The sequence below is a fragment of the Oncorhynchus kisutch genome, linkage group LG16 (genome assembly GCF_002021735.2).
Source record: "Oncorhynchus kisutch isolate 150728-3 linkage group LG16, Okis_V2, whole genome shotgun sequence".
Classification (NCBI taxonomy): Eukaryota; Metazoa; Chordata; class Actinopteri; order Salmoniformes; family Salmonidae; genus Oncorhynchus; species Oncorhynchus kisutch.
The window spans coordinates 39,533,216-39,605,304 of NC_034189.2; the positions used below are offsets into that span (position 1 = coordinate 39,533,216).

A 72,089-nucleotide genomic window follows, 5' to 3' on the forward strand; every position below is an offset into this window, starting at 1 on the left:
CGATTAATCGGCCGACCTCTAATCTCAGTAGGGTTGAGATCAGGACTCTGAATGGGCCGCTCCAGAAGGCATATTTTCTTCTGTTGAAGCCATTCTGTTGTTGATTTACTTCTGTGTTTTTGGTCATTGTCCTGTTGCGTCATCCAACTTCTGTTGAGATTCAATTGGTGGACAGATAGCCTTACATTCTCCTGCAAAATGTCTTGATAAACTTGGGAATTCATTTTTCTGTTGATTATAGCAAACTGTCCGGGCCCTGAGGCAACAAAGCAGCTCCAAACCATGATGCTCCCTCCACCATACTTTACAGTTGGGATGAAGTTTTGATGTTGGTGTGCTGTGCCTTTTTTTTCTCCACCCATAGTGTTGTGTGTTCCTTCCAAACAACACAACTTATTTTGCCAGTAGCGCTGTGGAACATCCAGATGCTCTTTTGCGAACTTCAGACGTGCAGCAATGTTTGTTTGGACAGCAGTGGCTTCTTCCGTGGTGTCCTCCCATAAACACCATTCTTGTTTAGTGTTTTACATATCGTAGACTCCTCAACAGAGATGTTAGCATGTTCCAGAGATTTCTTTAAGTCTTTAACCTCATTGACCATTGCTCATTGCTCTTGCAGTCATCTTTGCAGGACGGCCACTCCTAGGAAGAGTAGCAACAGTGCTGAACTTTCTCCATTTATAGGCAATTTGTCTTTCTGATACTTTTGTAACCCTTTCCAGATTTTTGCAAGTCAACAATTCTTAATCTAGGGTCATCTGAGATCTCTTTTGTCCGAGGCATGGTTCACATCAGTCAATGCTTCTTGTGTATATCAAACTACATTTTTTATTTTTTTATTTTATTCTATTTATTTCACCTTTATTTAACCAGGTAGGCTGTGCTTTGGCAAAGTGGGTGGGGTTATATCCTTCCTGTTTGGCCCTGTCCGGGGGTGTCCTCGGATGGGGCCACAGTGTCTCCTGACCCCTCCTGTCTCAGCCTCCAGTATTTATGCTGCAGTAGTTTATGTGTCGGGGGGCTGGGGTCAGTTTGTTATATCTGGAGTACTTCTCCTGTCCTATTCGGTGTCCTGCGTGAATCTAAGTGTGCGTTCTCTAATTCTCTCCTTCTCTCTTTCTTTCTCTCTCTCGGAGGACCTGAGCCCTAGGACCATGCCCCAGGACTACCTGACATGATGACTCCTTGCTGTCCCCAGTCCACCTGGCCATGCTGCTGTTCCAGTTTCAACTGACCCGAGCCCTAGGACCATGCCCCAGGACTACCTGACATGATGACTCCTTGCTGTCCCCAGTCCACCTGGCCATGCTGCTGCTCCAGTTTCAACTTCCACCTGACTGTGCTGCTGCTCCAGTTTCAACTGTTCTGCCTTATTATTATTCGACCATGCTGGTCATTTATGAACATTTGAACATCTTGGCCATGTTCTGTTATAATCTCCACCCGGCACAGCCAGAAGAGGACTGGCCACCCCACATAGCCTGGTTCCTCTCTAGGTTTCTTCCTAGGTATTGGCCTTTCTAGGGAGTTTTTCCTAGCCACCGTGCTTCTACACCTGCATTGCTTGCTGTTTGGGGTTTTAGGCTGGGTTTCTGTACAGCACTTTGAGATATCAGCTGATGTACGAAGGGCTATATAAATACATTTGATTTGATTTGATTTAGGCAAGTTGAGAACAAGTTCTCATTTACAATTGCGACCTGGCCAATATAAAGCAAAGCAGTTCGACACATACAACGACACAGAGTTACACATGGAGTAAAACAAACATAGAGTCAATAATACAGTATAAACAAGTCTATATACGATGTGAGCAAATGAGGTGAGATAAGGGAGGTAAAGGCAAAAAAAGGCCATGGTGGCAAAGTAAATACAATATAGCAAGTAAAACACTGGAATGGTAGATTTGCAATGGAAGAATGTGCAAAGTAGAAATAAAAATAATGGGGTGCAAAGGAACAAAATAAATAAATAAATTAAATACAGTAGGGAAAGAGGTAGTTGTTTGGCTAAATTATAGGTAGGCAATGTACAGGTGCAGTAATCTGTGAGCTGCTCTGACAGTTGGTGCTTAAAGCTAGTGAGGGAGATAAGTGTTTCCAGTTTCAGAGATTTTTGTAGTTCGTTCCAGTCATTGGCAGCAGAGAACTGGAAGGAGAGGCGGCCAAAGAAAGAATTGGTTTTGGGGGTGACTAGAGAGATATACCTGCTGGAGCGTGTGCTACAGGTGGGAGATGCTATGGTGACCAGCGAGCTGAGATAAGGGGGGACTTTACCTAGCAGGGTCTTGTAGATGACATGGAGCCAGTGGGTTTGGCGACGAGTATGAAGCGAGGGCCAGCCAACGAGAGCGTACAGGTCGCAATGGTGGGTAGTATATGGGGCTTTGGTGACAAAACGGATTGCACTGTGATAGACTGCATCCAATTTGTTGAGTAGGGTATTGGAGGCTATTTTGTAAATGACATCGCCAAAGTCGAGGATTGGTAGGATGGTCAGTTTTACAAGGGTATGTTTGGCAGCATGAGTGAAGGATGCTTTGTTGCGAAATAGGAAGCCAATTCTAGATTTAACTTTGGATTGGAGATGTTTGATATGGGTCTGGAAGGAGAGTTTACAGTCTAACCAGACACCTAAGTATTTGTAGTTGTCCACGTATTCTAAGTCAGAGCCATCCAGAGTAGTGATGTTGGACAGGCGGGTAGGTGCAGGTAGCGATCGGTTGAAGAGCATGCATTTAGTTTTACTTGTATTTAAGAGCAATTGGAGGCCACGGAAGGAGAGTTGTATGGCATTGAAGCTTGCCTGGAGGGTTGTTAACACAGTGTCCAAAGAAGGGCCAGAAGTATACAGAATGGTGTCGTCTGCGTAGAGGTGGATCAGAGACTCACCAGCAGCAAGAGAGACCTCATTGATGTATACAGAGAAGAGAGTCGGTCCAAGAATTGAACCCTGTGGCACCCCCATAGAGACTGCCAGAGGTCCGGACAGCAGACCCTCCGATTTGACACACTGAACTCTATTAGAGAAGTAGTTGGTGAACCAGGCGAGGCAATCATTTGAGAAACCAAGGCTGTCGAGTCTGCCGATGAGGATGTGGTGATTGACAGAGTCGAAAGCCTTGGCCAGATCAATGAATACGGCTGCACAGTAATGTTTCTTATCGATGGCGGTTAAGATATCGTTTAGGACCTTGAGCGTGGCTGAGGTGCACCCATGACCAGCTCTGAAACCAGATTGCATAGCAGAGAAGGTATGGTGAGATTCGAAATGGTCGGTAATCTGTTTGTTGACTTGGCTTTCGAAGACCTTAGAAAGGCACGGTAGGATAGATATAGGTCTGTAGCAGTTTGGGTCAAGAGTGTCCCCCCCTTTGAAGAGGGGGATGACCGCAGCTGCTTTCCAATATTTATTAATCTTAATTTATTTATAGGGCAAGGCAGCTCTAACCAACATCTCCAATCTCGTTTCATTGATTGGATTCAAGGTTAGCTGAAGTCATTAGCCTAGGGGTTCACATACTTTTTCCAACCTACACTGTGAATGTTTAAATGATGTATTCAATATAGACAAGAAAAATACAATCATTTGTGTTGTTAGTTTAAGCAGACTGTGTTTGTCTGTTGTGACTTAGATGAAGATCAGATCTAATTTTATGACCAATTTATGCAGAAATCCAGATGATTCCAAAGGGTTCACATACTTTGTCTTACCACTGTAGGTGTCAACACAATGTGGACATCAGGTCCCAAACAGAGAAGAGTTACAAGGTGTGTTGAACGATAGTGTCCTGTCCTCCCAGGCTTCTGGCCTGGTGTAGGATCCGATTGGATCAAGTAGTGGTATATTGGTGAGGTTTTAATGGGTGTAGGTGTAGTTGGTAGGGCAATTTTTCTTCCCTTTTCCTCATCATTTTTCCCTTCCCTTTTTTGTGTCACAAAGTGTAATGAATTCACACTCTAGAACAGTAAGGGGAAACACATGGTTAGATAATGTACAGTGATAGGGAGGCCTCACACTCCAGTACAGTAGGTGGCGGTGTATGCACTTTTCAGTTGGTTGCAATCCTCCAATACAAATGTAAAGCAGAAGAAGGGCCCAAGCAATCAATGACAGAAGTCTGTTCAAGAACACCTGCTGTAAGGCAAAGAGGACCTGTACCCTGCTGACTAGACTGGAAGATGGCGGGGGTCAGTGATTAATATGTAAGACAGTTTGTCAATCCAGTTATTCCCTCTTTGTTCTCGGACACAATTGAACACAATGTTGTGTGTGGTTAGTTCCAGGAGCAAAGAGCTTCATCTTTTGGAATATTTGGCCATTTTATGGATGTTCACAACAAGTTTGTGTCAGACTCCCTCAGGCAAACGGATGTGGGGGCCAAAGTCAGAGACACTGACCCAAATCGGGCACTCCCCCTCGTCCTGATGAACGAACAGCAGATGGAGTATGAAGGACTACATCTTCACCTTGGCGAACAGATCCCTCTGTCTAGACCTCCAGTTCTGTTACCGGTAAGTACATTTATATTTTTTAAGGAAGGTGCCTAAGAAACTGGGTGATATTTGTAGTTATAATTTCCTTTTGTATTGTGGTAAGTGTTACAGTATTAGTAGTGGTGTAGGAAATTGTTGACACATCGTTGTGCATACTGGGGAGCTCTGATTCAGTGATTTAATCTGGGATAATGGACAGAGAACTGCATAGTTTTTCTTCTCCTTACCCACACCTGACTCCCCCTTTGGGTTATCCTGACTCAGTCTGAGGATGAGGGCCTTCAACTGTTGAATGACATGCTGAGCGAGAACAGATTTGCGGGGAAGAGGTCAGTTTGGACCAAGCCTATGCATGGTCCATCTTCTCAGGTATGCTATAAGCATTATCACCTGTAGCGCAGCTGATGCAGCATAGTGGCTATAAATAAATAGGCTGATGCATTGGGTTGCCTATCTGCGTTTACCATGGGCCTAATCATTAGCTAGATCTGAAATGTGATCTTTTAACTAGTGAACATTAATCAATACATGCTTTGTCCCCCCCAAAAATGCAGAAACACAGTGAATATAATGTAGGCCTACCTGTTAGGATAACTTGAGGTAAAACACCCCCTCCTGTTCTTCTCACAGAAACCACTTCATGTCACCATGCTCCTCGGAGCCAAATGCTGATGACGGGTAGCACTTTGCTGGGCAGATGGCATTGAAACCCCCTTGCTAGGCGAAAGGAGTTCCAATGATGGGCCTTAAGGTTATTATAGCTGGTAGTGGATGGTTGTCAAACTGAAAAACGGTCATTCAGACCAGCCTTCCTGATTTGAACTTTTGTAAACTACATTATGGATTTTGGAAAATGACCTATGTTTATGAAAATACAGTCATTGTTTTTAAATGCCAACCACAGCACCTTACATGCATTAAATGGATGCTTCAGATTCTATATCAATTGGTTAATTGCAGATCCTGTTTATTTTTTTGAACCCATTGTTTAACGCCACTGTCCTCTTGTGCTTTTGTTTGCCTGCCTGGTCATGGTCAATGTGCATTTACCCTCAACACATGATTGTATCTTGTGCGCAATGATCGGGTCGGTAGTGGCAGTGTTTTGAGATAATGTGACTGATCTGTGTGGTATTACAACATACATATCCACATGTATAGGCAGGTGTACATCGTTGGGTATTACTAATTTACACTGTGTATAAAATATTATGAACATCTGCTCTTTCCATGACACTTGACCAGGTGAAAGCTATGATCTTTTATTGATGTCACTTGTTAAATCCACTTCATATGGGGAACCAAGTGAAATCTGTTCTGGAACATCAACTGTAACATTTTCTCAAACATATTTCCCTAAATTGTTGACCACCTCTCTGTACGCTCAAAAAAGGAATAACGGCCTCCCGGGTGGCGCAGTGGTCTAGTGCACTGCATCGCAGTGCTAGCTGTGCCACCAGAGACTCAGGGTTCGAGCCCAGGATCTGTCGCAGCCGGCTGCGACCGGGAGGTCCATGGGGCGACGCACAATTGGCCCAGGTCGCCAGGTGTACAGTGTTTCCTCCGACACATTGGTGTGGCTGGCTTCCGGGTTGGATGCACGCTGTGTTAAGAAGCAGGGCGGCTTGGTTGGGTTGTGTATCGGAGGACGCATGGCTTTCGACCTTCGTCTCTCCCGAGCCCATACGGGAGTTGTAGCGATGAGACAAGATAGTAACTACTAACAATTGGATACCACAAAATTGGGGATTAAAAAGTGGGTAAAAAAATATATATATTAAATAAATAAATTACAAAAGGAACAACAGAGAGAGGAGGAGATGGAAACGCACTGTGGTGAGATATTCTGTATCTCACCACAGTGCTAAAGGTAATGTCACCCAATTTAATTATGAAAATATAAAAAATGCCTAGGGCTATACGTTCTCTCCCAGACTTGTGGATAGAAATTTTGGACGTTAGCAAGTTGGGTACTACCAAAGCATGTCCAGAGTGCATAAGAGGAGATTACCGTGACTCATGACATGGAATTTTACTGCCGACATGACTCATGACTGCCGGTGTGACAGTGAAAATGTCACCGCAACAGCCCAAAGAGTGTTCCCAAAATGCAAATCTTCCATTAGAAAATGCCATAGAACAGTGCGAAAGAGGTACCTCGAAAGAGGTAGCCATACCTCTACCTTCCGGCCTGTAAACTTTGATATTACATTTTGCAATACAAGATCCTCCACTATACAAAGATGGCCATTAATGAGTTAGGGGGCCTTCCCTTGCAGGGAGGTGCCCAAAAAACGCAGGGGTCATTGCCGCTCACAGGCGTTAAAGTTTTCAGTCAATGCGACTGATGCTGGACACAAATGGCGGAGACGCTCTACTAAATGGGAAGAGCGGCGAGTGTAACCATAAGCTTCAGGGCACGACAACACAGCTGCCGCTGACCTTAGACATAGAGGTGGGGTTTTGGTGCCAAGGTACCCAGGAGGAACCCAGGGCAAACTGAAGGCACGAACGGTGGACACGAATGGCGCATGTCGCCCACTCACTCGCTTTGCAGGCGTAGGGTAGACGGACAAAAACGGGCTAGAAAGAGAAATATTAAATCTCCCTGCTTTCCAGCAGCACAAAGGCAACCAGATGAAAGCCTCAAGCGCAATAGACTGTCCCATGTAACAGGCTAAAGGCTTGGAGACAGATTTTTGCGTAGGCAATGCGCACCCTCAAAACGACACAACCCTACTGTAACTGTCAAGGCCTTAGTAACAGGTGAGATACAGTATCAGTTAACCCAATGTACCATCGGATTTGTCTATTTCTTCTGCATCCGTAGATCGACCATCCATTAGTCTGCGTGATTAACGGGGGCTAGGCTAGATTGGTAGCTTGGGGCCAGGTCTTTTTGCAAAAGCTACTGTCGAGTCTGAATGGTTTGAGCTACAAACTATTGCAAGCTATATGTGAAAAGCTGAGAATTTCACAAAAATTCACGTTTTGCTCTATGACGCTCACAAGCTACACAAGAGTCATTAGATGGTAAGGGGTTCTTCTACATAGAAGATGATAGGAAGTCCCTTGACACAGTGTCTATAATACTGTAATAAGCTCACCGTTTCTATCACAAACTCAACTTTCTACACAGTCATTGATTAGTTGGATATTCATTTCCCAGTGAGCAAACAATTTCTGCACTTAATTTTGCTCTCTCTGACCTTATTTTGTTATTGATATTTGTCAATAAAAGCCATGAATGAAACTGTTTTATGTCAAATTGTTTTGTGTTCTACTTGTAGCCCTGGTTGTCCTGAAAGGTAAATGGTAAAACACTTAATTGTGAGGCTAAATGTAAGGGCTGGACATGCAGATAAATGAAAGTCTGTTAAATGAAAAGGCTACTTTTGCTCAGGTCTCGGGACTGAAAGGGTTAACTGGACCTTCGGAGATCTTACCTCTGTTTCCAAGGGATGATCTGTGTAGGTCACACCACTACTCAAGAACTACACTGTGTCACCAAGCCGGGCTTTTGCTTGAGACAGCTGCCAACGGAGTAGCTTAACTTCTTTGGGACTGGGGGGCAGTATTGAGTAGCTTGGATGAATAAGGTGCCCAGAGTAAAATGCCTGCTACTCAGGCACAGAAGCCAGAATATGCATATAATTAGTAGACTTGGATAGAAAACACTCTAAAGTTTCCAAAACTGTTAAAATAATGTCTGTGAGTATAACAGAACTCATACGGCAGGCAAGAATCTGCCATTCCAATATACTGTGTCTGTTGCACTTCCTAAGGCTTCCACTAGATGTCAACACTCTTTAGAACGTTGTTTCAGGCTTCTACTATGAAAGGGGAGCGAATAAGAGCTGTTTGAACCAGGGGTCTGGCAGAAAGCCTTTAGTTATTCACGCCGCAGCCGTGAGCACGAGCTCTTTTCCCTTTCATTTCTAAAGACAAAGGAATTGTCCGGTTGGAATATTATTGAAGATTTATGATAAAAATATCCTAAAGATTGATTATACAGTGGGGCAAAAAAGTATTTAGTCAGCCACCAATTGTGCAAGTTCTCCCACTTAAAAAGATGAGAGAGGCCTGTAATTTTCATCATAGGTACACTTCAACTATGACAAACAAACAGACAGACAAAATGAGAAAAGAAAATTATTGCAGATTCAGTCTTCCCAGCCTGGTGCAGGTCTACAATTTTGTTTCTGGTGTCCTTTGACAGCTCTTTGGTCTTGGTCATAGTGGAGTTTGGAGTGTGACTGTTTGAGGTTGTGGACAGGTGTCTTTTATACTGATAACAAGTTCAAACAGGTGCCATTAATACAGGTAACGAGTGGAGGACAGAGGAGCCTCTTAAAGAAGTTACAGGTCTGTGAGAGCTAGAAATCTTGCTTGTTTGTAGGTGACCAAATACTTATTTTCCACCATAATTTGCAAATAAATTCATAAAAAAATCCTATAATGTGATTTTCTGGAATTTTTTTCTCATTTTGTCTGTCATAGTTGAAGTGTACCTATGATGAAAATTACAGGCCTCTCTCATGATCTAGTGTTCAGCGAAATAACAACACAACGTCAAATTGCAACTGTTTTCCTCCTCATCTGAGGAGGAGTAGGAAAGATCAGACCAAAAGTAAGTGTCCATATTTTATTGAAATATAACTGAACACTGAATACAAAAAAAACAAGAGAAATAAATGAAAACCGAAATAGTTCTGTATTGTAAGACACAGACACAGAAAACAACTACCCACAACCCATAATGGGAAAACAGGCTGCCTAAGTATGGTTCTCAATCAGAGATAACGATCAACAAATGCCTCTGATTGGGAACCATACCAGGCCAAACACAGAAATACAAACCCTAGAATACACAACATAGAATTCCCACCCCAACTCACACCCTGACCAAACTAAAATAGAGACATAAAAAAGGAACTAAGGTCAGGACGTGACACAAATACAGGTAGCCTAGTCAAATAATTAACATCCAATCACTTTAACCGTTACTCTCTCGCGGGAAACTTTCACTCTTGCGCAGACATTTAGAAACGAAACATGACAATTTGAAAAATAAGCCACAAGTTTTTTGAGCGAGAATAAAGACGGCTTTCGAGTGGTAAGACAACAGATACCATTAATAAGAAGGAACTAAAAGCTTCTTATATGGTGAGCTACTGAGTGGCTAGGATAGGAAAGCCCCATACTATTGTGGAGGACGTAATTGTTCCTGTTGTCGCGGATATGGCTGGGACATTGCTGGGGGAAAAGGCCCCCAAAAATATACAGACACTTCCTTCATCAAACAACACTGTTTCACGACGCATCAGTGACAGGAGGCAGGAGATGTTTTGAAACAATTACTGTTTTGCATACAAGCCAGTGAATTCTATGCGTTACAGCTGGATGAGTCAACAGACATGGTGGGCCTTTCACAGCTCCTGGTATATGTCCGTTGCGTTTATGGGGGGTCAATTAAGGAAGACATCCTCTACTGCAAACCACTGGAAACCAGGACAACATGAGAGGATATTTTTAATGTACTGGACAGCTTTGTGACATCAAATGGACTTTGGTGGTCTTGATGTGTTTGTATCTGTACTGATGGCGCAAAAGCCATGACAGGGAGACATAGTGGAGTGGTAATGCAAGCAGTAGCAGTGGTAATGCAAGCAGTAGCAGTGGTAGTGCAAGCAGTTGCTCCCGTGTATTTTCTGCATTATGCAATGATAAGGACAGCGACCATTGTAACGCTTTAACAACATGTGCGCTGGTTCTCAAGAGGCAAAGTATTGACACGTTTTTTAAAATTGAGAGACGAGCTTAAAGTTTTCTTTACTGACCATCATTTTCACTTGTCTGACCGCTTGCATGATGACGAGTTTCTCACACGACTGGCCTATCTGGGTGATGTTTTTTCTCGCCTGAATGATCTGAATCTAGGATTACAGGGTCTCTGTAACTATATTCCATGTGCTGGACAAAATTTAAGCTATGATTAAGAAGTTGGAGCTCTTTTCAGTCTGCATAAACAAGGACAACACACAGGTCTTTCCATCATTATATTATTTTTTGTGTGCAAATGAACTCAAGCTTACGGACAATGTCAAATGTGAAATAGCGAAGCACCTGGGTGAGCTGGGTGCGCAATTACGTGGGTACTTTCCCGAAACGGACAATACAAACAACTGGATTCATTATCCCTTTCATGCCCTGCCTCCAGTCCACTTACCGATATCTGAACAAGAGAGCCTATTCTAAACTGCAACAAGCTGTTCTGTGAAAATTTAATTTAATCAGAAGCCACTGACAGATTTCTGGATAGGGCTGCACTCAGAGTTTCTTGCCTTGGCAAATTGAGCTGTTAAGACACTGATGCCCTTTGCAACCACGTACCTATGTGAGAGTGGATTCTCGGCCCTCACTAGCATGAAAACTAAATACAGGCACAGACTGTGTGGAAAATGATTTAAGACTGGGACTCTCTAATACAACCCAACATTGAAGAGTTATGTGCATCCTTTCAAGCACATCCTTTCATTAACCTGTGGTGAGTTATTCACAATTTTTGATATAGAAGTTTACACAAATAAGGTTTTATATGTAAGATGGCTAAAGAGCAACATTATTGATTATTGTTATTTTATTATTTGTGCCTTGTTCCTATAATAGCTCTTTGTCACATCCCACGAGAGGGTTGTGACAAAAACTCACACTCATTCTTAAGTTTAATAAATGTATCGTGTAGTTTTTTTCCCAGGCTTACAATGATTGGTAAAAACAAAAATTGAGAGTGTACTGAGCCTGGTGCTAGAGAGGGTACGCAGCTGGAGGTTTAATGTTTGAAGGGGTACGGGACAATAAAACATTTGGGAACCACTGCTTTAAGACATGAAGGTCAGTCAAAAATGTTAGTTTCTTCAAGTGCAGTTGCAGAAACCATCAAGCTCTATGATTAAACTGGCTCTCATGAGGAATGCCACAGGAAAGGAAGACCCAGAGTTACCTCTGCTGCAGAGGATAAGTTTATTAGAGTTACCAGCCTCGGATATTGGCAATTAACTGCACCTCAGATTGCAGCCCAAATAAATTCTTCACAGAGTTCAAGTAACAGACACATCTTAACATAAACTGTTGAGAGGAGACCTCGTGAATCAGGCTTACTACTAAAGGACACCAATAAGAAGAAGAGACTTGCTTGGGCCAAGAAACACAAGCAATGGGCATTAGACTGATGGAAATCTGTCCTTTGGTCTGATGAGTCCAAATTTGAGATTTTGTGAGACGCAGAGTAGGTGAACGGATGATCTCTTCGTGTGTGGTTTCCAATGTGAAACGTGGAGGATGGTGTGGGGTTGCTGTGCTGGGGACACTGTCAGTGATTTATTTAGAATTCAAGGCACACTTAACCAGCATGGCTACCACAGCATCCTGCAGTGATGCGCCATCCCATGTGGTTTGCACTTAGTGGGATCATTTGTTTTTCAACAGGACAATGACCCAAAACACACCTCCAGGCTGTGTAAGGGCTATTTGACCAAGAAGGAGAGTGATGGAGTCCTGCATCAGATGACCTGGCCTCCACAATCAACCGATCTCAACCCAATTGAGATGGTTTAGAGTGAGTTGGACCCCAGAGTGAATTAAAAGCAGCCAACAAGTTCTCAGCATATGTGGGAACTAGTTCAAGACTGTTGAAAAATCAGTCCAGGTGACAACCTAGTGAAGCTGGTTGAGAGAATGGCAAAGGATGGTTACTTTGAACAGTCGAAAACATAAAATATATTTTGATTTGTTTAACACTTTTTTGCATACTACATGATTCCATATGAGTTATTTCATAGTTTTGATGTCGTCACTATTAATCTACAATGTAGAAAACAGGAAAAAATGACTTTGGACTGTATATATAGTGGCTTCTTCCTTGCTGAACGGCCTTTCAGGTTATGTCGATATAGGTCTCGTTTTACTGTGGATATAGATACTTTTGTACCTGTTTCCTCCAGCATCTTCACAAGGTTCTTTGCTGTTATTCTGGGATTGATTTTCACTTTTCGCACCAAAGTACGTTAATCTCCAGGAGACATAACGCGTCTCCTTCCTGAGCGGTATGACGGCTGCGTGGTCCCATGGGGTTTATACTTGCGTACTATTGTTTGTACAGATGAACGTGGCACCTTCAGACGTTTGGAAATTGCTCCCATGGATGAACCAGACTTATGGATGTCTCCAATTTTTTCTGATGTCTAGGCTGATTTCTTTTGATTTTCCCATGATGTCAAGCAAAGAGGCACTGCGTTTGAAGGAAAAACTTAAAATACATTCACAGGTACACCTCCAATTGACTAAAATTATGTAAATTAGCCTATCAGAAGCTTCTAAAGCCATGACATCATTTTCTGGAATTTCCCAAGCTGTTTAAAAACACAGTCAACTTAGTGTATGTCAACTTCTGACCCACTGGAATTGTGATACAAGTTAAATAATAAGTTAAATAATCTGTCTGTAAAATAATGTTGGAAAAATGAATGGTGTCATACACAAAGTAGATGTCCTAACCGACTTGCCAAAACTATAGTTGGTTAACAAGAAATGTGTGGAGTGGTTGAAAAACGAGTTTTAATGACTCCAGCCTAAGTGTATGTAAACTTCTGACTTCAACTGTAGGTTATGACTAGATGATGGTTAGTTTATATAAGTGTTTTGAAACTTAACATTTTCCATTGAACATCCTGCTTCAGAGAATCTTCATAGTAATTTCCTATTTCCTATTTTTATATGTGGAACTGACAGAGACAGTGGAACATTTTGTGGTGTTTTGACAATTGAATGTTCAATATTTTACCTTTGGAAATTCATTTAAAAATCTCTAATCATTGTAATGTCATTATTTCATAATGTTTTTAATGTTAAATAAATAAATAATCGAACACCGCGATTTTTTTTTATCGAACCAAAACCAAAGCGACATTAAAAGCAGTAATTGTTCAGCACTAGATGTCTGTCACATCAGAGAGGAAGAGGAAGAGAGAGCCCAACTCCACGGATAATCTGTCTCCCTCCAGCAGGTGGCGTTTTTCCAATGGAAGGATAGGCGGGAGCTAGACGGCCCGCGATGCTGATTTGTGGACAACGACTCACATTATCAGGGCGGCGGAGAGACATGTATCTTGTCAGTATATTCATAATCTTCGGTCACATTCACCTGGTACATTTGAAGCCATGATACACGGGAAATTAGCATGAATGACAGCCAACCAGAACAGCCAATCTGAGGATGATTTAAGTGCTAACAGGAGCCAATAGGACTATATTTGGGCGTGAATAGATGTTTTTGTCCACTGGAAAACATTTTAAGAATCGTGACTCCCTGTGACTGGACCATTCGTCACGACTAAAACCAAACGCATTTGGGATATATTGCTTCATATTTATTAAATATCTAGCTAGCTGAGTTATAAACCCTTCCACTATTTAGCTTGATAGGATTGAAATGCTACATTTTCGGTCTTCGGTAGTGCTCAAGGAGTTGTTTCAATCCAACCTGAAGCGCCCTTTGACAGGTATAGCCAGAAATACATCACCATCAGTCGCGTATTGCTTTAGCACCGCATGTACAGATGTCAGATCTGTGCCCAAAGTAAAGTGTCTCCAGCATGCGGTTGGATGGAGAGATTCGCCATACACTACCAACGGCCACGGAACTCGGAAGCTCTCCACCAAGAGCGATGACGGTTCGGCCCCACCGCCAACGGACACCAAAAATGACACCGCCACCAGCAATGAAACCGCCACCAAGGAGGCATCTACCGAAAAGTGAGTACCGTTAGCTAGCCGGTACAGCTGATAAAGCTATGAAATTATACTTACCAGTGGGGAGGTTCTATGCAGAATAATCACATGGACTGAGTCAAGCAAGCTAGATTGGTTTCTAATGAGCTGCAATACATTATGCAGTCCTTACTTGTCTACAGATGTTAACCTGACCTGGTTGTCCTGACAGTTTCAGTTCTTGAAGCGTCAAAGAGACCCATATTACATCAGGCATGCACACCTGTGCAGCGTCTTTGCTTTTGGTGTTGATACAGCTAGGAGGATGCATGCATAGATAGGCCTCGCACCTCATGAAATTCATCACGCAGAAGGTTATGCATTAAATTCATTTAGAAGGTTATGCGTTAATTTGGGATGTTATGAAATTATACTGTCTATTATAACAGTAATAGCCTATAATAACATGACTTTAGAACAGTTCATATCTGGCATGAATAATTGTAAAGCCAGGTACGCTCTTTCAGGCCTTAGCCTATATCAGAAAGGGATTTTCATTTTTTTCATCAATGACACCTGGAGGTCGGTCATCAAGCTGTGATTTTTTTTTAAATGTTTGCTGCAACTCTAGAGAAAGCTCCCATCTGTTCTCTCTGTTATGAGTGTCATTCTACATGAATACAGAACAGCCTCTGTCATTCTATAGTCTCTTGCAGGCTATATAGCATGGTAATAATGGCATGATAATAACAATTGTTGGGTGTTTCAACAACTTGTAAGTTCTGGACACATCGCTACATTGAAAATCTCCATTTGAGTTGGCATATCATGAGTATATTATCAGATAGTGAGTATTTGTTCTCGCTGTGTTGGGCCAGCTGATAAAGTAGGCTATTTATTTACTGCCCTCCTTTGCCAAAGGCAACTGTCCAATATTAGTGCTGTCCATGGTGGCAGGGACCACTTTGCTTTTTAAAAAGACCTGTGTTAAGGGTAGGCTATTGAATGACCATTATGAGCAAATCATTTGATCAAATCTTCTCTCAGCCAATCTTGCAGAGTCAGTCACTTTAGAATCCTAGAAGTCTATTACCATGGAGACAGTCTCAGATCTCCACTGCAGACTGGGCAGAATGGTGCTTGCTGCATCAGAATGGGTAGCTTGGCATTTTGGATCTAGTGTGATAGTCAGTGGGGATTTGGGAATGGGGATGGATGTCATCTAGGGGGCTACCATTTTGGATCTAGTGTGACAGTCAGTGGGGATTTGGGAATGGGGATGGACATCATCTAGGGGGCTACCATTTTGGAATGATAATGGATGTGGCTTTGCATAGGCTACAGTGTATATTCCTGATGACCGTCTCTTTGACAAAGGATCAGTTTCCTAGCATTTAGGCCTAGCTTTAATATGCTTGGTGGGATCTTAGGAATGGAGGGATCTTACACCCAATTTAGATGTGAAATCATTAGGCCATACCAACTAGTCGGATTGGGGTAATGTTAGTTTATTGCATAATTTCTCACTGCAAAAACATGACTCGGCTAACAATACACTGCTGCCAAAGCATTCCCATCCCCTTGTGCAGCTGTCACACGTGGGCATTGCTACTATTGCCCAAGTCGGTGGCTTTAATTTGAGCATCGTGTCATTGTCACCAATAACTCTTTGACCCTGGGGGAGCTGGTTACAGCGAACAGTAATACTGTAGCCCCAGAGAGGAACACAATAAGATAGTTCTCTCTCTAGACCCAGTTTCTAATCATACATAACATTTGATGGCTCAATTTGATTCAATCTCCCACAGAGGGTTACAGGTATCCTATCCTAATCCTACTCAGTCAACAGTGTGCTGTGAATGGAGTCCCTCTTATGAGAAAAACAAAATAGTCACATGATAATGGGGACAGGAACTCCTGAGTTTACTCATGCATTTTACTGCAGATGGGTGTAGAGTCGGCCTAGGCTCTTAATGCCGCCAGGAATAGGCTCGCTCTCTCTGTCACATCCAGTCAGTTGGCTTTTTCACAGAAAACAAATGCATCTACTGGTAATGATATGCCTCATTGCCCACAGCTTAACAGGCACCCTTCTTGTTTTATCCATAGTCAATTTGCTTTCGCTGGTGTCAAACCAGCTTTAGTCAGCTTAGGTTCAGTCACAGATACACAAACATTAGGCCTAGTCAGTCCAAATGGGTCCTCTGCTGGAAGGTAGCCAAGGTAGGTCTATAGCTTTGTGCCTAGAGCAGAATTATCAATACACAGTCTGGTCAATTTAAAGGTTTTTCCTTTTCTGGTTTTGCCCTGGGTTGCATTGTGTTAACGTATGCAGCTGCAGAATATTGTGAGTGAATAGAGATTGAGTCCTTCAGACGCTGCCCTGACTCAGATTGAGTTTTGTGGTTCCCTCCTGTCAACAGACTATTGGAGGTAGTGAAACCAGGCTGGTTTCAACATCTTGGAGGTAGTGAAACCAGGTTGATAAATTGGGTCGAATAGAAATGGTTGCCAAAATGACTCCATCAAGTTGGTTAATGTTTGTGTCAGGCGCAAACATATTCACCAGAGCTCTGCCTTGAAGTTGCAAGCATTTAGGCCTATGACCATGTGATTACTGTCATCTCAAGAATTACAGGCTAACCCACACATTAATTCAATAATTATATTTTGCATAGATTGTTCATTTCATTTGGACACAGTTTAAGTAGTCACTCTGCCTTGTTTTTGCTTATTGAACTCAACTGAACTCCAGTGTATAAATAGCACAGTAGATGGAACACACCGACTGTAGGCAGTGTGCAGTTGGACGCCGAGGGTTAGGCTATATGTCGGGCTCCGTGCAGGGCTTCCGACGAGGCACTCTCTCTACATGCTGCACACAGTTGAACTCACAAAGCTGCACGGAGTTACAGGTCGAGGCAGTGGAGGGGGGAAGAGGGGAGGGAGGAAGGCCAGCTAAGGCTGGGTGAGAATGAATTAACGGAGCATCAGCAGCAACAATCCAGATGTTTCACACCTCCTAGTAGCCTGCCTGTTGGGACTTCCTACTATTCTGGGGTGAGGGCAAGGGCTTGGAGACATGAAGCAGAGAGGGTGATGTCCATATGGGCAGTTTGGAACACAACACACGTCCTCAGTTTAATGTTTTGTTTTACACTGTGCTTTGCTGGAAGGGTATAATGATAATTTTTTTCAGGTTCTGCCATGCCATGGTTTTCACTGTTGTTCTGCAGTGTTGGATGTGTCCTAAATATTGAACGTGTATGTTAATCCATTCATCTGTGTCTTATCAGTAGGCCTATCTGCTTGATGATGATGATGCACTACGTCACTCAGTTTGTTCTAATGCCACTCACTTACTCTGCATATTTTCTCTCCTTTTTCGTTTGATCCGCTTGCTTTGCCTTGGTGTGTAAGTATATGTCTCAATTTATTCATTCATTCTCGTGTAGATGTACTGTGGTGTTTCCAGGCTAAGCCTTGCGGCTGCTGAGTGCTCTCTCTTCAATTCTCTACCTCGAAGTGTCCTCAGCCTCTACAAGCGACCGCGCTTGACTTCCCCAGCCCTCCCACCGACCTGTTTGTTCCAGCATTCCTCTCTGGCAGGCATCAGCAATCCAGAAATGACTCCAGAAATGGACCAAGGACCACAATCAAATAGGCCTTATCAAATGATTTGTCATGGAAATGATAAAGGATCGTAATCATTTAAGAGGAGGACTCAAAACAAACGAATACGGCTTAAACAACCTCCAAACTGGAAGAGATCCTTTTAAACAACCTCCAAACTGGAAGAGATCCTTTTGAACAACAACAAACTGAAAGATATAGTGCAGTGTCCGGAGTCTGAGTCATTCCTGGGTAGCTGATTGAGGGGATTTGACCCTCTACCAAAGTTATTTTTAATCCGTTTTTAAACGTTGTGACGTCTTCTTAATCGCTAGGGCAGGCTACGGAGCTGGGTTACTATAGCTCTATTGCCTGTCTGTCCCATGATGCATTGCGGGACTGACTGAGCCTGAGCTCCCACCCACCTCCCTCAGAGATCCTATGTGGTGTATGGTGGATCATGATGAAATACCTACACCTCGTTTAGGCCTAACGACAGTATTCCACCTATCTATCTACCTCTAACATACTGTACTAACTCTCCTCTCCCAGAGTGAGTGGAACGGATTTGGAGCTGCTATGCATAATACCTGTCAGTAAATGGGCCAATGACTCACTTCAAGCCCCCGAGTATTAGCTAAAACTTGACACTATAATTTGTAACTGATATGCATGTATTTAAATTGACATAAAACTAACAAAGTCTACCTTATTTATGATTGAAGATCCATGCAAACAAGATATTGTCTATAAAAAATTATCTAAACCCTCCTTGAACTATCAGACTGGTGTTTTGGAAGCAGGGTTCAAACCCTTTCCTTAAATCTGGGGCTGTAACGTGAAATACTCACCACCTCTCCTCTACAGTATTTAGCTAGTTAATCCCGGCCCCCTGCTGCTGTTCCCCATTGCCTTTAGAGAACCCTGGCTGTTCCTCACTCTCTCTGTGTGTGTGTGTGTGTGTGTGTGTGTGTGTGTGTGTGTGTGTGTGTGTGTGTGTGTGTGTGTGTGTGTGTGTGTGTGTGTGTGTGTGTGTGTGTCAGGAGAAGGCAGGCAGGCATCCTGCCCAGTCTGGAGGATCTACTCTTCTACACCATCGCCGGGGGCGCTGAAAAAATCCCAGCTCACAAATTCACCACAGTGAGTGTCAGACCAGAGCCAAGCAGGCAGCCACATGGTTGGGCCAGATGGATGGTAGTATAGCAATGGTGCCTGCTGTGTCATGGTTACTGCCACAACCTTATACGGTATATCTGAATATAATGCTTGTTACTACTCTGGCTGTACCAGGAAGCAATAGCTCACTCATGTATGGCCCCTTGCTCGGGGTGACATTTATAGAATTAGATTCTTGTCAGATTAGAATTCATTCTATTTCTATGGTGAAATGTTGATCTCCTGCTATCTGGCATGGAAGAGCAGTTTATTCAATAGGCCTTATTAGTCTTGACATTTACATTGGATCCTTCAAGAAATATAGCGTAATATGCCATTAACTTGTCAAGTTATAACCTTCTTTATAAGCATTACAAACATAATAAATGTTTGTAAATGTAATAAACATGACAATCGTCAGCCCCCTGACACGAGCCATGCTTTCTGCAGGCGCTGAAAGCCACAGGGCTTCGGACCGGAGACCCCCGGCTGAAGGAATGTATGGAGAACCTGAAAGTCATCATGAAGACCACGTCAGACGGAAACCTGGACCGACACCTCTTCAAGAAGTAAGACAGTCTAGTACTGGGATGTACTGGGAACAGAACGCTGGAAGTAATATTTATCTAGACGTCTTCAAGAAGTAAGACACTCTAGAGCTGGGTTCTATAACAGGTTAGTTCCAGAACACTCTAGACACTCGACCTAGAATAGAAGGCTTTAGCGGTCTTTTGATATGTCAAGCACTGGTCATCATTTAGTCATTTGTATGCCTCCTTTATTTAAACACAGTTCGTGTAGGGCCATAACTTATTCAGGTTCCTTAGAAGTATTTGCTCAATGCATTTCAAGTCATGAATTATTCATAGTAGTTCAGGCTTTATAAGGAAGCATGTCATAGCCTAGTCCTTTCAGATTGCCAAGGTCATATCAATCCCGTTCATTTTAAAATATCCTTGTTACAAAAATAATGAATGGCAATTTGTCAAGAGACTCATCTCTACGATCACAAGAACTGTCCTTTCCAGATCAGCTGATATTTGCTTTAAAAAGATTGTTCCTGTTTACATCCCTAGGACATACCATGTGACATAGCACACATAGCCCAGTGACAGCTTGAGAAACCACTCTGTAGGCAAGCCACCCTGCAGGATACAGATCACAAGACAACGCACTAGGCGCTAAACAAACATGCTAGGAGCTGCAGTAGCTTTGACTGGAAGCCATCTGGGAGGCAACGATTTATAGGCAAGAGAAACCTATACAGTAAACACACCAGTGGGCGCATACAGTAGCAGGGATAGGACATGGTAAATAGATATCTGATTCTATACAGTAGCAGGGATAGGACATGGTAAATAGATATCTGATTCTATACAGTAGCAGGGATAGGACATGGTAAATAGATATCTGATTCTATACAGTAGCAGGGATAGGACAGGGTAAATAGATATCTGATTTTATACAGTAGCAGGGATAGGACAGGGTAAATAGATATCTGATTCTATACAGTAGCAGGGATAGGACAGGGTAAATAGATATCTGATTTTATACAGTAGCAGGGATAGGACAGGGTAAATGGATATCTGATTTTATACAGTAGCAGGGCAAGGACAGGGTAAATAGATATCTGATTTTATACAGTAGCAGGGATAGGACAGGGTAAATAGATATCTGATTTTATACAGCAGCAGGGATAGGACAGGGTAAATAGATATCTGATTTTATACAGTAGCAGGGATAGGACAGGGTAAATAGATATCTGATTTGATACAGTAGCCGGGATAGGACAGGGTAAATAGATATCTGATTTTATACAGTAGCAGGGATAGGACAGGGTAAATAGATATCTGATTTTATACAGTAGCAGGGATAGGACAGGGTAAATAGATATCTGATTTTATACAGCAGCAGGGATAGGACAGGGTAAATAGATATCTGATTTTATACAGTAGCAGGGATAGGACAGGGTAAATAGATATCTGATTTTATACAGTAGCAGGGATAGGACAGGGTAAATAGATATCTGATTTTATACAGTAGCAGGGATAGGACAGGGTAAATAGATATCTGATTTTATACAGTAGCAGGGATAGGACAGGGTAAATAGATATCTGATTTTATACAGTAGCAGGGAAAGGACAGGGTAAATAGATATCTGATTTTATACAGTAGCAGGGATAGGACAGGGTAAATAGATATCTGATTTTATACAGTAGCAGGGATAGGACAGGGTAAATAGATATCTGATTTTATACAGTAGCAGGGATAGGACAGGGTAAATAGATATCTGATTTTATACAGTAGCAGGGATAGGACAGGGTAAATAGATATCTGATTTTATACAGTAGCAGGGATAGGACAGGGTAAATAGATATCTGATTTTATACAGTAGCAGGGATAGGACAGGGTAAATAGATATCTGATTTTATACAGTAGCAGGGATAGGACAGGGTAAATAGATATCTGATCTTATACAGCAGCAGGGATAGGACAGGGTAAATAGATATCTGATTTTATACAGTAGCAGGGATAGGACAGAGTAAATAGATATCTGATTTTATACAGTAGCAGGGATAGGACAGAGTAAATAGATATCTGATTTTATACAGTAGCAGGGACAGGACAGGGTAAATAGATATCTGATTCTATACAGTAGCAGGGATAGGACAGGGTAAATAGATATTTGATTTTATACAGTAGCAGGGATAGGACAGGGTAAATAGATATCTGATTTTATACAGTAGCAGGGATAGGACAGGGTAAATAGATATCTGATTTTATACAGTAGCAGGGATAGGACAGGGTAAATAGATATCTGATTTTATACAGTAGCAGGGATAGGACAGGGTAAATAGATATCTGATTTTATACAGTAGCAGGGATAGGACAGGGTAAATAGATATCTGATTGTATACAGTAGCAGGGATAGGACAGGGTAAATAGATATCTGATTTTATACAGTAGCCGGGATAGGACAGGGTAAATAGATATCTGATTTTATACAGTAGCAGGGATAGGACAGGGTAAATAGATATCTGATTTTATACAGTAGCAGGGATAGGACAGGGTAAATAGATATCTGATTTTATACAGTAGCAGGGATAGGACAGGGTAAATAGATATCTGATTTTATACAGTAGCAGGGATAGGACAGGGTAAATAGATATCTGATGTCATATAACATCTTATACAAATCTATGAGCTAATTCCTCACAGTTTTCTATTCCCTGTATCATATGTACAATAACAATGTAGTAATATATTCCATTTAGCAGATGCTTTGATCCAAAGCGACTTGCATGCATAGAGTTTCTTATTGGTAGCCCCAGCGGGTATTGAACCCGTGACCCTGGCATTGCAAGTGCCTTGCTCTTCCAACTGAAGCACACAGGACTCCATGTGTTACACTAGTCATAAGGAGACTCTGGTACCTGACATAAACACCACTGTCTCCTTTTCTCTCCCAGGTGTGTCCAGAGCAACATCGTGCTGCTCACCCAGGCCTTCAGGAAGAAGTTTGTTATTCCCGACTTTGTGTCCTTTGCCTCCGAAATCGACGCTCTCTATGAGAATGCCAAACACCTGGGAGGAGGACAGGTGGGTGAGGGAGAGGCCCCGGGGTCAGTGAGACTGCATGGTGATGGTGGTGATGATCATTTCCTGATTAAATGCCCATGGGGAATGGTAAGTGTTGATATGTTGTCTTCTTTTCTGTTGCGTAGGTGGCTGACTACATTCCCCAGCTGGCAAGGTTCAGCCCGGACCTCTGGGCCGTGTCCATATGCACTGTGGATGGACAAAGGTACAGCAGCTATAGTCATGTTTCACATGCAGTAAACATGTAGTAGCCTACATTTGTGTTTCTACTGTTAAGATGGAACACTTTCCATTTGGATGTACAGTATAGTGTTCCTGTCAAACTGCTTACAGCAGCATTGTGACAATGGCATACACTGTAAAGTAGCTAATTAGTTACCCTTCTGCTCTCTCTCCATCCCCTTCTGCTCTCTCTCCATCCCCTTCTGCTCTCTCTCCATCCCCTTCTGCTCTCTCTCCATCCCCTTCTGCTCTCTCTCCATCCCCTTCTCTCTCTCCATCCCCTTCTGCTCTCTCTCCATCCCCTTCTGCTCTCTCCATCCCCTTCTCTCTCTCCATCCCCTTCTCTCTCTCCATCCCCTTCTCTCTCTCCATCCCCTTCTGCTCTCTCTCCATCCCCTTCTGCTCTCTCTCCATCCCCTTCTGCTCTCTCTCCATCCCCTTCTGCTCTCTCTCCATCCCCTTCTCTCTCTCCATCCCCTTCTTTAGACACACAGCGGGTGACACCAAAGTCCCGTTCTGCCTGCAGTCGTGTGTAAAGCCTCTGAAGTACGCCATCGCCGTGAACGACCACGGGACAGAGTATGTGCACCGTTTCATCGGCAAAGAGCCCAGCGGTCTGCGCTTCAACAAACTATTCCTTAACGAGGAAGGTGAGGGTCACACGTATAAAGATATAAAATACTATAGTGTCTGGTGTCGTAAAACCTACAGAGCTCCAGAATGAGATTCTGTAATTCTATGGTCGCAGGCAGCACCGGTTTGTCTGGAGCCCCCCTGCTCGCTGTTTGGCTGTTAATTTCACACGCAGAACAGAGGAGTTACAATGTAGTGCTGCTCAGGTGGTCCTATTTTACTTCAAACCTAGCATACCCTGTGAAAAGATTTTGTTCTTTCATAGAATCATTTATATATTGTACATTGGACAAGGCAGTTGTCCGGGTTGATTGAGAGAAAGTAGTCCCTCTGGGTGGGTTGTCATGTGATTCAATGCAAGGTGATCCAGCCTGTGGTGCAGTCTGTTGCCATGGTACTGTTATGTAATCTTAATGAGAGGTGTTGGTGTAGCCGGATAGAATCAGTACAGAATCAGTACAATGTCCATACGCTCTACTTCATCTGCAATAGTCTACAGTAGACCTGGAGAATAACACCAACCTCATGTATCATATCTTTGATAAGATCCTAGTTTAAAGCTGGAATCCGTACTCTGTGAAACGGCCACGTCCGCCCTGCGATATTACAACAACAAAGAAGTTACTTCAAACAACAAACACAGTTTCATTCCCTCTGTCATCGTATGCAATGTCATCTTTTTTTTACCACTCGGTTTCATCAACGAAACGAAAGCAATGACAACAGTGTCAATGTTTCACTTCCTGTGGATTTCTGCTTCACGTATGAAGCGCATGCAGAAGCTATATGGAGAGCAGCAGTTGTCAAGCTCTCTCAAATCAAGCCTTGTCTGTTTCAAATCCAATCGAGGCATTGTAACTCATTGCTCTGATTGCTGTGTTGGTTGGCAAATGATGCTATCTGAGCTCTGTAGATTGTGACTCGGGGTTTAGTACAGGGTTTCAGTAAATCCCAGGTCGGTTTTCGGTTTTGATGCACTTTCTCCCATTGGTCATGTTATCTAATCCGTTTCTGCAAACTGCTAGAAGTGGTAGGAATGTTGTTTCTTCCTGTTTTTTTGTGTGATTGCATAAGAAGATTCAAAGGGTTTAGGGGAAGGAAAGGGGAAGTGGCATAACACAAGAGACCTACAGTACAGCTAGTACTGGGCTGTGAGTTCATGGCTGTGTTCCTCAATATCACTAGTATGGTCTTTAGACTACAAAAGGCAGCCGTGGTCCCATCAGCATTCATTCATTATCCTTCTGATTTGTTATTCTGCTCCTTTCCTCACTTCAAGTTCAAAGTTAAATCAAAGTTGCATGATCTTTGGGCATATTTGCCTCTCACATTGAATGTGTCGAGTAGTGTGTGGTGATTGTGAAGAAAATGTAACCTTGCTGTTTATCGAACGTATACTCTGTCCACTGCATTTGTAAACGTGTTGTAATGTAACACACTGATTTCCACAGATAAACCACATAACCCTATGGTTAACGCCGGCGCTATCGTGTGCACGTCCCTCCTAAAGGTAAATAACGTTTGAAGTTCAGATAATAATTGTATGTTTTTTGGAGGGGGAAACATTGGTTTCAAAAAGAAACGCTGACCCATGCCTTTGTTCAGTACTGTGGGTAGTTGTACCAATACTAGGCTACATAATACATGAGGTCAATTCTGTACGTACCTTGTTACCTCTGGAGTGACAAAGTTGCATTGAATTACATTTGAAATACATTAAATGACAGGGGGGGACTGCATTGCTTTAGCCAGATTACCAGCTTGCACTGTATTGTCTATGGAGAGATTAAGACTATAGATCATCCTGCTGAAAGGGGATTTGTTTGGTGAAAGCATCAGTGAGCTGCCTGCCTCTCAGTTATGCACATAGACAGCACTAGCGTGTCAGGCAACGGGCCTCAGATTCGTCTAACCAGCCCAGCCATATAGATAAAGCCATACATTTAATCATGAGTAAAACTGCTTTGGTATATGAATGAAAAGTCTACATGTGGGTGTGTTCTGTGCCTCCATCGCCTGCTTAAATCTTGTGTTTTTGACAAGGCAGAGGCAAAGCTAACCTGGCTGGCTATTGGCTGAGAGGAGTAGAACATCTTTGCTATTGGCTATTAGTCAGGAAGTGATGTTAGAAATAGCTTAATAATTAAACAGCACAACTGTTTGCCTTAGATGAAGACATTTGTAGGCACTAGCTTACCACCTTCAAAACAAGACTAGCACTTTGTTCCATATTTCAACGTAACATGGCACACGGACCCAGATAGATGAGGCCTGGCTACTCATCAATCTCAACCGCAACCAAGCCAAGTTACTGAATGAAGCCTTGAGTATTCCTGTCTGGTTTGATTTGGGGTTGAACTCTGATGGAAAGGTGCCGTATGATTATCCTGTCTAAGAGTTTATAGGAGTAACACCTATAAGGAATAACGACTCTAGTAATTAGTGTTAATGATTTATTTTATTGATACTTGTATCATACTGTACACTATGTACTCAATATGGTACATAGTACAGTACATAAAATATTACACCTAGTGATATCCAGATGTAGGATCTTAATTTGAGCCAGTTTGCAACAGCAGGAAAATAATCCTGCAGCAACAGGAAATGTGAATTATTATGTGAATTATAATTAATGGATTTTTTTTGTAGGGGTTGATACAGTTTTTGTTCTGGCAAATCAAGTCTTGACATTTTAAAGTGGGAATTACGAACTTTAGAAGCCTTTTTAAACCTTTAATACACTACAAGTTTGCATTTTTCCGGTAGTGAGTGATAAAAGTAAGATCCTACATCTGTAGCCTATTAGTCATTTGGTTATTTGGGTGGCAGTCATTTGACTTGACAGGGTAATGATGTGTTGTCTGTCACGCCCTGGTCTTAGTATTTTGTGTTTTCTTTCTTTATTTGGTCAGGCCAGGGTGTGACATGGGTTTATTTTGTGGTGTGTTTGTGTATTGGGGTTTTTCGTAGGTTTTGGGATTGTGGCTTAGTGGGGTAGTAAAGTCTACCCCAGGCGGTTCTCAATCAGAGGCAGGTGATTCTCGTTGTCTCTGATTGGGAACCATATTTAGGCAGCCATATTCTTTGAGTGTTTCGTGGGTGATTGTTCCTGTGTTTTGTATTTCACCAGATAGGCTGTATAGGTTTTCACGGTCCATTTCTTGTTTTTGTATTGTTCGTATTCATCTTCATTAAAGATGTATATTATCAACCACGCTGCATTTTGGTCCGACTCTCCTTCGACAGAAGAAAACCGTAACAGTGTCTTTCTACTTCAAATCTTCATTATAACCTTAAACCAATCACTGTATAGGTTGCTAATGGTGAGCTCAATAATCAATCCACTGATTGGATGCCCCCACATTCTAATTCTAATGTATTCAGTAATATAGACCAGATCTGTCTCTCAGTGTGGTTCCCGTATGGTAAATCTGGGACTAAACTATGGGAACGTTGTAATGTATTTTTGAAGCCTCGTTTGTGGTTTATTTGGTGTTGCATATTTTACAGCATTAAGATCTGTGGGAAATTATGACCACTGCCACAGGTCAATGACGTTAAATAATTTCCCCCATTTGAACAACATCTGGATTTGTTACAGTTGTAGTAGTTGCTATTTGTCACCTGCATTTTACAGACGGTTTACTAACTGCTTATAACCTGGATAATGAAAAAAGGCACAAAAAAACACGTTTTTCAAAATCATGATAGTACAAACATGCCATTTTGTTTTTAGATGATCGATTATTTGTGTTTTATTGTTTGACTGCTTTATTTGCACTATTTGTGTTATTAGAGTTAAATATAAAGTTTCTCTCCTCAGCTTATACAACATATCCCAGAAGTCAGTGTGTTCCACAATATTAAGGGAGGACATCACTAATTAATCTGCACATATAGATCCATAACCTTCTACATCACACAGGATCAGCCACACACTAGCAAACATCACTAACTTTCAACAGACACTCAGACACCCCTACAGTACATAGGCTACTTGCACTACTACAGATTAACTTCACGTATACCTGTCTATGCAGATATAAGGAATTGCATTTACCTGTCGTGTGTTTTATCCCCATAACAGTCTGGTATAATGGCCTACACATTGTTTTCCTGATTGTCTTTTGGTAGATTATTTTCTCATTTCAAAACCCTTGACTCTTTAGTTAGTGATTCATTTCATATCATATATTCATAGCTACTTGCCCAGTAATCCTAAATATTTTTTATATTAGGACTAAATGTATTTTCTTTAGGGTACATACTGTTTTTTTATAATGATTATTGCTAGGTTTTGTAATGATGTTGGTAATTTGATCTAGGAATAATTTGAATTTGTCATAAGGTATTCCCACTAGTGTTACGGTTTTCTTCCGTCGAAGGAGAGTCAGACCAAAATGCAGCGTGGTCATTTTCATACATGTTTAATAATGATGAAAAAACGAACAATACAAAAACAACAAACGTAACGTGAAAACCTATACAGCCTATCTGGTGCAAGCAAACACAGAGACCGGAACAATCACCCACCAAACACTCAAAGAATATGGCTGCCTAAATATGGTTCCCAATCAGAGACAACGATAAACACCTGCCTCTGATTGAGAACCACTTCAGGCAACCATAGACTTTTCTAGATAACCCTACTAAGCCACAATCCCAATACCTACTAAAACCCCAAGACAAAACACACCACATAATAAACCCATGTCACACCCTGGCCTGACCGAAATAATAAAGAAAACACAAAATACTAAGACCAGGGCGTGACAACTAGCTAGGCAATATACAATATACTGTACATCACATACTTATGTGATCTTCTGTTTCTCTTTTAGCAAGGGGCAAGCAACGCTGAGAAATTTGATTATGTAAGTAACGCTACCCAGTTCTTTTATGTTTAGACCGACGCTGCGCTGACTGTTTGAGATTATCGTCTTTGTTATGATGGGTACACTTTGTGACCTTTTGACCAACTTTGTATTGCAGGTCATGAACTTCATGAACAAGCTAGCAGGAAACGAGTATGTGGGTTTCAGCAATGCAACGTGAGTTCTCAAGATGAAGAACTGGGGTTGTGGTTTGGTTCAGCACCTTGGGCTCACCACCATTGGCCAGGTGCCATGCCTTAGTTATTCATCAGTGTTGTTTTCATCAATCGCATTTTTAGTACGATTATCAGTTTCAGACAGTACTTTATTCTGCTTTAGAATAACATCACAAAAACAACAACCATAGAGAGAAATCTTGACCTGGACAACATCAAAAACCGTAGGGGTGCTGAATTCATACAATTCTCAAAAGTAGTCAACTGTAGTCCTGTGTTAGCAGACCGATATAGCTAGCGGTTTTTGTTGCACCGCCACCGCCCCCACCCCCAAACGACTTCCCGCGGCTATGTCAACAACAAATAGCGGCTATGTCAACAACACAAATAGCTTTGCTGGTTTGGGAAGTAGAATTGGATTCCAAATTGGAATTGAACTTAGTTGAAACAGAACTCCGAATGTTCCCGTTAACTAACAACACAACTCTCTGCACCCAGATTCCAGTCAGAGAGGGAGTCTGGAGATCGGAACTTTGCTATTGGCTACTACCTGAAGGAGAAGAAGGTTGGCGACAGCTGAAACAAGCACACACATTGTACATCAATCTTTCCTAGATCACTGAAGACATTTTTACTAGGCATTGTCTGACTGTCAAATCAAATCACTGTTGTTTCTTTCTAGTGCTTTCCAGAGGGGACAGACATGACCTCCATTTTAGACCTCTACTTCCAGGTGAGTATTTGTATTTGGCAGCAGCTACTCTTCCTGGGGTCCAAACACATTAAGGCATTTACATCACACATAAAACAGTATTCACATAACATTATTACACCACTACATATCTACAGTACAAAATGTCTAATACCACCATGCAACAATATTACAATGTATGTGTGTGCTAGCGTGTGTGTGTGTGTATTGCGGGTCTGTACCTGTGTGTGAGTCTCTTCACAGTCCCTGCTGTTCCATAAGGTGTCTTTTCATCAATTCTTTTAATCTGATTCTACATCAGTTACCTGACTTGGAATAGAGTTCCATGTAGTCATGGCTCTATGTAGTACTGTGAACCATAGTCTGTTCTGGACTTGGGGTTGTGAAGAGACCTCTGGTGCCATGTCTTGTGGGGTATGCATGGGTGTCTGAGCTGTGTGCTAGTAGTTTAAACAGACAGCTCGATGCATTCAGCTTGTCAACACTTCTTACAGAACCAAGTAGTGATGGAAGTCAATTTCTCCTCCACTTTGAGCCGTGAGAGATTTACATGCATATTATAGATGTTAGCTTTCTGTGTACATTTAAAGGCTAGCTGTGCCTCCCTGTTCTGAGCCAATTGTAATTTTCTTAAATCCCTATTTGTGGCACCTGACCACACGACTGAAAAGTAGTCCATGTGCCTGTAGGACCTGCCTTGTTGATAATGTTGTTAAGAAGGTAGAGCAGCGCTTTATTATGGACAGACTTCTCCCCATCTTAGCTACTGTTGTATCAACATGTTTTGACCATGACGGTTTACAATCCAGGGTAACTCCAAGCAGTTTAGTCACCTCAACTTTCTCAGTTTCCACATTATTCGTTGCAAGATTTAGGGTTTAGTGATTGATTTGTCCCAAATACAATGCTTATAGTTTTTGAAATATTTAGGTCTAACTTATTCCTTGCAACCCATTCTGAAACTAACTGCAGCTCATTGTTAAGTGTTGCAGTTATTTCACTCGCTTTAGTAGCTGACGTGTGTAGTGTTGAGTCATCTGTATACATAGACAACACTGGCTGTGATGACAGTGTATGTATGTATGGTGAATTGGTGTGGGAATCGAGTGAGCATTTTCTTCTGAACATGGTTCAAGTTTGAAGCTGTATCATTTCAATGGAGAAACATCCTGTTTGTGTTTTTCTCACTCAGCTGTTATTCCCAATGGTATATTAACAGTTCTCTATTCTACTCCAGCTGTGCTCCATCGAGGTGACCTGTGAAAGCGCTAGCGTCATGGCGGCCACCCTGGCCAACGGCGGCTTCTGTCCAATCACAGGCGAGCGCGTGCTGGGCCCGGAGGCGGTACGGAACACCCTGAGCCTCATGCACTCATGCGGCATGTACGACTTCTCGGGACAGTTCGCTTTCCACGTGAGTCTCCCAAGTTCCTTCCTCCAATACTTGTATTTGTTGATTTGACAGGGACCATGTACAACAGACTTTGTGCCAGATTTGAGTTAGAATTTCCATTTCCAGTCCCCTTATTTTCCTAGCCCCCCCCCCCCTAGTTTAGCATTGTTTCCTACTGTCTGTTTGGCCTGCTGCTCTTTGTCGTTGTTCCCACTGTGTCTCCAGTCTGCCACCGTTTAAGCATTACACTGCAGTTCCTACTCCATGATGTTTGTCTATCCACTGCTGTTCATTTATTGCTGTCATGTTTTGACACCGTTGTCTGCGCTCCCTGTTAACCTCTTCCTCTATGCTGTCTCTGGCAGGTTGGACTTCCAGCGAAGTCGGGCGTGGCAGGGGGCATCCTGCTGGTGGTGCCCAACGTCATGGGTATCATGTGCTGGTCCCCTCCACTGGACAAGCTGGGTAACAGTGTACGAGGAATCCAGTTCTGCACGGTACGAGAAACTGATGTCTCTCTGTCACTGATCTAATTCATTGATTGATTGATGATTAGAAAACCAGCAGAAAGCCTGACAGGGATTTGCTCTGGTTCCAGGATCTGGTGTCCCTTTGCAACTTCCACAACTACGACAACCTGAAGCACTTTGTCAAGAAGCTGGATCCTCGCAGGGAGGGCGGAGACCAAAGGGTGAGTCGAGTTTTACTGGGAGCCTCTCGCTCCTTCTCCGCTCTTTTTCTACTTCCCTACGTTCACCAAGGTGCCTCCATGTACATGTAGTCGACTTATTCCCTTGAAAGGGCTGTCTTTGGACTGTGTGTTCTTTTTTAAAGCAACAGTGCCATCCACTGGAAGATGCTGATAGTGCTAAAGGAAAGTGGTTGACTTGCAAACTGACGCCAGCTGCCTGTCTGTTGTCTTTCAGGTGAAGTCGGTCATCAATCTTCTCTTTGCCGCGTACACTGGCGATGTGTCTGCACTGAGGAGGTACACAGCACTGCATTATCTCCATGTTGGCCAACAAGGCCTTGAAAATAAGCCATGAAAGGAAATATGTCATGTTTTGACATCTTTGGAGAGTAAATTCCAAATCTGTCCCTGTGTCAGACCGAGACCTTGTGAGGTTTCCCTGTGTGTCTACTTGGGGACTAGAGGTGGTGTGTGTGCTATTTTGGCTGCTGCACTGTGCTCATCACTGTCCTTCTTTGGAATGTGTCCAGGTTTGCTCTGTCTTCCATGGACATGGAGCAGAGGGACTATGACTCCAGGACAGCCCTCCATGTGGCTGCAGCAGAGGGACATGTGGAGGTGGTCAAGTTCCTGTTGGAGGCATGCAGGGTCAACCCTGTTCCCAAAGACAGGTGAGTTTAGATTCAATGGCCCCCAAAGACCACCCAGTGTCTGTCAATGTAGCTAAGGTTCAATGTCTCCAATGGACGAGAAGACATATTTACAACCAGTGTCTTGTCTGTAAACAGTTTTCCATCCCACTTTTTTATGAGAATACATGTCGGATAAGAAATGTCACGACAGGCCGAATGAAAACAGCAAATGTGTCAGGAAGCTTTCCAAATGTCAACAAACCAAAAACAAGATGGGAAACTTGGAGCCACACAAGGATATGTTGTGTGGTCCTCCCGTTACGACTTGGGAAAGCATGCAGTTTATTAGGCTACAGGTGAAATTATAATGAACTTCACAGGGTGGTAAAAGTGCATGGTGATGAGCTTGACATACATGTATATATTACCTCAATTACCTCGACTAACCGGTGCCCCCGCACATTGACTCTGTACCGCGCATTGACTCTGTAAAATGCACACATTTTATTTATGCAGATTTGAGAATATTTGTATGAAAATCTGTCGCCAATTGGATGGAAACCGTGTAAAACGTGTCCATTTTAAGAGCCATGTTTACAATGTCTCTTGTCTGTTCCATCAAGGTGGGGTAACACACCGATGGAAGAGGCAGTGCACTTTGGACACCACGACGTTGTGACCATGCTCCAGGACTACAACAACAAGTACAGTCCACCGGGGGGCGCCACTGAGGACAAAGAGAAGGAGATAGCGGAGAAGAACATTGACGGCCTACTATGAGCCAATTAATACTCTTATCTATCCATAGAAATGAAATAACTAGAACGGACGTTCGCATTGAAATTATATATATATATATATATATATACATGTGATCTGAGAGGCTTGGTTCTTTCCAGTCATTCTATTTCTATGGCCCCATTAACTATCTGGAAGACTTACTGTAAGTGTGTGGTCCATTTGTCACGTCAGTGGTAGGTCACGTATACTGTCGATAGTACTGTATTTTTGATTTTGTATAAAAGTATTGTATTTCTGTCATTTGAAAGACGACAATGTGTTTAAAATATATATATATATATATTGACCTATTTTTCCCAGATGTTTTTGGGTTGTTATGTCGTACTGCGCAATTCTCCCTCAGTGTGTGTCGGCACTATGTGGAATGTATTTTCTACATTTAAGTGCACAAAACATTTCTCTTTATGTACAACAGTGTGTAAAACCTGAACGTATGCATAAGATAACGTGTTCATTTATGTAATGTGTGTATATCCCTGAAATTAATATAATATCAGAGGTAGATGGATTCAGTGTAAATACTATTTTATCTGTAGTGAAATCAAGTGACTCTCACTGGCACAGCTTTTGAAGGAAATGGGTAAAAATGGGTCCACACACTGTGCATTAGGCTTAAGTTTGTCTCTATTGATGAGGCAGAATGCATGACATAAACTATTCCACATGTTCACAGATCTAGGGAGCCTGGTTGCAAATCTGTTTGTGCTGTATATGACACTGGCTATTCAGTTGGCTATACAGGCCAGAGAGATCTGGGACCAGGTTATCTGTGATTTAAGACCTCTGGTCTTTTGATTTAGGCCCAGGAGCTTCATATGAATTCAAAGTATGGCATTATGTGGAATGAGTTTGGTTTTGTTGGTTTGCTATTCGATAGCTAGACATTTTTGCACCTTTTTCTCCAAAATAACCCCCCAATTTTGTTTTGTTTTTGATTGTTCTATAATCTTATTTTAATTTGGAGTAGAAAGGGGGTTATTTATTTAGGTTTCAGCCAAAGCTTTCCTGATAATAAAGTCTAGTCGGCGACTTAAAAAAAGAGAGGATATCACACGCCTCAGGAGCAATACAATACAATTCAACCAGCAGCCAGACATGTTTCCCACCTGTGCTAAGTCAAATTTTAGGGCAAAACATAAAACCCTTTGAAAACATTGATTTATCACTTCATGGATACACCCGTGTGAATGGTGTTACTATTAAGATTTGTGACACGTTTTATTTATTTGTCAGATGTCTTTTTTTTACATAGATTTTATCATCAGTTATAGACAGTGCATTACACTTTAATGAATGTTTTTGGTTCAGAACAACTCCACAAAGGTGGACTTTAAATCTCGCCATACTCACCCAAATGCCTCTTTTGGGTAGAGATAAAATAGTTATCCTTATGGGCCTATTATGAAAGCAGAACACTAAGACGATCCTACACACAGCTAATGGAGCACTTTTTATGCAGAGATGCGCATATTGATTGTTTAACTGTTTAGAGTGTAAAAGTGTAAAATAACGTAAGGGTATACTTGAAAAGTCAGGTTAGTTTGGTGAGAACTAGTCTGTGTGTATTTGTTTGTGTCATTGACTATGGGAGGGACAGCGACGACAAATCTGGTAATGACAGAGGACATTGCCATCAAAATCTCAATTGCCATCAAAATCCCTACTCAATTGTGCTAAAAGTACTAAGGCAACCTGTGATTTGATGAATGGATATATTTTTATTGACTAACTCACCTCAAGTGTTCAGTGTTGCATTCATTGGATTTGACTTGACTTGGTCTTCCCAGTCCCTGTTGCACAGGAAGCCTCGTACGTATGAGTGTTTATTGTTCACCTGTGTAGGTGCAGGTCATCTTCAACATTAGCTAATTATTTTGAATGTACCACAGGTGTATACTGATGTCATCAGTTTGTTTGTTTTCATTCAAGTGTATCCGCTTCAGCTGAGTGTTGCAGGCAAGGGAGAAATATTTATTTCAATGATCAAACAATGAATAAATATATAACTTTAAATATGGATATCTCCCTTTACTCCCACTCTATATTCTTGAATATAGGCATGTGAAGACTTGGGTATCTTCATTAATTAATTCCATAAATGTTACAAATTATCACCAAATTAACACCAAAGTATGAATTGTTTCCAGTACAGTGAGTATTACATGATTATTCCTACTGTCATTTTATTTACAGCGGCAGTTTATAATGTCATATATTTAAAACTTGTGTCTGAGATAATTGTATTGTCTAAAGAGAGAGCCTTGAATTGTACACAGCATCTCCCTCACTCTATCTTGGTTCTTGCAGGTGGCTGTGACCTCCTCAGACCAATTGACAGTACGCCCAGAACATTGCTCTGGGAACCAAAAGGAGTATCTCAGTTTCAAGTTCCCAGCCTTGAGAGAAGAAGCCTTGTCAGTCACTGTCACTGCTGTTTAGTGATCTTGTACATGGTCAGTATAAGTAAAGAGCTGTGAACACTACGTGCGACAAGAAACCTCAAGAGATTAACCACAGAAGACTCTAAAGAAGAAATAAAACATGACCAACTATCGGTGTATTGTGTCCTTCGTGTCATGAACACAATGACAAAGCCATCAAAGCCATTCTTTGTGAGGCTCCTGATTGTTTAATGGTGGAGTGGATATCAGTGACGGACATATGGGTTACATTTTCCAACAAGACGATTCAACGGTGAAGATTTTCACAAACGGCTGCCTCAACACCCATTTTCAACCAAAAACGGGGAGTTTTTCTGTCACGTTCTGACCCTAGTTCTTGTGTTATTTGTTTGTTTTAGTTGGTCAGGATGTGAGTTGGGTGGGCATTCTATGTTTTGTGTTTCTAGGTTGGTTTTCTGCGTTCGGCCTAGTATGGTTCTCAATCAGGGGCAGGTGTCGTTAGTTGTCTCTGATTGAGAATCATACTTAGGTAGCCTGGGTTTCACTGTTGTTTTGTGGGTGATTGTTTCCGTGTCTGTTTTTCACCACACGGTACTGTTTCGGCTTTGTCATTTCACGTATTCATTTATTGTTTTTGTATTTCATAGTGTTCAGTGTTTTTGTTATTAAAAACAATATGGACACTTACCACGCTGCGTTTTGGTCCGAACCTTGCTAGGAGGAAAACCCTTACATTTTCTCCTACGTTGCGGATGAGAGAAAGAGCAAGTCTTATCTTAAGCCAATGTCAGATCGAACAGGCCCTCCGTGGAACATCCCTGCCTGGGTATGCATTGGAAGAGGACGAGGTGATTTGAAAGCCATAATCTCTTCAGTGGCATATAGTCCGGACTCCAAAGTGACAATTCAATAGTTTAAATGCCAGCAAATCAGTTAGCTCGTATGTATTTTCAAAAGTCTGCACAGAGGTCAACTATTTTGTGCCTGTCTTTAGCTTTAGGTGGGGAGATTACTTAAAAGTCCTTGAAATGATCAAACGTGTGGAAACTGTTTTCCAACATCGTGAACATTTGCGTCAATGGGCACTTCTGTCTTCAAGACAGAACATGGGTCTAAAGACAAGAAGGTTGATATATCATGGAAAAGAAAACATACGAAACCTGGAAGGCGCTGGAGATTAAGGGGGGAAGAGACAGTGACTGAACCGGTCATCTTGACGATGGGGATTTAGAGATTGGTGGTGGTTTACAATATATCATTCCCAATGCCCTTTTCTCTAGGAAAATAATTACTTATAAAACATGTATATGTAGGATTGTTCAGTAATAATGTGTAATATGTATGCATTTCGGTACTAAAGATTTTAAAAATGTCATTTACATTGAATGCAATCTCTCATTCTGACCAGGAAGTAATAATGAACACAGTCCTCTCAGTGGCACCCGCTCTATAATTAGTAATAATTATGTGGTAAAATGTATACTTTCTGACTTCCTACCAGGTCAGACCTGAGTACTGTATGTAAACTCTCTCTCTCTCTCTCTCTCAGAGATATGGCATGGTTCCTCCCTAATTTAAATCCTAGGCTTATGACTTCTAGGGAGAGTTTCCTATATGCTGTGCTTCGGCATATGCATTGATGTGTCTTAGAATGTATTCTTCGCATGTGACAAATACAGTTTGATTTGATTTGAAACACACCTCCAGGCTGTGTAAGGGCTATTTGACCAAGAAGGAGAGTGATGGAGTGCTGCATCAGATGACCTGGCCTCCACAATCACCTCAACCCAATTGAGATGGTTTGCGATGAGTTGGACTGCAGAGCGAAGTAAAACCAGCCAACAAGTGCTCAGCATATGTGGGAACTCCTTCAAGACTGTTGGAAAAACATTCCTTGTGAAGCTAGTTGAGAGAATGCCAAGAGTGAGCAAAGCTGTCATCAAGGCAAAGGGGGGTTACTTTGAAGAATCTAAAATATATTTTTGGGATAATACGATTCCATATTTTTGATGTCTTCACTATTGTACTACAATGTAGGACATAGTACAAATAAATAAAAACCCTCATGTTCCAGCTGTTTTGGTGTCAGCCCTTCATTTCATGTTCTAAAGTGGGAGAAGGAAAAACATTCACTTACTGACTATACTTGAAACACAGACCTGTAAATAGATGATCTATTACAGATTGAGAATAAAACACCTCACCTCTGTTTTTAAGAGTATTTTCCTTAAAGTCATGCTCGTCTTGAAGGTATTCCAGAGACTTTATATTCTGATCTGCTTCCTAGGGTTAGGTTCTTATTTTTTAGAGTAAGTAACTCACAGACTCTAGAGAAGCTTTAACCAAGTTTAATTCTGCCCAAAGGGTCTGTACATCTGTAATTCAGACAACCCAACATTTCTCCCATCACAGATATATATATAACCCACTTAAGACACTCCTCCTTCTCTCCATTCCTTACATCTTGGTTCTACAGGAAAAGAGTAATGGGATACTAAACCCTTATTACTCCCTTCAGGGGATCTGACCTCACCTCCTGACCTCAACCCCTCCTTCGGCTAGTCCACAGATGTCCATCTGTCTCCCTATATCAATCCTTTGAGCTCCTCCCATCCACCCAGCACAATCCACAGCCACTCTGTCTTTCTACACATCTCACTGATCTATCATGTCTTTGTCTTTATCTCAATGTTCAAAATGTTGAATCCAACAGTCCGTGCTCTTGAACAAGAGCATCCTAATGTTCAATTTATATAAACTTGGAAATTACTAATAAACAGATCAACAATGATAATAAAATATGAATAAAACAACGAACAAATGATTATTAGAGGCACTGAGTTTGAAGGTAGGCCTTGAAATACATCCACAGGTACACCTCCAATTGACTCAAATTATGTCAATTAGCCTATTAGAAGTTTAAAATTGTTTAAAGGCCCAGTCAACTTAGTGTATGTAAACTTCTGAAACTTGTGATACAGTGAGTTATAAGTGAAATAATCTGTCTGTAAACAATTGCTGGAAAAATTGCTTGTGTCATGCACAAAGTAGATGTCCTAACCGACTTGCCAAAACTATAGTTTGTGAACAAGACATTTGTGGAGTGGTTGAAAAACAAGTTTTAATTACTTAATTACTTTTAATTACTTACCTAAGTGTATGTCAATTTCCGACTTCAACTGTATGTCTCTGATCAGAACAGGAACAGTTCTGCCCCATTTCCAAACAGTAGCTAGGTTTCCATCCAATTTGCGACAGATTATCAAGCAAATATTCTATAATCTGCACAAAACAATATATGCATTTCCCCTTAGGGATGTGTTTCCAACAAACATACTTTTTTTGTGGATAAAAGGCTGTGCTTACGACGTAGTGTACATTTTTTTTAAATCACTTTGAAGTTCACTCCCATGTACAGAAAGAAAAATACAAATGAAATGGGTTTCCATCGCATTTTCAACTCTACTGATGGTTTTGTCACAGAAACTGCTGCGGTAGCTTTATGTGCCCACTCTGGTTTTGGCACATGTGCTCTAGCCAACAGCTTGCAGACACAGTGCGGGTAGGCAATCAACATTATGAAATTATCAGGACAAAGGTAAGACCCAGATGCAGACAGTGTCAAAGAAACAATGTTTATTACAGCAACAGGGGCAAAGGTACAGAACGGTAGGCAGGCTCAGGGTCAGGTCAGGCAGAGGTCGGTAATTCAGAGGTGGGGCAAAGGTCCACGACAGCTGGCAGGCTCAGGATCAGGGTCAGGCAGAGTGGTCAGGTGGGCGGGCTCAGGGTCAGGACAGGCAAATGTCTAAACCAGGAGGATGAGAAAAGTGAGGCTGGGAAAAAGCAGGACCGGATACAAAAAAATTCTGGTTGACTTGACAAACAAGCCAAACTGGCTACAGACAAACAGAGAACACAGGTATGAATACACAGGGGATAATGGGGAAGATGGATGACCCGTGGAGGGGGGAGGAGACAATCACAAGGACATGTGATACAGATCAGGGTGTGACAGAGATTGTTATGGATAAGAGCGGTATTATTTTATTTGTCAAACAGCAGCCATGGCATCAATCATCATGTCACCAGAATAAGACTCGATATTCATTGGAAAGTTACGTCAAGTTCATCACCTTGCACATTCAGACCCTCACCCTGTGATGTTCATCATAATGTATTTAACCTGTAGCCTAATAAACTGTATGCTTTCCCAAGTTGTAGTGGGAGGACACACAACATATCATGACTACAAATTTACTTCGATATGATGGTTATTAACTATATCAATAGCCTATTTGCGCATAAAGATTATTTCTCACATAATTAATTTGACTCACAAAAAAAGATCCCACCATGTCGAACGAACAAATTGTCTGGTCGACATTTATACAATTTTACGAGCATTTCATGTTTCCATAGCTCGGCCGTGACTTGTTTCATGCGTCAGGTAATTAATATGCATGAAGTTTAAACATAATTTCTCTCTCCTTTGTGAAGTGTTGCTATAAAAGGCTGTAACACCGCTGCTATAAAAACAATTATTGCCTTACCTTTGATGAGGGAAAATAAATCACAGAGAACAGACTTCTCTGTTAAAATGTAGGCTACAAAAATCACAAGGGCAAAAGTCTGGAAGGCAGTGAAACCTGCATGTAGAAATAAGTATTATCCAATCTGTGTTTAAAATTCCATCTGGGAATTTCATCAGTATTTTCCCAGGTTTTATGCAACATTCACATGCTAGTCGAAACTAGGAAATGTCTGACTTGCTAACTGATTGAACACGACTCGTGTATAACTACAACTTCCGGGTTTCCTTGTTTCGGCTAATACATGAACGCTGCATCATGCCTCGGTAAACACCCACACTAACCACTTTTCCATCCACAGTTTTATGCGAGTGCAGTCATGCGTTTAAAAAAATTATAATGACAGCTGTGATGGAAACAGGAATTTTCGGGACAATTTTATAAATCCCGACAGACCATTTGTTCGATATAATAACCATCATATTAAAGTAAACTTGGAGTCACGCGATGATATGGTGTGTGATGGTCCTTCTACTTCTACAAGTTTTAATGACTCCACTCCAACCTAAGTGTATGTTAATTAACTTACGACTTCAACTGTATGTATACTGTAGCTAAGAAAGTAATACTAAGTGTATGTTGTGTAGTAAAATGTTAGTAGCCCATGTGCCTCACCCTAATAATTTGGTGTATTTTCACCTCTTAATTTCACCTAATGTTCTGACTTGGTGGTACACATGTAGCCTATAACCTGTATTTGAGAAATGTAATCATCCAATATTGTAAGAGCTTTCATTATTTATTCTACGGTTCTGACTTGGTGTACAGGGAGAATACTGTAAGAACGGCTCATGTTCTGAATTTTGTCGCTGTACATTTTAAAAGTGCTAAACATATAGTTATATGGACTACGTCCATCCTAGCTCACTCATTAATGTCTTAATCGAAATTATGGATTACCTCTAATCCACTTCTCATCCCTTATGCCACTTGTCATCCCTTATGTACATCTCAATTGTCATTAGAAACCACATTTGTTTACGCAAGTCAGCCATATCAGCAATGCTTTTTTAAAGGCAGTAAATGAGGCTGAATGAACTGTTCTGCTGCCAGACAAGGCTCCGCTGATAGCTAGGTGTAGCAGTGGTAAGATGTTGGGACTGCTGTTAGGACAGATTTATGTAGCCCCTATCAGTTTGTGGGGAACGTTTGTCACCATTATAGTGCAATTAATGAATTGTTTAGTATTGTGTAGTAGCTTTGCTGGCGTGCATCCCACATTATTTATTTTTTTGCCCCAACAAGATTTCCATGCTAAAATCGCCACTTAATGCAACATCGCTATTTAATGCAACAGTTTTTGTGACAAAATTACGGTAGAGTTGAAAATGAGATGGAACCACAATGGACTTTAGATTTTTATTCTGTACATAAAAAAACGTGCGTGAAAAAGTAGGCGTACATTTTGTGTGCACTATGTCATCAGACACTGATTTGTATTCACAACAAGTCATTTTGGTGGAAACACACCACAGGTGGAACATAATATTTTCTTTATGTGGTGTCACGCCCTGGTCTTAGTATTTTGTGTTTTCTTTATTATTTCGGTCAGGCCAGGGTGTGACATGGGTTTATTATGTGGTGTGTTTTGTCTTGGGATTTTTGTAGGTATTGGGATTGTGAATTAGTAGGGTTATCTAGAAAAGTCTATGGTTGCCTGAAGTGGTTCTCAATCAGAGGCAGGTGTTTATCGTTGTCTCTGATTGGGAACCATATTTAGGCAGCCATATTCTTTGAGTGTTTCGTCGGTGATTGTTCCTGTCTCTGTGTTAGTGTGCACCAGTCTAGGCTGTTTCGGGTTTCGCGTTACTGTTTTTGTATTGTTCGTGTTCGTGTTCATCTTTATTAAAGATGTATAAAAATTACCACGCTGCATTTTGCATTGACTCTCCTTTGACGGAAGAAAACCGTAACATGTGGATTCTACAATATTCCCATGAAATCTGTTGCCAATAGGATGGAAACATAGGCCAATTACTGGAAGCATGTACTATAGCGTTTTAAAACAGTTTATCTCTTTAAAACTGAATCAAAACATTCAACTCTAATGCAGCCAATCAGAATCATAAAAGGGGAGATTATTTAAAAAATTGTCATTAAAATACCTGTCACTGTGTTATATAGACCTGGAATATGCTATTCTGTACAAAGTGGGGTTAAAAAGACAAGTGACAGGATGCAATTTATGCTTTACCTTACACTCATAGGTGCACTTGGCACCACCATGGGGGTGAATGAAACCACAAGGCACCAAGCCAACGTAACAACAGTGGATGGAGAAGTACAGCAATGCTCAACCTGCGAGTTGATCCCAAATTCTCAGTATTCTGAGGCTCGAGCAGGCTCCAAAACATCAGCGGAGAAATGATCAGGCAGCTCTTACCTAGAGCTCCCATCCTTTCACAATTTACAGACCAGTATGAGGATGAGGAGCGTGCCCCAACTGAAACGATCATGTCTATGGCAACACGTAAGTAATTACTTATTTTCTCATACCAAAGTGGGTAGTTTATGCCTGCCATACGCCATGGAACCAGAAAAGTCTGTGCGTAAATTCACCAGTGTGGGGTGCGTAATTGGGTTCCAAATGGTCAAAACGGGGACTTATTCTAACTCTTATCTTTTTAGCTGGACGAATGTCACAACAAGACGGTATACCATCTTGTTGTTTCTTCAATCTCAGTCCGAAGATTCGACCTAACAACATTTTACATGCACAACTTTGGGTGCACCTGCGGCCGGCTGACACCGTCACAACTGTCTTCTTGCAAATCTCCCGCATAAAAGCAACCACTGAGGGAAACTCGCGCATACGGATCCTCTCCCTGAAGATCGATGTGGTTTCTGGTTCAAGCTCTTGGCAAAGTGTAGACAAATCAATTACTCAAAACCTGGCTTCATCAGCCCGAAACTCATTATGGTCTCGAGATCAAAGCTTATGATTCGAAAAGGCAGGACTTAGCTGTCACAGTAGCAGAGTTGGGAGAAGAGGGACTGTTAAGTACAGACCTACTGTGTATTAATGTAATTATATCTTAATGATTTGGAATGTGGTTTTGCCTTTAGGCATCATAATATGTTGGTTACAAGGTTTAATCAAATATATTAATAGTAATAACCATGTATAAACAAATCAATCCACAGAGGAGATTTCATTCCATCAGAGTTATGCCACCAGATGTTTGCAGTGCTGTTTTGTTTTGGATTTCCTTCTTATTGACATTCAATTCACAGCAACTCTTCATGGAGGTGAAGATATCGGAGAACCTAAAGCGTTCCCGGAGGGACTCAGCCCTGGACTGTGATGAGGAGTCCTCAGAGACACTGTGTTGCCGATACCCCCTCACCATCGACTTTGAGGCCTTTGGCTGGGACTGGATCATTGCCCCCAAACGCTTCAAGGCCAACTACTGTTCTGGAGAGTGTGAGTACATGCACCTCCAGAAGTACCCCCACACTCACCTGGTGAACAAGGCTAGCGCCGGGGTACCACAGGGCCCTGTTGTACTCCAACTAAGATGTCCCTCATCATCATGCTCTACTTCAACCGCATGGAGCAGATCATTTATGGGAAGATACCATCTAAGGTGGTGGACCACTGTGGCTGCTCCTGAGAGGGAGGATGAGAGGACAGGACAAATCACACACCCACATTGTGTTGTGTAATGAGTTAAAAGGTTATCCCAAAGTGAACCCTCTTACAAGAATCCATAATATTTTTGCATAAACGGCTACAGGTGACATGTGGAGTTTGAAAAACATGAACCCTTTGCTCTGAGTGAGGACATGAACTGCCCATACTCTCCCCCCGAGGTTCGTTCCGCAATGTGGCTGGAACTGCTAGAAATATTTAAGGACACTTAACACAATTGTCATAGGAGTGCAAAATCTGCACTGAAACAGATGTCCCCGATATTGTGGATCACTGGCTTTTGGAACAGCTTGGTGGTCCTCAGAACACAGTGTCACATACAGAGCTACTCTATTAGCCTATATGAATTGAAACCAAAAATGGTATGTTCCTTATGTAGCCAAATGTTTCAGGCCTTTAATCATATTATATTGTGATCAGTTTAGCCTACAGATTATGCTAGGCATATTATGTTTCGCATTAGAGCTTTCCTAGTACCATATCAACGCAAATCAATTCATATTTGACACACGGTCAAATATTATTGCACTGGTGGAGCTAGGAAAACACGCATTTAGCCAGACCTGCAATAACAACTGCTAAATATTTGTATGTGACCAATAATTAAGATTGCACATTTTGGGGATTATTCAGAGGTGGAAAGTTTCTGTGGGAATTAACAGAAATATATGGGAAATAACACTTTTTAATTAATATTAATACCATTTAAATGTAGATTTTTTTTGCATTGGATATACAGTATTTAGCATATCATATGGAGAAATAAACCTTGTAAACCTTGTAAAAAAGGGAGTACCAGTACCAGATTAATGTGCAGAGGTACAAAGTATTTCAGGTAGATATGTACATGAAGGCAGGGTAAAGTTACTAGGCATCAGGATAGATAATAATGTTTGTGTGTTTGTTGTTTTGGTATGTGTGTGTGTGCGTGCGTATGTAATGAATGTTTATGTGTATGGGTTTTGTGTGGGAGTGTCAATGTATTGTGTGTGTGAGTGAGTGTGTATATGGTGTGCATATATAGTCAAGTGAGTGTGCATAGGGTCAATGCAAGATAGGGTCAGTGCAGATAGTTTGTGTACCATTAATTGACTATTTAAATCAAATAAAATTGTATTTGTCACATGTACTGAATAGAACTGGTGTAACCAGCAATGCAGTTTTAAGAAAAATACCTAAAAAAAAAAGAAATAAATAAAAGTAACAAATAATTAAACAGCAGCAGTAAAATAACAGTAGCTAGGCTTTATATAGGGGGTACCGGTACAGAGTCAATGTGCGGGAGCACCGGTTAGTTGAGGTAATGGAGTTAATATTTACATGTAGATAGAGTTATTAAAGTGACTTATGCATAGATAATAACAGAGAGTAGCATCAGCGTAAAAGGGGGTGATCAATGCAAATAGTCTGGGTAGCCATTTGATTAGATGTTCAGTAGTCTAATGGCTCGAGGGTAGAAGCTGTTTAGAAGCCTCTTGGAAGTAGACTTGGTGCTCCGGTATCACTTGCTGTGTGGTAGCAGAGAGAACAGTCTATGACTAGGGTGGCTGGAGTCTTCAACATTTTGTAGGGCCTTCCCCTGACACCGCCTGGTATCGAGGTTCTGGATGGCAGGAAGCTTGGCCCCACTACCCTCTGAAGTGCCTTGTGGTTGGAGGCTGAGCAGTTGCCATACCAGGCAGTGATGCAACCAGTCAGGATGCTGTAGAACCTTTTGAGGATCTGAGGACCCATGTCAAATCTTTTCAGTCTCCTGAGGGGGAATAGGTTTTGTCGTGGCCTCTTCACGACTGTCTTGGTGTGCTTGGACCATGTTAGGTTGTTGGTGATGTGGACACCAAGGAAATTGAAGCTCTCAACCTGCTCCACTACAGCCCCGTCGATGAGAATGGGGACGTGCTCGGTCCTCCTTTTCCTGTAGTCCACAATCATTTCCTTAGTCTTGATCACGTTGAGGGAGACGTTGTTGTCCTGGCACCACACGGCCAGGTCTCTGACCTCCTCCCCATATGCTGTCTCGTCCCCTGATGCTGTCTCGTCCCCTTATGCTGTCTCGTCGTTGTTTATGATCAGACCCACCACTGTTGTGTCATCTGCAAACTTAATGATGGTGTTGGAGTTGTGCCTGGCCATGAGGGAACAGGGAGTACAGGAGGGGACTGAGCACACACACCTGAGAGGCCCCTGTGTTGAGGATCAGCGTGGCGCATGTGTTGTTACCTACCCTTACCACCTGGGGGCGGCCCGTCAGGAAGTCCAGGATCTAGTTGCAGAGGGAGGTGTTTAGGCCCAGGGTCCTTAGCTAAGTGATGAGCTTTAAGATGATGGTGTTGATGTGTGTCATGTCCAGCCTTTCAAAGCCCTTCATAATTACACATGTGAGTGCTACAGGGCAATAGTCATTTAGGCAGGTTAGCTTAGATCTTTTGGGAACAGGGACAATGGTGGTCGGCTTGAAACATGTTTGGATTACAGACTGGCATAGCCGCGGGAAGTAGGGGTGCTGCAGCATCCCCTGAAAAATCTGAATGAAAAAAAATATATATATACTTTTTTTATTACACCCCCGCAGCACCACCCCCAAACTACTTCCTGCGGCTATGCAGACTGGGACAAGGAGAGTTTGAAAATGTCAGTGAAAATACTTGCCAGCTGGTCTGCGCATGCTTTGAGAAAGCACCTTGGTATTCTGTCTGGTCTGGCTGCCTTGTTGATTGATAACCTGTTAAACGTATTGCTCACATCGGCCATGGAGAGAAAGATCACACAAGGCCCAGTCTTATATTCCTCGAAAACAGGCATTTAGCTCGTTTGGGAGTTCTGCATTGCTGGGCAACTCAGCTGGGTTTCCCTTTGTAATCCATTATTGTCTGCAAGGTCTGCTACATATGACAAGCGTTGGAGCCAGTGTAATAGGATTCCACCTCCCTCCTTGCCCTTTTACATGTTTGATGTCTTGTCGGAGTTCGTAGCATGCTGTCTTGTATGCGTCCATGTATGTGTCCCGTTCCTTGTAGGTGGTAGCTACGCCACTAGCTAACGCCACTAGCGCTAACTAGCTAGCCATTTCACATCGGCTCCACTCACCCCCCTTTTGACCTCCTCCCTCTTTCCGCAGCAACCAGTGCTCCGGGTCAACAGCATCAATGTAACAGTATAGACTTTACGTCACCACTTCCTGTGACATCGGGTGGTGTAGGTGTCCTGGAGGGCAGGTAGTTTGCCCCCGGTGATGCGTTGTGCGGACCTCACTACCCTCTGGAGAGCCTTACGGTTGTGGGCGGAGCATTTGCTGTACCAGGCGGTGATACAGCCCGACAGGATGCTCTCGATTGTGCATCTGTAGAAGTTTGTGAGTGCTTTTGGTGACAAGCCGAATTTCTTCAGCCTCCTGAGGTTGAAGAGGCGCTGCTGCGCCTTCTTCACGATACTGTCTGTGTGGGTGGACCAATTCAGTTTGTCTGTGATGTGTACGCCGAGGAACTTAAAACTTACTACCCTCTCCACTACTGTTCCATCGATGTGGATAGGGGGGTGTTCCCTCTGCTGTTTCCTGAAGTCCACAATCATCCCCTTAGTTTTGTTGAGTGTGAGGTTATTTTCCTGACACCACACTCCGAGGGCCCTCACCTCTTCCCTGTAGGCCGTCTCGTCATTGTTGGTAATCAAGCCTACCACTGTTGTGTCGTCCGCAAACTTGATGATTGAGTTGGAGGCGTGTGTGGCCACGCAGTCGTGGGTGAACAGGGAGTACAGGAGAGGGCTCAGAACGCACCCTTGTGGGGCCCCAGTGTTGAGGATCAGCGGGGTGGAGATGTTGTTACCTACCCCCAAATCAAATCAAATTTGATTTGTCACATACACATGGTTAGCAGATGTTAATGCGAGTGTAGCGAAATGCTTGTGCTTCTAGTTCCGACAATGCAGTAATAACCAACAAGTAATCTAGCTAACAATTCCAAAACTACTACCTTATAGACACAAGTGGGGGCGGCCCGTCCAGTACCCAGTTGCACAGGGCGGGGTCGAGACCCAGGGTCTCGAGCTTGATGACGAGTTTGGAGGGTACTATGGTGTTAAATGCTGAGCTGTAGTTGATGAACAGCATTCTCACATAGGTATTCCTCTTGTCCAGATGGGTTAGGGCAGTGTGCAGTGTGGTTGAGATTGCATCGTCTGTGGACCTATTTGGGCGGTAAGCAAATTGGAATGGGTCTAGGGTGTCAGGTAGGGTGGAGGTGATATGGTCCTTGACTAGTCTCTCAAAGCACTTCATGATGATGGAAGTGAGTGCTACTTGTTGATTGAGTCGTTTAGCTCAGTTACCTTAGCTTTCTTGGGAACGGGAACAATGGTGGCCCTCTTGAAGCATGTGGGAACAGCAGACAGGGATAGGGATTGATTGAATATGTCCGTAAACACACCAGCCAGCTGGTCTGCGCATGCTCTGAGGGTGCGGCTGGGGATGCCCCTGGGCCCAAGCTCGTAGGGGGCCCGAAAGGCAAAACAGAACCAAAAAACATAGGAGCCCGCTCTCAATGTTCAAAATACACCAGAGAGCATAATTTACCCACAGAGGATCACTCATTTCAGAATAACTGTGGATTAAGTTTGATCAAAAGCACATACATGTAACTGCCAAAATAAAGGAAACACCAACATAAAGGATCTTAATATGGTGTTGGGCCACCACAAGCTATCAGAACAGCTTCAGTGCGCCTTGGCATATATTCTACAAGTGGACCTAAACCATGCCAGGAAGCTCTACCCCACACCAAAACAAATCGTTTCTATGCCTCATTTACTCAAGTGTTTCCTTTATTTTGGTAGTTACCGGTATTCCAACCATTTGGGAAGCATGCTAGCCTAATATAGAACAGCTTGTTGCATTGCCATAAAACCTATAGAAGGGTTTTGGAACCTCTTACCATGGCAATTTGACTGTTAAACTCATGGTACGCTAGTAATGGCTGCCAGTCCCGACTTGAATAGGAACTGTGATCTATGGATTATATTTATATGGTTTGTTGCCGCTGTCAGTTTGCCTTTTACACATTTCTAAATACAATTGCGGGAAAAACATATTTTTCTCTCACAAATCCCAACAGCAGCACTGTATAGGCCTACTTACAGTATCTTCATCATTGGGTGAGTCAGTGTGCCACTGGAAAGTTTATTTAGTAGCCTACTGTAACCTATAATATATATACTGAACAAAAATATGAATGTAAAGTGTTGGCCACATTTTTCATGAGCTTCAATAAAAGATCCCAAAATTTGTCCATACATTTTCCAAAAAGCTTATTTTTCTCAAAAACTGAGGAGTATTTCTGTCTTTAGTAAAGCCCTTTTGTGTGGAAAAACTCATTCAGATTGGCTGGACCTGGCTCCCAAGTGTGTGGGCCTATGCCCACCCATGGCTGCACCCCTGCCCAATCATGAGAAATCCATAGATTAGGGCCTAATTAATTAATTTTGACAGATGTTTTACATTGACAGAAAATCAGTAAAATCTTTGAAAATGTTGCGTTTATATTTTTGTTCAGTATATATATATTTCCTCCTGTCGGAACTAAAGCACAAGCATTTCGCTACACTCGCATTAACATCTGCTAACCATGTGTATGTGACAAATACATTTGATTTGATTTTTTAAATGTGTTCTCGCTTCATTGGGCTGGGCTATTCTTTGAATGCAGGCCAAATCGTTTTTATTGATCTCAGTTTGTCAGTGTCAAAGTAGACAATCATTATATATATAAAAACTATGACTTATAAATCGGGCCATGCCCATTTCCCCAGTTTCAGCAGAGGCTCCAGCTACTTTCACTTTCCCTGAAAACACGTGGTAAACACTTGGCTGTTCTGATGGGTGTCCTCCTCCTTCTGAACGGCAGCGGATAATTTAGTATTTGCTTTAGATGGTTTGCTCATGTTTTGGGGAAATTTGCGACGCGTCAACAAATACAAACATGTAATCTATCTTTGATTACAGTTAATGAAAACTGAATTTGACCATTGTCTTCTAATATCCACGAAAATACTTCAAATGGACGGCGAAGGACATCATGGGAGGTTGTTAATCTATCGGAACAGCCCTGTCCGGTTTTGTCTGGCAGCAAAGTCTGCGTCTTGATTGGCTATCGAAAAAGAGTCTGAGTAACCCTGATCGAATGCGAAACTCCTATTGGAGAAGACATTCTTCTGCATATGGGCGTCATCATCAGACTATAATGCTACAGATAGAACCATAAGATTAGTTTTAAAATATATATTTGGTTACGCTGTTTGTTGTAAGTGAACTGCTTGTACTTTTGCAGCGGATCTGCAACAGGAAACCATAATCTCTTCAAGTCTTTAGTTCGTGATTTGTTGTCCATAGGCAAAGTAAAAGGTAAGGCGATCTATAATTTATAACAGTGTTGATGACAGCCTCTATATCATCTCATTAGAAATGAGAAGGAAATCAACTACTTGCAGTCTGTGTTTTGAAACGAGGAAGGACATTTTTTGTTGAGAACGGGGAAATTAGGTGGTGGTCTGAAGCTAAAAAACGTGAAGTTGCGCGATCCCCGTCGAGGGAGGAGCTGATGTTTTGTATATGACGGTAAAACATGCCTATGGTGACAATACGATGTGTTGGCACCTTCCATTCTTGCACATTTTCTCATAAAAAAAACAATTTCAACAGTCTGCGCAGGCAAATTTGCCGAACTGCTAAACTTGGAACCAATCACAACTCCCATACATTTCCCTCGTGATGAAGGCAGCCAATGGCCTGCTTCTATTTTCGATGTAAACACATCCTCTTGTGCCAACCTCAAGCTGCTGCCTTGAACAGATATAACTATCTCCCAAAGACTGAAACAGGATAAATACACATCACCAAAAGTATGTGGATACCACTTCAAATGAGTGGTTTCGGATATTTCAGCAACACCCGTTGGTGTATAAAATCGAGCCCATAGACAAACATCGGCAGTAGAATGGCCTAACTAAAGAGCAGTGACTTTTAACGTTTTAACTTTTTCTTTAACCTTTATTTAACTAGGCAAGTCAGTTAAGAACAAATTCTTATTTTCAATGACGGCCTAGGAACAGTGGGTTAACTGTCTGTTCAGGGGTAGAACGACAGATTTGTACCCTGTCAGCTCGGGGGTTTGAACAACACTCTAACCACTAGGCTACCCAGCCGCCCCAAACTACATTAGTGTCTAGTTTGAGAAACAAATGCCTCAAGTCCTTAACTGGCAGCTTAATTAAATAGTGCACTCAAAACACCAGTCTCAACCAACAGCAAAGAGGTGACTCTGGACTCTGGCCTTCTAGGCACAGTTCCTCTGTCCAGTGTCTGTGTTCTTTTGCCCATCTTAAATATTTTATTTTTATTGGCCAGTCTGAGATATGGCTCTGCCTAGAAGGCTAGCATCCCGTAGTCGCCTCTCGACTGTTGTCATTGACACTGGTGTTTTGAGGGCACTATTTAATTAAGCTACCAGTTGAGGACTTGAGGCATTTGTTTCTCAAACTAGACACTAAATCAAATCAAATTGTATTTGTCACATACACATGTTTAGCAGATGTTAATGCGAGTGTAGCGAAATGCTTGTGCTTCTAGTTCCGACAATGCAGTAATAACGAACAAGTAATCTAACTAACAATTCCAAAAAACTACTGTCCTATACACAGTGTAAGGGGATAAAGAATATGTACATAAGGATATATGAATGAGTGATGGTACAGAGCAGCATAGGCAAGATACAGTAGATGATATCGAGTACAGTATAACATATGAGATGAGTATGTAAACAAAGTGGCATAGTTAAAGTGGCTAGTGATACATGTATTACATAAGGATGCAGTCGATGATATAGAGTACAGTATATACGTATGCATATGAGATGAATAATGTAGGGTAAGTAACATTATATAAGGTAGCATTGTTTAAAGTGGCTAGTGATATATTTACATCATTTCCCATCAATTCCCATTATTAAAGTGGCTGGAGTTGAGTCAGTGTCATTGACAGTGTGTTGGCAGCAGCCACTCAATGTTAGTGGTGGCTGTTTAACAGTCTGATGGCCTTGAGATAGAAGCTGTTTTTCAGTCTCTCTGTCCCAGCTTTGATGCACCTGTACTGACCTCGCCTTCTGGATGACAGCGGGGTGAACAGGCAGTGGCTCGGGTGGTTGTTGTCCTTGATGATCTTTATGGCCTTCCTGTAGCATCGGGTGGTGTAGGTGTCCTGGAGGACAGGTAGTTTGCCCCCGGTGATGCGTTGTGCAGACCTCACTACCCTCTGGAGAGCCTTACGGTTGAGGGCGGTGCAGTTGCCATACCAGGCGTTGATACAGCCCGCCAGGATGCTCTCGATTGTGCATCTGTAGAAGTTTGAGTGCTTTTGGTGACAAGCCGAATTTCTTCAGCCTCCTGAGGTTGAAGAGGCGCTGCTGCGCCTGCTTCACGATGCTGTCTGTGTGAGTGGACCAATTCAGTTTGTCTGTGATGTGTATGCCGAGGAACTTAACTTGCTACCCTCTCCACTACTGTTCCATCGATGTGGATAGGGGGGTGTTCCCTCTGCTGTTTCCTGAAGTCCACAATCATCTCCTTAGTTTTGTTGACGTTGAGTGTGAGATTATTTTCCTGACACCACACCGCGAGGGCCCTCACCTCCTCCCTGTAGGCCGTCTCGTCGTTGTTGGTAATCAAGCCTACCACTGTTGTGTCGTCCGCAAACTTGATGATTGAGTTGGAGGCGTGCGTGGCCACGCAGTCATGGGTGAACAGGGAGTACAGGAGAGGGCTCAGAACGCACCCTTGTGGGGCCCCAGTGTTGAGGATCAGCGGGGAGGAGATGTTGTTGCCTACCCTCACCACCTGGGGGCGGCCCGTCAGGAAGTCCAGTACCCAGTTGCACAGGGCGGGGTCGAGACCCAGGGTCTCGAGCTTGATGACGAGCTTGGAGGGTACTATGGTGTTGAATGCCGAGCTGTAGTCGATGAACAGCATTCTCACATAGGTATTCCTCTTGTCCAGATGGGTTAGGGCAGTGTGCAGTGTGGTTGAGATTGCATCGTCTGTGGACCTATTTGGGCGGTAAGCAAATTGGAGTGGGTCTAGGGTGTCAGGTAGGGTGGAGGTGATATGGTCCTTGACTAGTCTCTCAAAGCACTTCATGATGACGGATGTGAGTGCTACGGGGCGGTAGTCGTTTAGCTCAGTTACCTTAGCTTTCTTGGGAACAGGAACAATGGTGGCCCTCTTGAAGCATGTGGGAACAGCAGACTGGTATAGGGATTGATTGAATATGTCCGTAAACACACCGGCCAGCTGGTCTGCGCATGCTCTGAGGGCGCGGCTGGGGATGTCGTCTGGGCCTGCAGCCTTGCGAGGGTTAACACGTTTAAATGTCTACTCACCTCGGCTGCAGTGAAGGAGAGACCGCATGTTTTCGTTGCAGGCCGTGTCAGTGGCACTGTATTGTCCTCAAAGCGGGCAAAAACGTTATTTAGTCTGCCTGGGAGCAAGACATCCTGGTCCGTGACTGGGCTGGATTTCTTCCTGTAGTCCGTGATTGACTGTAGACCCTGCCACATGCCTCTTGTGTCTGAGCCGTTGAATTGAGATTCTACTTTGTCTCTGTACTGGCGCTTAGCTTGTTTGATAGCCTTGCGGAGGGAATAGCTGCACTGTTTGTATTCGGTCATGTTACCAGACACCTTGCCCTGATTAAAAGCAGTGGTTCGCGCTTTCAGTTTCACACGAATGCTTTTGAGTTGTCGTTGTCTTCTTGCTCAGTTGTGCACCGGGGCCTCCCACTCTTTCTATTCTAGTTAGAACCAGTGTTCTGTGAAGTGAGTAGTAAACATCGTTGTACGAGATCTTCAGTTTCTTGGCAATTTCTCACGTTGTGTAGCCTTCATTTCACAGAACAAGAATAGAATAACGAGTTTCAGAAGAAAGTCCTTTGTTTTTGAGCCTGTAATTGAACCCACAAGTGCTGATGCTCCAGATACTCAACTAGTCTAAAGAAGGCTAGTTGCGTCTTTAATCAGCACAACAGTTTTCAGTCATGCTAACATAATTGCAAAAGGGTTTTCTAATGATCAATTAACCTTTTAAAATGATAGACTTGGATTAGCTAACAGAAAGTACCATTGGAACACAGGAGTGATGGTTGCTGATAATGGGCCTCTGTACACCTATGTAGATATTACATTAATAAAATCAGCCGTTTCCAGCTACAATAGTCATTTATAACATTAACAATGTCTACACTGTATTTCTGACCAATTTGATGTTATTTTAATGGACAAAAAATTTGCTTTTCTTTCAAAAACAAAGACATTTCTAAGTGCCCCGAAACTTTTGAACAGTAATGTGTGTGTGTGTGTGTGTGTATATATATATATGAACTCAGCAAAAAATGAAACGTCCTCTCATTGTCAACTGTGTTTCTTTTCAGCAAACTTAACATGTGTAAATAGTTGAATGAACATAACAAGATTCAACAATTGAGACATAAACTGAACAAGTTCCATAGACATGTGACTAACAGAAATGGAATGTGTCCCTGATCAAAGGCGGGGTCAAAATCAAAAGTAACAGTCAGTATCTGGTGTGGCCACCAGCTGCATTTAGTACTGCAGTGCATCTCCTCCTCATGAACTGAACTATATTTGCCAGATCTTGCTGTGAGATGTTACCCCACTCTTCCACCAAGGCACCTGCAAGTTCCTGGACATTTCTGGGGGGAATGGCCCTAGCCCTCACCCTCGAATCCAACAGGTCCCAGACGTGCTCAATGGGATTGAGATCCGGGCTATTCGCTGGCCATGGCAGAACACTGACATTCCTGTCTTGCAGGATATCACGCACAGAACGAGCAGTGTGGCCTACGAGCCCTCAGTCCAGCCTCTCACAGCCTATTGGGGACAGTCTGTGTACTGATGGAATGATTGTGCGTTCCTGGTGTAATTCAGGCAGTTGTTATTGCCATCCTGTACCTGTCCCGCAGTTGTGATGTTCGCATGTACTGATCCTGGGCAAATGTTGTTACATGTGGTCTGCCACTGCGAGGACGATCAGCTGTCCATTCTGTTTCCCTGTAGCGCTGTCTTAGGCTTCTCACAGCATGGACATTGCAATTTATTGCCCTGGCCACATCTGCAGTCCTCATGCCTCCTTGCAGCATGCCTAAGGCATATTCACGCAGATGAGCAGGGACCCTGGACATGTTTCTTTTGGTGTTTTTCAGAGTCAGTGGAAAGACCTCTTTAGTGTCCTAAGTTTTCATAACTGTGTCCTTAATTGCCTACCATATGTAAGCTGTTAGTGTCAACCGTTCCACAGGTGCATGTTCATTAATTGTTTATGGTTCATTGAACAAGCATCGGAAACAGTGTTTAAAACTTTTACAATGAAGATCTGTGAAGTTATTTGGATATTTACAAATTATCTTTGAAAGACAGGGCCCTGAAAAAGGTTAGTCTTTTATTTATTTATATATGTATATATATTACACAGTTGAAGTTGGAAGTTTACATACACTTAGGTTGGAGTCATTAAAACTCGTTTTTCACCCACTCCACAAATGTCTTGTTAACAAACTATAGTTTTGGCCGAAGAAAGTAAAAGTGCAATATGTGCTAATGTTTAAGTTCCTTGCTCAGAACATGAGAACATATGAAAGCTGGTGGTTCCTTTTAACATGAGTCTTCAATATTCCCAGGTAAGAAGTTTTAGGTTGTAGTTATTATAGGAATTATAGGACTATTTCCCTCTATACCATTTGTATTTCATTAACCTTTGATTATTGGATGTTCTTATAGGCACTTTAGTATTGCCAGTGTAACAGTATAGCTTCCGTCCCTCTCCTCGCTCCTCCCTGGGCTCGAACCAGGAACACAACGACAACAGCCACCCTCGAAGCAGCGTTACCCATGCAGAGCAAGGGGAACAACCACTCCAAGTCTCAGAGCGGGTGACGTTTGAAACGCTATTAGCGCGCACCCCGCTGACTAGCTAGCCATTTCACATTGGTTACACCAGCCTCATCTCGGGAGTTGATAGGCTTGAAGTCATAAACTGCTCATAAGCTACAGGCAAAACGCACGAAAGTGCTATTTGAATGAATGCTTACGAGCCTGCTGCTGCTTACCACCGCTCAGTCAGATACTTGTATGCTTGTATGCTCAGTCAGATTATATGCAACGCAGGACATGCTAGACAAACTATGTGTAGTTAACTAGTGATTATGATTGATGGATTGTTTTTTATAAGATAAGTTTAATGCTAGCTAGCAACTTACCTTGGCTTACTGCATTCGCGTAACAGGCAGTCTCCTTGTGGAGTGCAACAAGAGGCAGGTAGTTATAGCGTTGGACTAGTTAACTGTAAGGTTGCAAGATTGGTTCCCCGAGCTGACACGGTGAAAATCTGTCGTTCTGCCCCTGAACGAGGCAGTTAACCCACCGTTCCCAGGCCGTCATTGAAAATAAGAATGTGTTGCCTAGTTAAATAAAGATTAAATAAAGGTGTAAAAAAATGCCCAAATTGGTGTCCAAAAATACAGATTTTCGATTGTTATGAAAACTTTAAATCGGCCCTAATTAATCGGCCATTCCGATTAATCGGTCGACAACTAGTTTGAGGATCTGAGGGCCATGCCAAATCTTTTCAGTCTCCTGAGGGGAAATAAGCTTTGTCGTGCCCTCTTCACGACTGTCTTGGTGTGTTTGGTGATGTGGACACCGAGGAACTTGAAGCTTTCAACCTGCTCCACTACAACCTCATCGATGAGAATGGGGGCGTGCTCGGCCCACCTTTTCCTGTAGTCCACAATCATCACCTTTGTCTTGATCACGTCGGGGGAGAGGTTGTTGTCCTTGCACCACACTGCCAGGTCTCTGACCTCCTCCCTATAGGCTGTCGTGTCGGTGATCAGGCCTACCACCGTTGTGTCGTTGGCAAACTTAATGATGGTGTTGGAGTCGTGCTTGGCTATGCAGTCATGAGTGAACAAAGAGTACAGGAGGGGGGACTTTGCACGCACCCCTGAGGTGCCCCTGTGTTGAGGATCAGTGTGGTAGTTGTGTTGTTACCTACCCTTACCACCCGGGGGCGGCCTATCAGGCTGTCCAGGATCCAGTTGCAGAGGAAGGTGTTTAGTCCCAGGGTGCTTAGCTTAGTGATGAGCTTTGAGGGCACTGTGGTGTTGAACGCTGAGCTGCATGTTGGATGCATTGGAATGTAATATTTAGGTGGTTTAAATGATTAACCTTCCCACTAACCTTCTAAAAGTTGACGATGCCAAAATCTAGTGTGAGACATGTTTCCGGTAATGTTCGTTTCATGCATATACATTTGAACAAAGCACATCATCACAAATCGTTTTTCACCATTTATTGACTATGGAGACAAGTAGCGAAGGTGGCTTCGGGAGTATTTGAAGTATCTAAATATAGTGTAACCTACCAATCAATGTAGTCTATATTAAGTACCGTGGAGGGAACAATCTTACAATTTTGCAATCATACATGAGCGCTTTACCATCTATGCCAGAAGCCCGAACCTCTACTAGAGACTTGAACTGTCGTCAATGCATGATTCGGTATTACCCCTTCTCTCTATGAGCATTTGTGTGCCCAGGCCCCATAGGCGTATCAAAGACCCCACCCTGGTCACTAATGTAGCTAACTGATGTAGAGAGAGACAAGTACCTTAGCAGAATGCAATCTAAAGCTTGTGTGGTCTAGAGACGAGAGCTCTACCATCTATGGCAAAAGCCTGGGCTGCTGACGACAACAATATAATTCTCCCCATTTGCATGGTACAATAGTAAAATGATCTGTTTTGTCATGTGTTAAACTGATTCTACATTGAATTTAGTCTTTGAAATGTTCAAACAACCAGGTGCATCTGTCGTCGGTGTTCTTCAACTCCAAAATGTACTTGGACTGTGTAAGACAACCCACAAAGAAAAGACAACAGGCAAATACACATGTGGTCTCAATGTCTAAATAATGACTGACGGCAGGGCGAGTTCAAATGCCAACACTTGGTGAATAGATCAAAGGAGATAAAAGTGAGAGACGACAATGAATAAAGATGCTCAAACAAGCACATGTATCTGTGGTGGGTGTTCTTCAACTCTAAAATGCCCTAGACTGTCCAAGACAAAATCTACAAAGAAAAGACAACAGGCATATGTGGTCCCAATGTCTAAATAGAGACAGCAGGGCGAGTTCAAACTGCAGTAGGATGGTTCTCCTCACAGGTCCGTGAATCAGCCCATGCTTGGTGAATAGCACTTGGTTGATCTCTGGGAGCAGGACTCATGAGAGCTGAATTGATAAAGTGAGAGACCAGAATGAATCAAATCAATCATCACAGCAAAGGAATGTATTTTGTGAGCTAGAAAATGAACATTCTGACAGTCTGAGGCAGGGTGCTCTGCAATCATCCTAGTCCAGCTATTGACAGGGATAATGTCACATTTCGTATTTGTCAGTATGAATTAAATGAGTGGGGCCTGCCTTGATGACTGTATTAGATGTACACTACTTGTCCAATAGATTTTTGTGACCTTGAATTATTACTCCCGGAATGACATGCTAGCTAGTGATAAACCTACAGTATCTGCTCCTGCTAGCTAGCAACATATCTTATTAGCAAGCTAGCTATATTACTAAGGTTGCTGTGTTCTAAGTTGGGAGTCGTTTTACAGCTTGCATTGACAGTCTCTTGTTTCTATAACTAAATAGTTCAAAATAAAGAGACTTGATACCCGATAGCAGTTTTGTCGGACGAAGATAGCTCTCGAGATGTCACCAGCTGTCTACTACCTTAGATACGGACGCCGTGACTGGCAGACGTGATCAGCAGAGAGAGTACCGTGAATAGTACACACGTTTTGAGTTTAGTACTCTAGCGAACATAAAAGGTACGTATTTAAATGTTTGTGTTCAGGAAAAGAAAACACTATGTAAAAACCAGCTCCTCCCTCGACAGAGATCGATCATCTCGAAAACTTAAGCAGATCCTGTCGCTTGCTACGGGCCACCACCTAAAGGGGTCCGGAAGGACCTTTACCTAGAACAGCAAGCTGATACAGGCCATATTGTAACCAAATACACGTCTCAAATCTAACGGTTATTGCTACCAGGTGCATTGATCCATGTTATAGTAGTTCCTGTCTCAATCTTAGACAATATGAATATCTTCATTTATTTCATTGCCTCATTTCATAACTCACTGTTACTCCTCCTTGATCAGATGGCCCAGTGGTGCCAGCTGCAACTACTGGAGTCGAAATACCTGGAGCAGGTCGACCAGCTCTACGATGACTCCTTCCCCATGGACATCAGACAGTACCTCAGCAAGTGGATTGAGAGCATCGACTGGTAAGCAGTGACGGGGGAGGAGAGCGTCTGCTGTATTTAATAGATAAATAAAGATTCTATTCTACTATATTTGGATCTATGCCATTCTATTTTAGTGATGCTGAGACGCTGCTGTATAATGGATCTACTCTACTGTTATCTATTCACCTAACTTCAACCAATCTCTTCCCCTTTGATTGAAACCCTGTAGGGAAAATGTGGCTGTTCAGGACTCCTTAGCAACAGTACGTTTCCATGACCTCCTAGCCCAGCTGGATGATCAACACAGCCGCTTCGCCCTGGAAAACAACTTCCTGCTACAACACAACATCCGCAAGATCAAGAGAAACCTCCAGGTGTAGTATGAGCTCAGTCACGTCTGTCCCACGTCTGTGCTTGTATGCTACAGTAATGATCTATAATAACTTTTTTTAGTATTATTCTGGTTATGACCACAGTGTCTGAAGGGTTTTTGGGATTTATAGTAATAAAGTACACACTTTCACAGGACCACTTTCAGGAGGACCCCGTTCACATGGCCATGATCATCTCCAGAAACCTGAAGGAGGAGCAGAAGATTCTGGCTGCTGCCAAAAGCATAGAGGTGCCTTTTATTGACATGCATTGTAATTAACAAAATCACCACACTATCCACGCTGTCAGATATTGTAGGTGATACATAACTGTATATTGGAGTGTTTACATGCTTTAACTGTGAGGTTAAATGAACAGTATTTTCTTCTCAGACCAACAGAGAGAACACACAGACTAGCATGGTTCTGGAGAAACAAAAGCTGGACAACAAAGTCAAAGACATGAAAAACAAGGTTCAGGTGAGTGATCGTTTCCATCATATACTACACTGCTCAAAAAAATAAAGGGAACACTAAAATAACACATCCTAGATCTGAATGAATGAAATATTCTTATTAAATAATTTTTTCTTTACATAGTTGAATGTGCTGACAACAAAATCACACAAAAATGATCAATGGAAATCAAATTTATCAACCCATGGAGGTCTGGATTTGGAGTCACACTCAAAATTAAAGTGGAAAACCACACTACAGGCTGATCCAACTTTGATGTAATGTCCTTAAAACAAGTCAAAATGAGGCTCAGTAGTGTGTGTGGCCTCCACGTGCCTGTATGACCTCCCTACAACGCCTGGGCATGCTCCTGATGAGGTGGCGGATGGTCTCCTGAGGGATCTCCTCCCAGACCTGGACTAAAGCATCCGCCAACTCCTGGACAGTCTGTGGTGCAACGTTGGTGGATGGAGCGAGACATGATGTCCCAGATGTGCTCAATTGGATTCAGGTCTGGGGAACGGGCGGGCCAGTCCATAGCACCAATGCCTTCCTCTTGCAGGAACTGCTGACACACTCCAGCCACATGAGGTCTAGCATTGTCTTGCATTAGGAGGAACCCAGGGCCAACCGCACCAGCATATGGTCTCACAAGGGGTCTGAAGATCTCATCTCGGTACCTAATGGCAAGCACATGGAGGGCTGTGCGGCCCCCCAAAGAAATGCCACCCCACACCATGACTGACCCACCACCAAACTGGTCATGCTGGAGGATGTTGCAGGCAGCAGAACGTTCTCCACGGCGTCTCCAGACTCTGTCACGTCTGTCACATGTGCTCAGTGTGAACCTGCTTTCATGTGAAGAGCACAGGGCGCCAGTGGCGAATTTCCCAATCTTGGTGTTCTCTGGCAAATGCCAAACGTCCTGCACGGTGTTGGGCTGTAAGCACAACCCCTACCTGTGGACGTCGGGCCCTCAAACCACCCTCATGGAGTCTGTTTCTGACCGTTTGAGCAGACACATGCGCATTTGTGGCCTGCTGGAGGTCATTTTGCAGGGCTCTGGCAGTGCTCCTCCTTGCACAAAGGTGGAGGTAGTGGTGCTGCTGCTGGGTTTTTGCCCTCCTACGGCCTCTACCACGTCTCCTGATGTACTGGCCTGTCTCCTGGTAGCGCCTCCATGCTCTGGACACTACGCTGACAGACACAGCAAACCTTCTTGCCACAGCTCGCATTGATGTGCCATCCTGGATGAGCTGCACTACCTGAGCCAGTTGTGTGGGTTGTAGACTCCGTCTCATGCTACCACTAGAGTGGTGAAAGCACCGACAGCATTCAAAAGTGACCAACACATCAGCCAGGAAGCATAGGAACTGAGAAGTGGTCTGTGGAGAACCACTCCTTTATTGGGGGTGTCTTGCTAATTGCCTATAATTTCCACCTTGGAAATTGTCTATTCCATTTGCACAACAGCATGTGAAATTTATTGTCAATCAGTGTTGCTGGACAGTTTGATTTCACAGAAGTGTGATTGACTTGGAGTTACATTGTGTTGTTTAAGTGTTCCCTTTATGAGCAGTGTATATGTTGATTCCGTCAGTGATTTGCAGTACGTGTTCATGCATGTCAGGTTTGCCATCTATCTGATCCAACACGTTTATCTCACTTGCTAGGAAGCGGATCAGAATGTAAAGTCTCTGGAATACCTTCAAGACGAGCATGACTTTAAGGAAAATACTCTTAAGAACAGAGGTGAGGTGTTTTATTCTCTATCTGTAGTAGATCATCTATTTACAGGAATCTGTGTTTATAGTCAGTAAGATCATGTTTTTCCTTCTCCCACTTTAGAACATGAAATGAACGGGCTGACACCGAAACAGCTGGAACACGAGAAGCTGCTGATTGCAGAGATGTGTTTGAAGCTGAAGATCAAGAGAGGGGTAAGAGGGGTCAGGATGAGGTTAAACGGTGACGTTTCATCACGATTTGTTTACGCTTCAATCAACACTAAAACTACATGTATTTTAGTCATTCAGAACATGTGAGTTGTAACTAAGGGGGCTTTCACACCAAATTGGTTTGGTGCGTTTACCCCCTTGGTTTGGTTCTTTGGACTGGTGTGAACATTATATCCGCACTTGGGAGGGCACTAGACAATGCACAGGGGTTCACTCAAAAAGGGTGGTCTCGGTCCAATTCAATTCGTACACTGTTGCGGTTCGCTGCAGGTGAGAATGCAGTCAGCCAAAACACAGGAAAAGAGGTTGCGCATTATTTTTGATTGTTTGACAGCATTTTATTTAATGCTCGCAGCATCATCACTTGAGGTCTCTGAAACATTTTGTGAGTAGCAGCGCATTCGTGAGTGCATCGAATGCAGGTTAGGGGAGCCGGGGGGCTATACCGGGGGGCTATACCGGGGGTATAGCTGAATATAACCTATTCACCTTGCAGTTAGAGCGGCTATTGCGCTACGTTTCCTCCCGCGTGTTGTTGGAAGACCAACGCGAAAGTAATATGAAGATCGGGACACACAAGTGATGCTTTAGAATAATCAGAGATGGATTTAACGTGAGCATTTAAACAAATGACTTTTATGGATACATGGTTTTGTTGAGGAATTTTTAGTTCGTTTGACATTTGGAAATGTGAAACCAATCGGATCAAATAGGGGGGAAAAGACAAAGTAACAAATAGATTAGAACTATATCTCAAAACTATATGTGAAAACGACCTTAGTGTATTATCCAGCAATAACCAGCCCACTCACGTTGAGGAGTAGATAATAACTGTTCTTTGTGTGCATGGACTTTACTTAATTTCCCCCACAGGAAGTGGTTGGCCAGTTGGCGGAGGTGCTCAACATGGCCGAGGCGGTCCAGTCAGACCTGATCTCAGAGGAGCTGGCGGAGTGGAAGAAGAGGCAGCAGATCTCCTGTATCGGAGGACCACCCAACGCATGTCTGGACCAACTGCAGAACTGGTGAGGAGGCTAGTTCATTCTTTCGGGCATCTCTTGTCTGATCAAGCAAAAATATGAATTTAGGAACCCAACAAATAAAGTATTCTTCTTATTCGGCTTCATCTTCTTCTTCCCCTGTAGGTTCACAGCGGTGGCGGAAAGCCTGCAACAGGTGAGGCAGCAGCTGAAGGAGCTCCAGGAACTAGAGCAGAAGTACACATACGACAACGACCCAATCAAACAGCAGAAAGGCTTCCTGGAGGGGCGGGCCCTGACACTGTTCCGGAACCTCCTAGAACAGTGAGTGACACCACTGACACCACATTTGTATTCCAATGTTAAAGGCCCATTCTGTATTTTCGCTGGTGTTTTTGATTATTTTATTGGTTTTTTGATTTTTTTCTCCCCAATTTTGTGGTATCCAATTGGTAGTTTACAGTCTTGTCCCGTCGCTCCAACTCCCGTACGGACTCGGGAGAGGCGAAGGTCGAGAGCCATGCGTCCTCTGAAACACGACCTTGCCAAGGCTCACTGCTTCTTGACACACTGCTCGCTTAACCCAGAAGCCAGCCGCACCAATGTGTTGGAGGAAACACCGTACAACTGGCGATCGCAGTCAGTGTGCATGCTCCCGGCCTCAACAAGGAATCGCTCGACAGTGATGGGACAAGGACATCCCGGCAGGCCAAACCCTCCCCTAACCCGGAGGACACTTGGCCAATTGTGCGCTGCCGCATGGGTCTCAGCCGGCTGTGACATAGGCCGGGGTCGAACCCGGGTCTATAGTGGCGTCTCTAGCACTGCTATGCAGTGCCTTAGACCTCTGAAAGTATTCAGACCCCTTGACTTTTTCCACATTTATGGAAACCACCAGTCTCAACATCAACAGTGAAGAGGCAACTCTGGATGCTGGCCTTCTAGGTAGAGTTCCTCTGTCTAGTGTCTGTGTTCTTTTGCCCATCTTAAACTTGTATTTGTATTGGCCAGTCTGAGATATGTCTTTTTCTTTGCAAATCTGCCTAGAAGGCCAGCTTCCCGGAGTCGCCTCTTCACTGTTGACGTTGAGACTGGTGTTTTACGGGGACTATTTAATGAAGTTGCCAGTTGCGACTTGTGAGGTGTATTTTTCTCAAGCTAGACACTCTAATGTACTTGTCCTCTTGCTCAGTTGTGCACCGGGCCTTCCACTTCTCTTTCTATTCTGGTTAGAGACAGTTTGCACTCTTCTGTGAAGGGAGTAGTACACAGCGTTGTACGAGATCAGTTTCTTGGCAATTTCTCGCATGGAATTGCCTTCATTTCTCAGAACAAGAATAGACTGATGAGTTTCAGAAGAAAGTTCTTTGTTTCTGGCCATTTTGAGCCTGTAATCGAACCCACAAATGCTGATGCTCCAGATACTCAACTAGTCTAAAGAAGGCCAGTTTTATTGCTTCTTTAATCAGGACAACAGTTTTCAGCTGTGCTAACATAATTGCAAAATGGTTTTCGAATGAGAAATTTGCCTTTTAAAATGATGAACTTGGATTAACACAACGTGCCATTGGAACACAGGAGTGATGGTTGCTGATAATGGGCTTCTGTACGCCTATGTAGATATTCCATAAAAAATCTGCTGTTTCCAGCTACAATAGACATTTATAACATTTACAATGTCTGCACATTATTTCTGATCAATTTGATGTTATTTTAATGGACAAAAAATGTGCTTTTCTTTCAAAAACAAGGACATTTCTAAGTGACCCCAAACTTTTGAACGGTAGTGTATATATACTGTATATTCTACCCATTTGTTCTTGAAGAATATCTAAATGCCTCTATACAGTATATCCCCTCTAAATTCCTTGTGTCTATGGTGTTTCTCAGTTCCTTAGTGGTGGAGAGACAGCCCTGTATGCCCACACATCCACAGAGACCTCTGGTGCTGAAGACACAGGTGCAGTTCACTGTCAAGCTCCGGTAAGCACAACACAACAGCACCTCCCGTCTGTAGTTCCTCCCGTCAGTAGTTCCTATGAATCTGTCCAGACCTGGTTGAGTTTTGATTTGCATTTTCTCTCTAGATTTCTTGTGAAGCTCCAGGAATTCAACTATCAGCTCAAAGTGAAAGCTTTGTTTGACAAGTAAGTGGATGAGTGTGGTAGAATATATATGTTTGTGCGTTGTTATGTCCTGCTCTTGAATTTGTGATGTGAATACATAACTAAAGAAGGAATGCACATTGTGTTTTCTCTCCAGGGACGTTACAGAAAAGAAAGGCTTTCGTAAGTTCAACATATTGGGCACCAACACAAAAGTTCTGAATATGGAGGAGTCAAATGGAAGTTTGGCTGCAGAGTTTCGCCATTTGGTAAGCTGGCACCATTTACAAATGGCATACAGGGCATTACACCTGAATGAGTTGTCCCGATTTTCCATTTGGACCTGCACTGTCATCACTCCTTACAGTTTATTCTCTGGTCTCAACACAGCAACTGAAAGAGCAGAAAGTAGCCGGCAACAGAACAAACGAGGTGAGAGATTACCTGGGTTATATGAATGTCCTATAATGACAAGGTGATCAGTTACAGTCAATTCATTCCGATAGATATGAGAAGTGCTAAGTACAGCGTGGCACTGAGTCCTAGGGTGCGTCACAATGATTACTCTTTTCTCCTGAAGAGTGCACTCGTTCACCACTTCCCACATATGTTAAAGCATTGAATTGGTATGGTTCTTAGGGAGTTTCCATCATATTTCTCATACCAGTCATTTCCCATTCAAATCAGGGAAGTGAACAAGTGCAGACTTTGAGGAAGGCAAGACAATTGGGACATAGTCCCTAATTGTGTTGCTGTCTGACCATGTTATTCCAGGGGCCTCTCATTGTGACAGAGGAGCTGCACTGCATCTGCTTTGAGTCTGAACTCAACCAGTCAGGTCTGGAGCTCAAGCTAGAGGTAAGTGGTCTGAAATATAGTTCAGAAAGGAAACACCAAGTAGAATTTAATAATATATATTTTTTTACAATTTATTTAAGAATGAATAATGCAAGTCGTGGCAATATAGGCTCTACTCCTTCAGGGTAGCTCACTGCCCATGCAAAGTGTCAATATCTAAAATTACCTACAAGCAGGAAAACAGAACCTAACAGGTCGAGGCTGGGGTGATGGTGGGAGTAAAGAAGCAAACGGATACTAGCAGGATGCAGGCAGCAGGATGTGTTAGCAGAATCAGTCATCTTAAATAGAACGCCAAATAAGGTGAAGGGGATCGTTACTAGCATCTAATTTGTGCCATCTCAGCTGATGCTGAAGCGGGCACTCTGCTTCCTTTTCTGAACTGGCTTCACTTTATTTCAGAAAACAAACACCACATAGAAATATGTTTAACCATTTATTAAATAATGAATATTTCAAGTCTTGGCGATATAGGCTCTGTTACATCAGGGGAGCTCACTGCAACAAGCAAAGCGTTAATATATAAAATTACCTACATGCTATACCAATCCCCCAAATCAGCAGAACCATACACCATACACACTATGTGTCGCTACTGCAGAAAGTGCCATTGAGACATGATCAAATAGACCAGCTAGGTCATCCTACCATTACAAGACTATACAATGTGTGAATATGAACCATGTGTAGAATGCGCTGTGCAACGTATGTCTTGAACAGTGCCTTGCAAAAGCATTCATCCCCCTTGGCGTTTTTCCTATTTTGTTGCATTACAACCTGTAATTGAAATAGATTTTTATTTGGATTTCATGTAATGGACATAAACAAAATAGTCCAAATTGGTGAAGTGAAATGAAAAAATACTTGTTTCAAGAAATGATACAAAATAAAAAACTGAAAAGTGGTGCGTGCATATGTATTCACCCCTTTGTTATGAAGCCGAGTTCAAACAGGTGCAGTTAATACAGGTAATGAGTGGAGAACAGGAGGGCTTCTTAAAGAAAAACTAACAGGACTGTGAGAGCCGGAATTCTTACTGGTTGGTAGGTGATCAAATACTTATGTCATGCAATAAAATGCTAATTAATTACTTAAAAATCATACAATGTGATTTTCTGGATTTTGTCTCTCACAGTTGAAGTGTACCTATGATAAAAATGACAGACCGCTACATGCTTTGTAAGTAGGAAAACCTGCAAAATCGGCAGTGTATCAAATACATCCCACGGAGCACCATTCAATCCATTATTTAAAAAATTGAAAGAATATGGCACCATAACAAACCTGTCAAGAGCGAGCCGCCCACCAAAACTTACAGACCAGGCAAGGAGGGCATTAATCAGAGAGGCAACAAAGAGACAGACGATAACCCTGAAGGAGCTGCAAAGCTCCACCGTGGAGATTGGAGTATCTGTCCATAGGACCACTTAGTACACTCCACAGAGCTGGGCTTTACCGAAGAGTGGCCAGAAAAATAGATATTGCTTAATGAAAAAAATAAGCAAACACGTTTGTTGTTCGCCAAAAGTGGGAGACTCCACAAACATATGGAAGAAGGTACTCTGGTCAGATGAGACTAAAATTGAGCTTTTTGACCAAGGAAAGCGCTATATCTGGTGCAAACCCAACACCTCATTACCCAGAGAATACCATCCCCACAGTGAAGCATGGTGGTGGCAGCATCATGCTGTGGGGATATTTTTCATCGGCAGGGACAGGGAAACTGGTCAGAATTGAAGGAATAATGGGTGACGCTAAATACAGGGAAATTCTTGAGGGAAACCTGTTTCAGTCTTCCAGAGACTGGGACGGAGGCTCACCTTCCAGCGGGACAATGACCCTAAGCATACTGCTAAAACAACACTTGAGTGGTTTAAGGGAAAACATTTAAATGTATTGGAAAGGCCTAGTCAAAGCCCAGACCTCAATCCAATTGAGAATCTGTGGTATGACTTAAAGATTGCTGTACACCAGCGGAACCCATCCAACTTGAAGGAGCTGGAGCAGTTTTGCCTTGAAGAATGGGAAAAAATCCCAGTGGCAAGATGTGCCAAGCTTATAGAGACATACCCCCAAGGCTTGCAGCTGTAATTGCTGCAAAATGTGTCTCTACAAAGTATTGACTTTGGTTGGGGGGGTGAATTGTTATGCACGCTCAAGTTCATTTTTTTTTTGTCTTGTTTGTTTCACAATAAAAAATATTTTGCATCTTCAAAATGTTGTGTAAATCAAATGTCACAAATCCCCCCAAAATCCACTTTAATTCCAGGTTGTAAGGCAACAAAATAGGAAAAATGCCGGGGGGGGGGGATACTTTCGCAAGCCACTATAGTTCTCATATGACACTGGGTACCCTTGCTTGAGGCATGGGGAGCTGTTATCTTAGGACAAATATACTATCTTAACTAGCAACCGTAAGCAGTATGGACCCAACCGCCCTGGAGACGCACCGCCGGGTGCTCACACTGAAACTAAATGAGTAATCATCTGACGGGTCAGCATAAGGAGATCTTTTTTTACAGTGCCTTCAGAAAGTATTCAGACCCCTTGACCCTAGATGTTAAAATGTGAGTGTCCATAATGCAAACAGTACTTAAGAGATAATGCAAGATGAAAGGGAAGGAGCACTTAGTGTATCTCAGACTGAAGAACCCATAAATCCTTTGGAAAAGTGCAATGCAACACTTTTGCCGAGAGAGAGACAGAGAGAGAGAGAGACAGAGAGATGCATATTAGTTAGCTCAGAACAGAAGCGGCAAGTATAGCTATAATTGCACACTATTTCAGACCTGCACGTTAAATTGAGTGTTTTTAGCTAAATGTATAAGGGAAGGTTCCAGAATGATTAACCTACAGTCAGAATATGTACGGAATTCTAAGTGTGACTGCCGGTGCAAGTCACACTAGCTAATGTGACTGGAAGACACCGTAAATGTATAGCTGATACTATAGTGTCTTGCAGCGGTCTGGTGTCCTGCGCGACACATAATAGGCTACTATCTAGATTGATTGCTGCGCTAAACAAATTTGCGGCCGCATGAGACCAAATACTATCAAATCGCCGCGATAAGCACCAACCTGCTCATGTCATCAAGAAAACATTGGTACTCGCTGTATATCGACGCATAAAGGCTAGTGTAGGCTACTTCCTCCTGTATAGGCGAGCGCACAGACCCTGCCCGATACTGGCATTGGAAATAAAAACAAATAAAGTATACAATACTCTCGAGACAAATCTACGAGCTAGCTAGTTGTAGCCGCTATTGACAACAGCAGAGCACCGACGTGGATTGATCCTCGCAGCCAGACATGCCACATGAGCATATTGAATGAGGTTCAACCACAGCTAGCAAGCATTCGCAAAGAAAATTCATATCAGAAAAAGGCAGCATAGTGAGAAACGGCTAGTTACAGCAGCAGCATCAATGCTGCAAAAGAAGCAAACGCATACTAGCAATCACAGCTGAGGCGGGGACTCAGGTTCCCTATCTGAACTGGATTCTATTTATATTAGGCCTACACTCCCATTTTCATAAGGTCCAACAGCACTCTGACCTTATTTAATTTGACATTCTCTGGCCTCTGGTCCTTCTTAGACCATCTCCCTGCCCATCGTGGTCATCTCCAACGTCAGCCAGTTGCCCAGTGGCTGGGCCTCCATCCTGTGGTACAACATGCTTACCAGCGAGTCCAAGGTAGTACAATGCATTCATTCAATTGAACCTTTATGTATACATGTTATTTTCATTGAGATCAGATCTCATTGCAAGAGAGACCTGTTCAGAAGGCCCACGCATTAGCCAGTCTAAATCAGATTTAAAAAAATTGACAGTACACAAACGCACTGCTCTCCTTTTCTGTCTCGCTCATTTTCCCTGGTCTGTCCCAGAACCTGAAGTTCTTCCTGAGCCCTCCTGCAGCGTCCTGGGGTCAGCTGTCTGAGGTGCTGAGCTGGCAGTTCTCCTCTGTCACCAAGAGAGGACTCAATGAAGAGCAGCTAGGCATGCTGGCCGACAAACTACTGGGTGAGTCATGATGGGGGGGGATTGGCTTTTGTTATGTTACCATACTTCTAATAACATTGCTGGTTGATTTACAAACTCCCGATACTTCATGATGAGATTAACCTAGATACATTTACTAACAGGCCAGAAAGCACAGAGGAATCCTGAGGGCCTTATCCCCTGGACCAAGTTCTGTAAGGTAGGTCATGACTACAATATACAGAATACAACATCTTTACAGTTGTAATATAGAAGGACCTAGTAATCCATCTAGACATCTGAAGACACATTGTCTACTGTAGAGTCTCAGTGAGAAGAGCTTTCCCTTCTGGCTGTGGATCGAAGCTATCCTGGACCTCATCAAGAGACACCTGCTGTCCCTGTGGAACGATGGGTGAGTTAGTTCTTTATCAGTCGGTTGAACATTATCATTATCTGCGTTAGCAGAATGGTGTCTATAGCTGCAATTTCTCAGCACAAAAGCAAACAACTACACTGTTAAGCTCTAATTAGCTGAGGAACCGTCAATTCGGTTCTCTTATATCGAGAGGCAGAGTTGTTTTGATAACTGGTTGAGGAATTTGGTAGCAACAGCATTGAGTCACAATCAGTCGATTCTTGTAAAAATGGAAAAAGTCGGTGTTTGTATTCGATAAAGGTTTGTATTAAAAGTATGAATTTCAGCACACCGCAGTTGTATAGGACAAACATGGGTACAGGTGAGCGTTTTCAGAATTTACATTTTTACGACAATCAATTGATGGTGACTCAATGTTGTTGCTAGCAAATCCCGCGACCAGTTATTAAAACTCAACTCCGCCTCGATATAAGAGAACGGAGTTGCGCGTTCCTCTTGCTAGCTCTAATGGACTACCAGGGACCACACATGGCTGAATCAGGTACAGTGCATTCGGAAAGTATTCAGGCCCCTTCCCCTTTTCCACATTTTGTTACTTTACAGACTTATTCTAAAATGGATTCAACAAAAATCCTAGTCAATCACAGTACCCCATAATGACCAAGCGAAAACAGGCTTTTAGAAATTTATTAAGACCCTTTGCTATGAGACTCGAAATTGAGCTCAGGTGCATCCTGTTTCCGGTGATCATCCTTCAGATGTTGCTACAAGTTGATTGGAGTCCACCTGTGGTAAATTCATTTGATTGGACATGATTTGGAAAGGCACACACCTGTGTATATAAGGTCCCACAGTTGACAGTGCATGTCAGAGCAAAAACCAAGCCAAGAGGTCGAAGGAATTGTCTGTAAAGCTCCTAGACAGGATTGTGATGAGGTACAGATCTGGGGAAGAGTACCAAAAAATGTCTGCAGCATTGAAGGTCCCCAAGAACAGATTGGCCTCCATCATTCTTAAATGGAAGAAGTTTGGAACCACCAAGACTCTTGCAAGAGCTGGCCGCCCGGCCAAACTGAGAAATCGGGGGAGAAGGGCCTTCGTCAGGGAGGTGACTAAGAAACCGATGGTCACGTTGACAGAGCTTTAGAGTTCCTCTGTGGAGATGGGAGAACCTTCCAGAAGGACTACTATCTCTGCAGCACTCCACCAATCAAGCCTTTATGGTAGAGTGGCCAGATGGAAGCCACTCTTCAGTAAAAGGCAAATGACAGTCTGCTTGGAGTTTTTCAAAAGGCAACTAAAGGACTCGCAGACCATGAGAAACAAGATGGCGCCAGAGAGGATGGCTGCCACTTTATTGGATCTTAACCATCCGTGCCATTTTTTTTCTTCCCCACATTGTATATATAAAAAAATCTTACCTAATGTTGCTGCTACCTTCTCTTATGACCGAAAAGAGCTTCTGGACATCAATAGCGACTACTAACCTTGAATTGGACTAATCATTTTTCATTTATGAGTTGGACGAGAAGGATTTACTCCAGACACCCGAACAGGCCCTCATCCCCGTAAGACAAGGCGTAGCGGTCTATGTATATTTGTAAACAACAGCTGGTGCACGATATCTAAAGGAAGTCTCTCAAGGTTTTCCTCGCCTGAGGTAGAGTATCTCATGATAAGCTGTCGACCACACTATCTACCTAGAGAGTTTATTTGTATTTTTCGTAGCTGTCTACATACCACCACAGACCGACGCAATGAGCTGTATACCGCCATAAGCAAACAGGAAAATGCTCATCCAGGGGCGGCGCTCCTAGTGGCCGGGGACTTTAATGCAGGGAAACTTAAATCAGTTTTACCTCATTTCTTTCAGCATGTTAAATGTGCAACCAGAGGGGAAAATAACTTTATACCAACTTTACTCCACACACAGATGCGTACAAAGCTCTCCCTCGCCCTCCATTTAGCAAATGTGACGATAATTCTATCCTGATTCCTGCTTACAAGCAAAAATTCAAGCAGGACGCACCAGTGACTCGGTCAATAAAAAAGTGGTCAGATGAAGCAGATGCTAAAATACAGACAGACTGTTTTGCTAACACAGACTGGAATATGTTCCAGGATTCTTCCGATGAGGATTGAGGAGTACACCACATCAGTCACTGGCTTCATCAATAAGTGCATTGATGACATCGTCCCCACATTGACTGTACGTAC

General features: G+C 42.7%; 2 protein-coding genes and 1 pseudogene across 4 annotated transcripts in view; all 3 read left to right on the plus strand.

The window, feature by feature from the left end:
• Positions 1–4,114: 4,114 nt before the first annotated feature.
• Positions 4,115–35,320, plus strand: LOC109906680 (glutaminase kidney isoform, mitochondrial). Of its 2 annotated transcripts, XM_031792368.1 has the most exons (18): positions 4,115–4,205; positions 4,354–4,514; positions 18,920–19,016; positions 19,482–19,600; positions 22,502–22,631; positions 22,757–22,836; positions 23,340–23,503; positions 24,938–24,996; positions 28,331–28,363; positions 28,482–28,540; positions 29,038–29,104; positions 29,222–29,272; positions 30,489–30,665; positions 31,010–31,141; positions 31,243–31,335; positions 31,571–31,632; positions 31,866–32,006; positions 32,591–35,320. In XM_031792368.1, the coding sequence occupies exons 2-18, from the start codon at positions 4,450–4,452 to the stop codon at positions 32,745–32,747; spliced, it is 1,686 nt and encodes a 561-aa protein (XP_031648228.1). In that variant the 5' UTR covers positions 4,115–4,205; positions 4,354–4,449; the 3' UTR covers positions 32,748–35,320. The 2 variants fall into 2 exon arrangements, with proteins under 2 accessions (XP_031648228.1, XP_020360101.2); XM_020504512.2 differs by lacking the exons at positions 4,115–4,205; positions 4,354–4,514 and adding an exon at positions 13,633–14,309.
• A 6,618-nt stretch (positions 35,321–41,938) lies between these two features.
• Positions 41,939–43,376, plus strand: LOC109906855 (growth/differentiation factor 8-like; annotated as a pseudogene).
• A 6,210-nt stretch (positions 43,377–49,586) lies between these two features.
• Positions 49,587–72,089, plus strand: part of LOC109906681 (signal transducer and activator of transcription 1-alpha/beta-like) — a 28,576-nt gene continuing 6,073 nt past the window's right edge. For both annotated transcript variants that reach the window (XM_020504514.2, XM_020504515.2), the window contains exons 1-18: positions 49,587–49,808; positions 58,694–58,821; positions 59,012–59,156; positions 59,309–59,404; positions 59,547–59,633; positions 61,283–61,361; positions 61,458–61,549; positions 62,441–62,592; positions 62,713–62,871; positions 64,438–64,530; positions 64,635–64,694; positions 64,810–64,921; positions 65,043–65,084; positions 65,427–65,510; positions 69,107–69,205; positions 69,400–69,535; positions 69,658–69,713; positions 69,817–69,908. In XM_020504514.2, the coding sequence (XP_020360103.1) occupies positions 58,694–58,821; positions 59,012–59,156; positions 59,309–59,404; positions 59,547–59,633; positions 61,283–61,361; positions 61,458–61,549; positions 62,441–62,592; positions 62,713–62,871; positions 64,438–64,530; positions 64,635–64,694; positions 64,810–64,921; positions 65,043–65,084; positions 65,427–65,510; positions 69,107–69,205; positions 69,400–69,535; positions 69,658–69,713; positions 69,817–69,908 (1,712 nt within the window). In that variant the 5' untranslated portion in view covers positions 49,587–49,808. The remainder of the gene's footprint in view (positions 49,809–58,693; positions 58,822–59,011; positions 59,157–59,308; positions 59,405–59,546; positions 59,634–61,282; positions 61,362–61,457; positions 61,550–62,440; positions 62,593–62,712; positions 62,872–64,437; positions 64,531–64,634; positions 64,695–64,809; positions 64,922–65,042; positions 65,085–65,426; positions 65,511–69,106; positions 69,206–69,399; positions 69,536–69,657; positions 69,714–69,816; positions 69,909–72,089) is intronic.

Excerpts from the sequence above, each read along its gene's own strand:
- LOC109906680 (XM_020504512.2), top strand. The coding sequence starts at position 13,987 with ATGCTACATTTTCGGTCTTCGGTAGTGCTCAAGGAGTTGTTTCAATCC. Across the intron at positions 23,504-24,937 it reads ACTATTCCTTAACGAGGAAG|ATAAACCACATAACCCTATG; the intron begins GTGAGGGTCACA and ends TGATTTCCACAG. Across the intron at positions 32,007-32,590 it reads AACCCTGTTCCCAAAGACAG|GTGGGGTAACACACCGATGG; the intron begins GTGAGTTTAGAT and ends TGTTCCATCAAG.